Source organism: Nicotiana sylvestris, chromosome 6 (genome assembly GCF_000393655.2).
Source record: "Nicotiana sylvestris chromosome 6, ASM39365v2, whole genome shotgun sequence".
NCBI classification, from domain to species: domain Eukaryota; kingdom Viridiplantae; phylum Streptophyta; class Magnoliopsida; order Solanales; family Solanaceae; genus Nicotiana; species Nicotiana sylvestris.
This window is the reverse complement of record NC_091062.1, coordinates 135,199,398-135,271,486: the sequence shown is the minus strand read 5'-3', so window position 1 is coordinate 135,271,486 and position 72,089 is coordinate 135,199,398. Positions and strand designations below refer to the sequence as shown.

General features: G+C 39.0%; 3 protein-coding genes across 3 annotated transcripts; 1 reads left to right on the top strand and 2 right to left on the bottom strand.

The window, feature by feature from the left end:
* The first annotated feature begins 35,603 nt into the window (after window positions 1–35,603).
* Window positions 35,604–43,084, top strand: LOC104250039 (outer envelope protein 61). The gene is made up of 11 exons (XM_009806568.2): window positions 35,604–35,950; window positions 36,872–37,102; window positions 37,908–37,964; window positions 38,053–38,181; window positions 38,740–38,817; window positions 38,931–39,001; window positions 39,140–39,183; window positions 39,281–39,488; window positions 40,250–40,817; window positions 41,472–41,615; window positions 42,561–43,084. The coding sequence occupies exons 1-11, from the start codon at window positions 35,855–35,857 to the stop codon at window positions 42,705–42,707; spliced, it is 1,773 nt and encodes a 590-aa protein (XP_009804870.1). The 5' UTR covers window positions 35,604–35,854; the 3' UTR covers window positions 42,708–43,084.
* Window positions 43,085–46,654: 3,570 nt separating this feature from the next.
* Window positions 46,655–47,071, bottom strand: LOC104250040 (uncharacterized). Its single transcript, XM_009806569.1, has one exon. It carries the CDS (start codon window positions 47,069–47,071, stop codon window positions 46,655–46,657), a length of 417 nt encoding a protein of 138 aa, XP_009804871.1.
* A 9,495-nt stretch (window positions 47,072–56,566) lies between these two features.
* Window positions 56,567–62,459, bottom strand: LOC138871327 (uncharacterized). Its single transcript, XM_070149200.1, has 7 exons — window positions 61,911–62,459; window positions 61,488–61,585; window positions 61,146–61,284; window positions 60,699–61,019; window positions 58,858–60,066; window positions 56,961–57,449; window positions 56,567–56,827 (listed from the first exon to the last, which is right to left on the bottom strand). Exons 1-7 carry the CDS (start codon window positions 62,457–62,459, stop codon window positions 56,567–56,569), a joined length of 3,066 nt encoding a protein of 1,021 aa, XP_070005301.1.
* Window positions 62,460–72,089: the final 9,630 nt, after the last annotated feature.

Here is a 72,089-nt window from a genome sequence, read left to right as displayed (position 1 = left end):
TAGTATTGTATTGCTTGTGGCTAGATTCGGGATGTGTGGAGGCCAGTTTGAGAGGCAAAGGCATTTTGGAGTAGAGTTTTGCCCGAATTGAGGTATGTAACACTTTCAAACTTGGTTTAGAGTGTTCGAAACCCCGAATTATGTGTTATGTGATTGGTATTGAGATGACGCACATGCCAAGTGACGGGAGTACGGGCGTGCACCGTGAAAATTGTGACCTGGTCAATTCCATGGCACTGTATAGTGGTTATATCTTGTTGGTATCTGTGTTTTAATCATGTGATAAAGTTATTGAGTTGTCAATCATGCTATATCATATTTAGGCTTTATGCTGGTACTATTGGGACCCATAGTGGTCGTTTCTTTCTGTCATCTTACTAATTTTCATTGATATTTCGTACTTAGTCATATCCATGCATCTCATATTATATCTCAGTCTCTGTTGTTATTTATTGATACACCATATCATTATTTTCGGGCTAATTTCATGACATTGTGAGCCCGTGAGTGAGACTGGAGAGATTGATGACAGAGCGAGGTCGAGAGCCTGAGTATGAGTGACAGTTATAGGATCGGGCTGCACGCCGTAGCGGTTATACTAATTTATGTTAGCGCTTGGGCTGAAGGAGCCTCTACGGAGTCTATACACACCCCCAGTGAGCGCGGTTGATATTATTGAGGGATGGATCTTCCCTGTACATGGATCTTGTCCGAAATTTTAAACCCAAACGATAGACCTAAAATAGTGATGGACAAGTTTGCAAAGCCATTAGCATTAAAATCATGAGCTTCTCTTTCCCTAATATCTATGTAGTCTATGTTGCATATAATAATCTAATGAAGGCATGATAACAGTTTGAATTTGGAGTCAATACATACGAAAGTCTCATACATTAGCTCACAGAATATGATCCAAAGTAACAAATCAAGTGACATCAGAAGCTAATACATATGGTCATAATCTCATAACAAATCAAATCTGGGCAAACAAGTCGGAATACATACCTAGTTGTGCGAGAATTGACTAAAAATGCCAAATAAAGGCTAGACAAAAGAGCCAAATGAATCTCAACGTGACAACAACAGCAACGGCAGCAGTCCACGGCAAAATCGACCAGTAGCAAACAGTAATTTCTTTTATTCAAAAAGCTTTTAACCCCGGAAATATGCAGTAACCAATTGAAATTGAAAACAACTTTTGACTCTCTTTTTTTGAACTTTTTCTTTAGTTTTTGGAGTTTTCTTTTTTTTTCCTCTCAGATATGGAATTTGAGAGTTGTATGAGAATGGGTGAGAAAACGAGGGAATCTCTCTGTTAAATGTGGAATGAATGTTGAGAGGAGAGTGAGATTAGATGGGGAATTTTGGAGGCGGCCACCGTTTGTCTAAAGGGGGGAATCGTTCTTGAAGAGGGGTCTGTTTTTTGTTAGAGAAGAGGGAATGGGGATAGCTCTAGGGTTTTTCCATGGGGGGAAGTCTGTCTCTCTGTTTCTTCTTTGAGAGCATCAGCGGCGGCTAGCTAGGGTTTTACATGGGGGAAGGGTTCCGATTTTTTGTTGAAGATGAGAGAGTGAGAGAGCCGTCCCTTCAAAACCCTAATTTTTAGGTTTTTCTAATGCTAAGTCGGATTAAATTTTGTCCATTAGATCTAAAGAGATGAATGATTGAGATTGAGTCTTTGGATATTGACAAAACGACGTCGTTTAGGGAGTATTTAGAGGGTTCTACGGTTGGGCTGGTGGGTGGCCGGATTGGGTCAGATTGGCACAATTTGTGCCACTGAGGTGCTTGGTCCAATACAAACAATAGCCTTGTTTTTTCCTTTCTTTGTTTCTTTTCCTTTGATTCTAAAATTCTAAAATAAATCAATTAAAAATCCTAAATTAACTCCTAACTTAAGTCTAATTTATCAAGTTAAACTTACCTATTTTCTAACAACTAACTAATTTGTTCAAATTTAACAAATGCATGTAAAATTACTAAAATATTTTGTTTGATTTTCATGTATTAATTCTAGCAATTAAAGAGTAATTAATTCCTAAAATATAAATAAACCTAAAATGTTATGACAATTTTTATGATATTTCTATGATTTTAAAATATTAAATATGCACGAAATGAAAACAATTAATTAACAAGAAATTCCTAAAAATTCTATAAAAATTAAAATAATTGGGAAAAAAGATATTCTTGTGGATTTTGTAGGAGTATTTTTCGTCGGGAAAAATCACGTGCTCACAGGCACGTACAAGTAACCCAACACTAGAGTATACACAGAATTCCTAAAATTCGGAACATCATAAGCCACAAGCTACAAAAGAAAACTAATATCTCTATACACCAGAGTCTAATAAAAAGGTACATAAAGGCAAATGACGTAGGAGGGAATAGAGGGGGACTCTGAGGTTTGCGGACGCAGGCAGATATACCTTGAATTCTCCAAAGTCTCGCTACTCACTAATAATAAGGCTGATAAGAAGTACATGGATCTGCACACAAAACATGTGTAGAAGAGTAGCATGAGTACACCACAATGGTGCCCAGTAAGTGCCTAACCTAACCTCGGTCGGGTAGTGATGAGGTCAGGTCAAGTCCCTACTAGTATATAATAAATAAGGCAGAAGGATATAACAATGTAATAAGAGATTGGAAAATCTAACAAGAGGAACTACAGAAAAATAGCAACACAACACATAGGAATAAATAGTAGAGGATCTCTCGAGATACCATCTCGTAGTCCCAAAAGTAACTATGCAAGGAGATCTCCCGAGGTACCCCTCGTAGTCTCAAAAGTAAATGTGCAGGGGGATCTCCCGAGGTACCGCCTCGTAGTCTCAAAAATAAACACACAGCTCGAAACCGATGAATACAGCAATTTACAGCAAGAAAACTACAGTTAAAACTGATACAAATAAAGGAAAAACATGAAATCAACTAAGCATGTTGCACAGAGTTCAAATAAGCATTTAAGACACGTAGGCATGCGAAATTAGGCTAAACAAGATAACTACGCATACTGGTCTAGCTCAATTAAAATGAAACAAGTTATTACCCAGTAAAAATCGAATTCTTGTACGCACTCGTCACCTCGCGTACACAGCGCTCACATAACACAGAAGTATCACAACAATGCCAAATCCTAAGAGGACTTCCCCCACACAAGGTTAGGCAAGCCACTTACCTCGAACCAAGCTCAATCAATCAGTAAAAATGCCTTTTCTACGATTTTCCGAATCTGAATGGACCAAATCTAGTCAAAAGCAATTACATACCATAAATATAACTATAAAAAACTAATCTAATTAATGAAATCAAGGCTTAAGCAGGAAATTAGAAAATCGCCCCAAAACGTCGGCCCGGGCCCACATCTCAGAATCGGGTAAAAGTCACAAAATACGAACACTCATTCACTCACAAGTTAACTCGTACCAAAATTACTCAAATCCGATGTTAAAATCTCAATCAAAATTCAAAAATTTGGTTGAAGAACTTTTTCCATTTTTCCCCAATTTTCTCAACCCAAATCTGAAATTAAAAGATAGAATCAACTATAGATTAATGGAATATAACCATAAATGAGTCGAGAATCATTATCCAATAGCTTCCTCTGAAAATTTCCCAAAATTTCTTCCAAATCTGAGATCCCTATCTCAAGTTTTGATAAAATTGGTCTAACCCTCGATTTTGAAATGTTATATTCTGCCTAGCCATCCCTTCTTCGCGAATGCGGAAGATCCCTCTCATTCGCGAAGCACAAACTTCACTCATCGCGAACGTGATGACCTAATCGTGAATGCGAAGCTTACTCAAGTCGATCCTACGCGAACGTGGGACCAATATCGCAAACGCGTAGGCAAAATGGCCTGGGGACTCAGTTGACCAGCTTCCTCTACGTGAACGCAGGACCTTCATCGCGAACGCGTATATCAATTACCTTAGAGCTTCGCAAATGCGGGACCTCCATCGCGAAAGTGAAGCACAATTCCTTTCCTACCTCCAGTTCCTCTTCACGAACGCGAAGAAGGAAACCAGTAACTGGAAACACCAGAAAATCTGCAACTTTCACAAGTCCAATTTTTCTTAGTTAACCACCCGGAATCCACCCGAGGCCCTTCGGACCTCATCCAAACATACCAACAAGTCCTATAATACCATACGAACTTAGTCTAGCCCTAAAATTATATCAAACAATGTTAAAATCATGAATCACCCTCCAATTCAAACTTAATGAACTTTGAAACTTCAAATTTCTACAACCGATGCCAAAACCTATCAAATCACGTCTGATTGACCCCAAATTTTGCACACTAGTCATATTCAACATTACAAACCTACTCCAACTTTCGGAATCGAAATCCGACCCCGATATCAAAAAGTCCACTTTTAGTTAAACTTCCCAAAAATTCAAATTTTGCCATTTCAAGCCTAATTCAGCTATAGACCTCCAAAATACCATCCGGATGTGCTTCTAAGTCCAAAATTACCCAATGGAGCTAACGGAACCGACAAAACTCAATTTCTGGAGTCATCTTCACACAGTTCCAACTACGGTCAAAATCCTAGAACTTAAGCTTTCGTTTTAGGAACTAAGTGTTCCAAATCACTCCAAAACCAAAAGAGAACCTCCCGGTAAGTCACATAAGCAGAACAAGATACGAAAAAAGTAGTAAATAGGGGATTGGGGCTATTACTCTTAAAACAACCTGTGACGACCCGGCCAGTCGTCTCATGAGTTATCGCTCCGTTTTCCCCATTTCTGTTTCTTATTGCTTTGTCTATCGGTTCTTTAGGTGCTCGGGTTAGTTGGCTCGGGTTCGGAAAGGATTTGGTAAGGTTTGAGACACTTAGTCTATTTTGAGGAAGCATAAGTTGGAAAAGTCAACCGGATGTTGACTTAAGTGTTAGAGGGCTCGGATGTGAGTTCCGATGGTTCGGTTAGCTTTGGGAGGTGATTTGGGACTTAGAAGCTTGATCGGAATGAGTTTTGGAGGTCCGGAGTAGATTTAGGCTTGAATTGGCGAAATTGGATTTTTGGTGATTTCCTGTTGGTAGGCGAGATTTTGATATAGGGGTCGGAATGGAATTCCAAGAGTTGTAGTAGTTTCGTTGTGTCATTTAGGATGTGTGTGCAAAATTTTAGGTCATTCGAACGTGGTTTGGTTGGGTTTATTTATCAAAAGTGTAATTTAGAAGATTTTGAAAAGTTAGGCTTGAATCCGATGTGTTTTGGTTGATTCGATGTTGTTTGAGGTGTTTTGAAGATTGGTAAAAGTTTGAATAAGGTTATAGGATATGTTTGTGCCTTTGGTTGAGGTCCCGGGGGCCTCGAGGTGAATTCGGATGGTTGACAGAGAAGTTTGGAATTTTGGTGAGCTACAGATTTTTGCTGCTTCTGGTATTTCTGCACCTGCGGATTGGGGACCGCAGGTGCGATCTCGCAGATGCGTGGAAGGGAGCCGCAGAAGCGGAATAGAGCTAGAGAGGCAAGAAACCGGAGAAGCGGTTAGTGGGACCGCACCTGCGATGGTGCAGGTGCGGCTCGTGCATCACAAATGCGGATCGAGGCAGAATAAGTGAAAACCGCAGAAGCGGTTCTTTGGCCGCAAATGCAGTACTGCAGAAGCGGGTATATGGCCGCAGATGCGAAAATGCCTGGGCCAGAAGGTATAAATTGTGTCCTTCGCGATTTTTGAGCTATTTCACCATTTCTAAGTCGGCTTTAGAGCTTTTTGGACGATTTTGACGATGGATTTCAAGGGAACTTCATTGAGGTAAGGATTTTGGACCTAAAACTCGTTTCTATGGTATTATTACACGGATTAGGCTTGTAATTAATGGAATTTAAGGATCAAAGTTTGGGGAAATTAGGGCTTGGAAACTTAGAACTTTGATTGAGGATTTGAAGGACCATTTGTGGTCGGATTTTGGTACTTTTGATATGTATGAACTCGTGGGGAGATAAGAATCTATTGATGTAAAAATTATCGAATTCCGAGACGTGGGCCCAGGGGTCGGGTTTTGGTAATTTTGGAATTTATGTTGTAAATTGATTTTTTTCGCTTGGGCTTCGTTCTCTTAGCATATTTTGACGCCGTAATTCTGATTTTGGATAGATTCGACACGAGTGGAGGCCGATTCGAGGGGCAAAGGCGTTGTGGGCTAGAGATTTGGTCGGTTTGAGGTGAGTAATGATTGTAAATGATGTGCTGAGGGTATGAAACCCTGGATTGCACATCGTAGTGCTATATTGAGGTGACGCACACGCTTGATGACGAGCGTGGGGTCGTGCACTATTGGGGATTGTGACTTAGTCCGTCCCGAATGACTCTTTTACTGCGTATTGGATTGAAAACTATTTGCTATCGTCATGTTTTGGGCTAAATGCCATATTGGGCTTCGTGCCAACTATTTGAACCCTCCGGGGGTTTTTATTGATATCCTCACTGTTTTGACTTTATACCTGAACTCAGTCATGTTACATTTCACTGTTTTCATACTCGGCCATGTTTACTCTGTTTTAACAATTAAATGATCTTTTAAATGATATTTTTGGGCTGAGAATCATGTTTTACTATTGCCCGAGTGGCTTGTGAGGTTTTGACTAAGTAAGGCCGAGGGCGTATTTGTGAGGAAACACTAATTATGATCATGAGGCCGAGGGCCTAAGATATGTACGCCACGAGGTGGCTTGTTAATATGAGGCCGAGAGCCTAGTGATGATGCCATGAGATAGCTTGATATTGCGCTTGGGCCATAAGGGGCCCCTCCAGGAGTCTGCACACCCCCAATGAGCGCGGGTACCCATTGTGATGTGAGATATAGCCCGAGGGGCTGGTATTGTTGATATTATCCCGAAGGGCAATCCATTATGTGCTTATCTATCTTATTTGTCTATCATTTGCCTATTTAATTGTTGAATAGGCATTTCTTGAAGTTTAAACTGAACTTATATGATTTTACATATCTTTACTGAACCACTGTTCTTACTTGTTTTACTGCTTCATTATAGCCTATAATGTGCCTTATGTGATTTCATGCTTTCAGTTCTTATTTATGACTATTACTCACTGAGTTGGAGTATTCACTTTACTCCCTGCACCCTGTGTGCAGATTCAGGCTATCTGGTCCCGCTCCCGAGTGTTGATCTTTCCAGCTCAGGCAGATCCGAAGATTCTCTAGGTAGCTGCTGGCGTTCGCAGCCTAGAGCTTCTTCCCTATCTTATTTCTCCTTGTTTTAGTTTTTGTATTAAAATCTGTAGAATTTTTCTAAGTATTCCAGATTTTTAGATGCTCATGACTAGTGACACCCCGGTATCGGGCTGTGTTGGGTTGTTCTTCCGCATATTCGTATTGTTGACTTCTTAAATGTTGGATTATTTATCATGTTTTAGACTTAAATTCTCATTGTTAACTACTTAAAACTGAATTGGGTAAGTGTCAGCTGGCCTTGTCCTCACGAGAGGCGCCATCACGACCGGGTTCGGGTTTAGGGTCGTGACAAGTTGGTATCAGAGCGTAGGTTACATAGGTCTCACGAGTCATGAGCAGGTTTAGTAGAGTCTCACGGATCGGTATGGAGACGCTTGTATTTATCCTCGAGAGGCTGTAGAACCTTTAGGAAATCTTCATATTCTTGTCGTGCGAATTTGTTGATCCGAGTACTAAACTTATGTTATTCTATTCTCTCACAGATGGTGCGGACACGCGCTATCGGTCAGGATGGACGACTACCAGTACCACCAGCTGTGGCTACTAGAGGCCGAGGACGCGGTCATAGTCGCGGTAGGGGCAGAGGTGTGGCCCGCACAGCAGCTAAGGCAGCACCTACAGATCCACCAGCCGCCCCACTTTAGGATCAGGTCCCAATTATGGACGATCCAGCAGTACCAGCTCAGGCACCAGCTGTGCCCATTGTGATTCCGAGACTTTAGGGGGCCTTGGCTCAGATTCTATCAGTTTTCACTGGCCTAGCTCAGGCGGTCTCAGTTACTACAACTGCAGCTACTTCTCATGCCAGGGGAGGCAATCAGACTCTCGTCGCTCGCACACCTAAGTAGGTCGTGCAGGGACTTTAGATGCCGGGGGCGCATCCAGCCCAGCCGTTGCAGCTGCTCAGGACTATGTAGTTCCTGCCATGCCAGAGGATGAGCAACATAGGTTAGAGAGGTTTGGCAGACTTCAGCCTCCGACTTTCAGTGGTGCAGATGGCGAGGATGCCTAGGGTTTCTTGGATAAGTGTCAGAGAATGCTTCGTACAGCGGGTATTCTGGAGACCAGCAGGGTCGTTTTCACTACTTATCAATTTTCTGGAGCTGCCTTCACTTAGTGGGAAACTTGAGAGGCGTAGGCATGTTGGTGCAGCACCCCTTACCTGGCAGCAGTTCTCCATTCTCTTTCTGGAGAAGTATGTGTCGTAGTCTCGCAGAGAGGAGCTACGTAGGGAGTTTGAGTGGTTGCATCAGGGAGAGAAGACTGTGATGCAGTATGAGATGAGGTTCTCCGAGTTAGCTCGTCATGCTATTTGGTTGGTTCCGACATATAGAGATAGGATTAGGAGGTTTTGTTGATTGTCTCACTTATCAGCTTCGTATTCTCATGACCAGGGAGAGGGTGACTAGTGCTACTTTCAGGAGGTTATGGATATTGCCCGTGAGATTGAGTCTGTTCGTCGCCAGGAGCGAGAGGAGAGGGAGGCCAAGAGGCCTCGAGGATCTGGCAGTTATAGTGATGCTCCGTTGAGAGGTCAGTTTCAGCACGGTAGAGGTCGTCCATTCAAGCATGCTCAGCCAGCTCGCCCAGGTTATCGTGGGGCGTCATCGGGTCATGGTTCTCACGGTTCTCATCAGGGCTAGTCATCACTTAGTGCCCTTCCAGCTCAGAGTTCGTCCCGTGCTTCATTAGTTCAGGGCTCTTCTATGCCAGGTGCATCAGCTAGTCATTCCGGTGCTAGGGGTTCCCTTCAGTCCCCTTCTCCAGCACCTGGGAGTTGTTATGAGTGTGGAGAGATAGGTCATATGTGGAGGCAGTGCCCTCGTCGTCTTATGAGTTCATCTCATCATAGGGGTCAATTATCGGCTTTCGCGCCAGTTATTTCATCACCACCCGCCCAGCCAGCTAGGGGTGGAGGTCAGTCAGCTAAGGGTTGCCCTAGAGGGGGAGGTCGATCAGGTGCGGTCAGGCCTATTTCTATGCACTTCCAGCTAGACCCGATGCTATTGCTTCTGATGCTGTTATTATAGGTATTGTTTCAGTCTGCCACATAGATGCTTCTGTATTATTTGATCCCGGTTCCACCTTTTCTTATGTGTCATCATACTTTGCTCGTTATTTGGGTACGCCCCGTGAGTCTCTTACTTCACTTGTTCATGTATCTACCCCGGTGGGCGATAATGTTGTTGTAGACCATGTGTACAGGTCATGTGTGGTGACTATTGGGGGTCTGGAGACCCGTGTGGATCTTTTATTATTGTGTATGGTAGATTTTGATGTCATTTTGGGCATGGATTGGCTATCTCAGTGTCGTGTTATTCTGGATTGTTATGCTAAGACAGTCACATTGGCTATACGGGGTGTGCCACGGATTGAGTGGCGAGGTTTGACTTATTATGTTCCCAGTAGAGTAATCTCATTCTTGAAGGCCTAGTGTATGGTTGGGAAGGGTTGTCTTTCGTATCTAGCCTTTGTGAGGGATATCGGTGCAGAGACTCCCAATATTGATTCGGTTCTAGTTGTAAGGGATTTTCCCTATGTGTTTCCTGCAAACCTGTCGAGCATGCCATCGGGCAGGGATATTAATTTTGGTATTGACCTGGTGCCGGGCACTCAGCCTATTTCTATTCTGCCGTATTGCATGGCACCAGCGGAGTTGAAGGAGTTAAAGGAGCAGCTTCAGGAGCTCCTTGATAAGGGGTTCATTCGGCCTAGTATGTCACCTTAGGGTGCGCCAGTTCTATTTGTGAAGAAGAAGGATGGCACTATGAGGATGTGCATTGATTATAGGCAATTGAACAAGGTAACAATTAAGAACAAGTATCCTTTGCCTCGCATTGATGATTTATTCGACCAGCTTCAGGGAGCGAGAGTGTTCCCCAAGATTGATCTCCGTTCGGGTTATCACCAATTGAAGATCAGAGACTCGGATACTCTTAAGACTACTTTCAAGACCCGATATGGTCACTATGAGTTCTTGGTGATGTCTTTTGGGCTGACCAATGCCCCAGGAATGTTCATGCATTTGATGAACAACGTGTTCCGGCCTTATCTCGATTCATTTATCATAGTCTTCATCGATGATATTCTGGTGTATTCACGTAGTCAGGAGGAGCACGCGGAGCATTTGAGATTTGTGTTGCACAGATTGAGGGAGGAGAAGCTTTATGCAAAATTCTCCAAGTGTGAGTTTTGGCTCGGTTTAGTGGCTTTCTTGGGGCACGTGGTGTCCAGTGAGGGTATTCAGGTTGATCCAACGAAGATAGAGGCAGTTCAGAGTTGGCCCAGACTGTCTTCAACCACAGAAATTCGTAGTTTTCTTGGTTTGGCGGGTTATTATTGCCGATTTGTTTAGGGATTTTCATCCATCGCATCGCCCTTGACCAAGTTGACTTAGAAAGGTGCTTCATTTGTATGGTCGGACGAGTGTGAGGAGAGCTTTCAGAAGCTCAAGACAGCCTTAACCACAGCTTCAGTGTTAGTTTTGCCATCAGTTTCAGGTTCATATATCGTGTATTGTGATGCTTCGAGAGTTGGTATTGGGTGTATTTTGATATAGGAGGGTAGAGTTATTGCTTATGCTTCTCATTAGTTGAAACCCCATGAGAAGAACTACCTCGTTCATGATTTGGAGTTGGTTGTCATAGTTCACGCATTGAAGATTTGGAGGCATTACTTGTATGGTGTGTCTTGTGAGGTTTTTACTGATCATCGTAGTCTCCAGCACTTGTTCAAGCAGAAGGATCTTAATTTGAGGTAGCGAAGATGGTTGGAGTTGCTAAAGGATTATGATATCACTATATATTACCATCCGGAAAAGGCCAATATGGTGGCCGATCCTTTGAGCCGAAAGGCAATGAGTATGGAGAGTTTGGCATATATTCCAGTTGGGGAGAGACCTCTTGCAGTTGATGTTTAGGCCTTGGCCAATCGGTTCGTGAGGTTGGATATTTCGGAGCCCAATCAGGTATTGGCTTGTGTGGTTTCTTGGTCTTCCTTAAATGATCGCATCAAAGAGCACCAGTATGATGATCCGTAATTGCTTGTCTTTAGGGACAGAGTTCAGCATGATGATGCCAGAGATGTGACCATTGGTGATGATGGGGTGTTGAGGATGCAAGGCCAGATATGTGTGCCCAATGTGGATGGGCTTCGGGAGTTGATTCTGGAGGAGGCCCATAGCTTGTGGTATTCCATTCATCCGGGTGCCGCAAAGATGTATCAGGATTTGAGGCAGCATTATTGGTGGAGGAGAATGAAGAAAGACATTGTGGGATGTGTAGCTTGGTGTCTCAATTGTCAACAGGTGAAATATGAGCATTAGAGACTGGGTGGCTTGCTTCAGCGGATGGATATTCAAGAGTGGAAGTGGGAGCGGATCACTATGGACTTTGTAGTTGGACTTCCATGGACTTTGAAGAAGTTTGATGCTATTTGGGTTATTGTGGATCAGCTGACCAAGTCCGCACACTTCATTCCTGTGTGTACTACCTATTTTTCAGAGCGGTTGGTAGAGATCTATATCCGAGAGATTGTTCGGCTGCATGGTGTCCCAGTTTCCATCATTTCAGATAGGGGCACTCAGTTTACTTCGTAGTTTTGGAGGTCTGTGCAATGAGAGTTGGGTACTCAGGTGGAGTTGAGCACAACTTTTCACCCTCAGACAGGCGGGCAGTCCGAGCGCACTATTCATATATTGGAGGACATGTTACGCGTTTGTGTCATTGATTTCGAAGGGTCATGGGATCAATTTCTACCGCTTGTAGAGTTTGCTTATAACAACATCTACCAGCCGAGTATTTAGATGGATCCATATGAGGCTTTGTATGGGAGGCGATGTAGATCTCTAGTGGGTTGGTTCGAGCCGGGTGAGGCTAGGCTATTGGGGACAAACTTGGTGCAGGATGCTTTAGAAAAGGTGAAGGTGATTCAGGATAGACTTCGTACCGCACAGTCGAGGCAAAAGAGTTATGTTGACAGGAAGGTTCGGGATGTGTCCTACATGGTTGGTGAGAAGGTTCTGTTGAGGGTTTCACCCATGAAGGGTGTTATGAGATTTGGCAAGAAGGGTAAATTGAGTCCTCGATTCATTGGGCCTTTTGAGGTGCTTCGAAGGATTGGGGAGGTGGCTTATGAGCTTGCTTTGCCACCCAGCTTGTTGAGTGTACATCTGATATTTCATGTTTCTATGCTCCAGAAGTACATTGGGGATCCGTCTCATGTTCTGGATTTCAGCACGGTTCAGTTGGATGGTGATTTGACTTATAATGTGGAGCCAATAGCTATTTTGGAGCGTCAGGTTCGAAAGTTGAGGTCAAAGGATATAGCTTCAGTGAAAGTGCAGTGGAGAGGTCGGCCCATGGAGGAGGCTACCTGGGAGATCGAGCGAGAGATGCAGAGTAGATATCCTCACCTGTTTGAGGCTTCAAGTATGTTTCTTGACTCGTTCAAGGACGAACGTTTGTTTAAGTCGGGGAGGATGTGATGACCCGACCAGTCGTCTCATGAGTTACCGCTTTGTTTACCCCATTTCTGCTTCTTATTGCTTTGTCTATCGGTTCTTTAGGTGATCGTGTTGGTTGGCTCAGGTTCGGAAAGGATTTGGTAAGGTTTGAGACACTTAGTCTCTTTTGAGGAAGCTTAAGTTGAAAAAGTTAACCAAATGTTGACTTATGTGTTAGAGGGCTCGGATGTGAGTTCTGATGGTTCGGTTAGCTTCAGGAGGTGATTTGGGACTTAGGAGCATGATCGGAATAAGTTTTGGAGGTCCGGAGAAGATTTAGGTCTGAATTGGCAAAATTGGATTTTTGGTAATTTTCGATTGGTAGGCGAGATTTTGATATAGGTGTCAGAATGGAATTCCGAGAGTTGCAGTAGTTTCGTTGTGTCATTTGGGATGTGTGCGCAAAATTTCAAGTCATTCGGACGTGGTTTGGTTGGGTTTTTTTTATCAAAAGCGTAATTCAGAAGATTTTGGAAACTTGGGCTTGAATCCGATGTGTTTTGGTTGATTCGATGTTGTTTGAGGTGTTTTGAAGATTGGTAAAAGTTTGAATAAGGTTATGTGATATGTTTGTGCCTTTGGTTGAGGTCCTGGGGGCCTCGGGGTGATTTCGGATGGTTGGCGGAGAAGTTTGGAATTTTGGTGAGCTGCAGATTTTTGCTGCTTCTGGTATTTCTGCACCTGCGGATTGGGGACCGCAGGTGCGATCTCGCAGATGCGTGGAAGGGAGCCGCAGAAGCGGAATAGAGCTAGAGAGGCAAGAAACTGGAGAAGCGGTTAGTGGGACCGCACCTGCGATGGTGCAGGTGCGGCTGGTGCATCACAAATGCGGATCGGGGCAGAATAAGTGAAAACCGCAGAAGCGGTTCTTTGGCCGCAAATGCAGTACTGCAGAAGCGGGTATATGGCCGCAGATGCGAAAATGCCTAGGCCAGAAGGTATAAATTGTGTCCTTCGCGATTTTTGAGCTATTTCACCATTTCTAAGTCGGCTTTAGAGCTTTTTGGACGATTTTGACGATGGATTTCAAGGGAACTTCATTGAGGTAAGGATTTTGGACCTAAAACTCGTTTCTATGGTATTATTACACGGATTAGGCTTGTAATTAATGGAATTTAAGGATCAAAGTTTGGGGAAACTAGGGCTTGGAAACTTAGACCTTTGATTGAGGATTTAAAGGACCATTTGTGGTCGGATTTTGGTACTTTTGATATGTATGAACTCTTGGGGAGATAAGGAATCTATTGATGTAAAAATTATCGAATTCTGAGACGTGGGCCCGAGGGTTGGGTTTTGGTAATTTTGGGATTTATGTTGTAAATTGATTATTTTCGCTTGGGCTTCGTTCCCTTAGCATATTTTGACGTCGTGATTCTGATTTTGGATAGATTCGACACGAGTGGAGGCCGATTCGAGGGGCAAAGGCGTCGCGGGCTAGAGATTTGACTGGTTTGAGGTGAGTATTGATTGTAAATGATATTCTGAGGGTATGAAACCCCGGATTGCACATCGTAGTGCTATATTGAGGTGACGCACATGCTTGATGACGAGCATGGGGTCGTGCACTGTTGGGGATTGTGACTTCGTCCGTCCTAAATGACTGTTTTACTACGTGTTGGGCTGAAAACTATTTGTTATCGTCATGTTTTGGGCTGAATGTCATATTTGGGCTTCGTGCCAACTATTTGAACCCTTCGGGGGTTTTTATTGATATTTTCTCACTGTTTTGATTTTATCCATGTACTCAGTCATGTTACATTTTACTGTTTTCATACTCGCCCATTTTACTCTATTTTAACAATTAAATGATCTTTTAAATGATATTTTGGGCAGAGAATCATGTTTTATTATTGCCCGAGTGGCTTGTGAGATTTTGAGTGAGTAAGGCCGAGGGCGTATTTGTGAGGAAACACTAATTATGATCATAAGGCCGAGGGCCTGAGATATGTACACCACGAGGTGGCTTGTTGATATGAGGTCGAGAACCAAGTGATGATACCACGAGATGGCTTGATATTGTGCTTGGGCCATAAGGGCCTCTCCTGGAGTCTGCACACTCCTAGTGAGTGCGGGTACCCATTGTGATGTGAGATATAGCCCGAGGGGCTGGTATTGTTGACATTATGCCCGAGGGGCAATCCATTATGTGCTTATCTGTCTTATTTGTCTGTCATTTACCTATTTAATTATTGAATAGGCATTTCTTGAAGTTTAAACTGAACTTATACGATTTTACATATCTTTACTGAACCACTGTTCTTACTTGTTTTACTGCTTCATTATAGCCTATAATGTGCCTTACGTGATTTCATGCTTTCAGTCCTTATTTATTATTATTACTTACTGAGTGTGAGTACTCACTTTACTTTATGCACCCTGTGTACAGATTCAGGCATATCTGGTCCCACTCCCGAGTGTTGATCTTTCCAGCTCAGGCGGATCCGAAGATTCTCTAGGTAGCTGTCGGCGTTCGCAGCCCAGAGCTTCTATGACAACACGGTCAGTCGTCTCATGAATTACCGCTCTGTTTTCCCCATTTCTACTTCTTTATGCTTTGTTTATCCATGTTATGTGATATGGGGTTGGCCGGATCAAATCCGTAAGGAATTTGGCAAGGATTGAGACATTTAGTCTCTTTTGAGGGAGCTTAAGTTGGAAAAATCAACCGGATGTTGACTTATGTGTTAGATGGATCGGATGTGAGTTCTGATGGTTCGGTTAGCTCCGGGAGGTGATTTATGACTTAGGAGTGTGACCGGAATGGGTTTTGGAAGTTCGGAGTAGATTTAAGCTTGAATTGGCAAAGTTGAGATTTTGGCGATTTCCGGTTGATAGGCGAAATTTTGATATAGGGGTCGGAATGGAATTCTGAGAGTTGCAGTAACTTCGTTGTGTCATTTGGGATGTGTGTGTAAAATTTCAGGTCATTCGGACGTGGTTTGGTTGGGTATTTGATCAAAAGCGTATTTCAGAAGATTTTAGAAATTTAGGCTTGAATCCGATGTGTTTTGGGTGATTTGATGTTGTTTGAGGTGTTTTGATGATTGGAATAAGGTTTTAGGATGTGTTGGTGCCTTTGGTTGAGGTCCCGGGGGCCTCAGTTGAGTTTCGAGGGGTTGAACGGTTCATTTTGGAGTTAAGAAAATTGCAAAAGTTGCAGGTTCAGCTGTTGCATGTTTCTACTCTTCGCGTTTGTGAGCGGACCCTCGCGTTCGCGAAGAGTCAATGGAAGTCAGTAGAATGTTGGCCTTCGCGTTCGCGAGAAGGGCTTCGCGTTCGCGGAGGGCTGGGACATGAAGCATCGCGTTCACGAGAAGGGTTTCGCGTTCGCGTAGAAGAATTGGGTCAGCCGGGTTAGTATGCATCGCGTTCGCGAGAGGCATTGTCGCGTTCGCGTAGGTTTGAGAGGCTGAAGCATCACGTTCGCGATGGTAGGGTCACCTTCGCGAAGGAGAGTTTTGGTCAGCGGAATTTTTATGCTTTGCGAACGTGAGGCTTTGACCATGTTCGCGAAGAAGGATTTTCAGGCCTGGGCAGAATGTTTAAAAGGTCGTCTTGTCCGCGAATGTGAGTCTATTTTCCTCCATAGTTGCTCGTTTTTGGAGATTTTTGAAGGAGATTGAAGAGGGATTCAAGGGGAAATGTTCGGAGGTAAGATTCTTGGTCTAGAAACTCAATTATTATGTGAATTTCACCTAGAAAATCATGGAATCTAAGCCTAAAATTGAAGAACTAGGGCTTGAAATTGGAGATGAAACATTTGGGATTTGAAAGGTCATTTGTGGATGGATTTTGGTGTTTTTGGTATGTATAGACTTGTGGGGAGATAAGGAATCTATTAGTGTAAAAATTATTGAATTCTGAGACGTGGGCCCAGGGGTCGGATTTGGTAATTTCGGGATTTGTGCCCTTTATTGATTGTTTTCACTTGGGCTTCGTTCCCTTAGCATATTTTGATGCCTCGTTCTGGTATTGGATAGATTTGACAAGCGTGGAGGCCGATTCGAGGGGCAAAGGCATCGCGAGCTAGAGATTTAGCCGGTTCGAGGTGAGTAATGATTGTAAATGATGTTCTGAGGGTTTGAAACCCCGGATTGCACATCGTAGTGCTATGTTGAGGTGAGACACACGCTTGATGACGAGCGTGGGGTCGCGTACTATTGGGGATTGTGACTTGGTTCATCCCGGTTGATGATTTTACCACGTATTTGACTGAAAACTATTTGCTATCATCATTATTTGGGCTGAATGCCATATTTGGGCTTCATGCCAACTATTTGAACCCTTCGGGGATTTTCATTGCTATTTCCTCACTGTTTTGACTTTATACTTGAACTCAGTCATGTTATTTTCCACTGTTTTCATACTCAGCCATGTTTACTCAGTTTTAAGACTTAAATGATATTTTAAATGATGTTTGGACTGAGAAACACTGTTTTACTATTGCTCGAGGGGCTTGTGAGTATTTTTGAGTAAGTAAGGCCTAGGGCCTAAGTTGTGAGGAAACACTGATACTGATTTGAGGCCGAGGGCCTGAGATATATATATATATATATATATATGCCACGAGGTGGTTTGATTGATATGAGGCCGAGGGCCTAGTTTTGATGCCACAAGATGACTTGTTATTGCGTTTGGGCCGTAAGAGGCCCCTTTAGGAGTCTACACACCCCCAGTGAGCGCGGGTACCCATTGTGATGTGAGATTGAGCCCGAGAGGCTGGTATTGTTCTATGTGATTGCCCGAGGGGCTGGTACTGTTCTGAAATGTTGCCCGAGGGACGGATTTGTTGATACTATGCCCGAGGGGCGAACCTTTATGCGGTTATTTTTCTTAATTGACTGTCAATTACCTGCTTAATCATTGAAAAGGTTTTTCAGGAAACTACATTTGAGATAAAGAATTTTACCTATCTTTCACTGATTTACTGATTTTACTTGGTTTTGCTGCTTCATTATAGAATGTTTTGTGCTTTATGTGATTTCTTGCTTTCAGTCTTTATTTACATTTGTTACTCACTGAGTTGGAGTACTCACTTTACTCCCTGCACCCCTATGTGCAGATTCAGGCGTTGCTGATCCTGCCAGTGCGAATTGAGAGCTCTCGGCGGACATTCGGAGTTCACGAGGTAGCTGCTTGGCGTCCGCAGACCCGTGTTTCTCCCTCTTTATCATTCCTATCTCATATTAGACTTTTGTTCTAGTTGTAGACCATTCAAACTTGTATTAGGTTTTATAGATGCTCATGACTAGTGATACCCCGGTTAGGGCTGTGTATGGGTATTCTTCCGCGTATTTATGTTATCATTGTTACTTCGGATATATTTTATCATGATTAGACCATTTCTTAAATGCTTAACTGTTAATAATTGGAAAAATGGGAAGTGTCGGTTGGCCTTCTCTTCACGAGAGGCGCCATCACGACCGGGTCCGGGTTTGGGTCGTGACAGTTTCTTCCCTATCTTATTTCTCCTTGTTTTAGTTCTTGTATTAAACTCTGTAGAGTTTTTCTGAGTATTCCGGATTTTTAAATGCTCATGGCTAGTGACACCCCGGTATCGGGTTATATTGGATTGTTCTTCCACATATTCGTACTGTTGACTACTTAAATATTGGATTATTATCATGTTTTAGACTTAAATTCTGATTGTTAACTACTTAAAACTGAATTGGGTAAGTGTCGGTTGGCCTTGTCCTCACGAGAGACGCCATCACGACCGGATTCGGGTTTAGGGTCGTGACACAACCGACCAGGTTGTTACATTAGAAGAGAATAAAAAGATCAATGGAGTTGTTTTTGTTTTCTGGGGAAGAACATGATGCTGACATATCATTCACACATTTTTTTTTTGTTTATCAATATTATCAATAAAAGCTTAACCATAATAATAATAGATAATTAATAAATAAAACAATCTCGTCCTTTAAAAATTAACAAGAACACATGTTAGTTATTCAAAGCTATATTAACATCTAATGGAGCAAATTCTAATGGAGCGAGCCGCTTCCATATAGAAAAGAGCTAAGCCGTTGGATTGATATAAATAATCGGGTGTGATTTAATAAACTTAGGTCAAAGGGAAAGGGTTTTTGGGTAGACGACACGAAAGGAATCATAAGGAAAGAATTTCGGTATTTTCATCAACTCAGAGTTTCAGGGGTACTTTTTAACCTCAACAACTCGAATTCAACAACTTAGGGCGAACAATATTATAAAAAGACTGAAATATCCTCGAGTAAAAAATTTAAATTCCATCAAGTTGTATTTAAATTCTTTTGTGAGTAAAAAATTATTTTCTGTGACAATTATTTTTTCTAAAATATTTTAAGTATTCGTGTTATAATACATTTTATGTAGTTTTAAGTATGTAAACTTTATTTGAAATTTAGAAAATTATGTGTTTAAAACCTTATATTGCAAATGCTATATTTATTTTTCTAAAACATGACTTGATTAAAATAAAAGTTTGAGAGTTAAGCAACTCCTTATAAAGCAAAAGATTGCACGTATAAGTTTAGCTGGAACCTTTTTGTTGTCCCTTTCTTCTTTTTATCACTGACATTAACTATTTTCTCTTTAGTTATCTAGAATTTTTGTGGTAAAATTTTTTGTAGCATAAATAACTCTAGAATATGAATATTTGATGAAAGATGTTGTCATATAAGCTATAATTAATGGTGCTATTATATGCTTTTTGCTCTTGCACACAAGGTTCTGCATATAGACGACATATATATATATTCCTTTATATTTTGAAAGAGTCTGGATTCTTCATGGTTAATATGCAAGAAAAATTAGTTCTTCAACATAGATATGAATCCGCTTAGCCGGACATAGTCACGGCAGTGGAGAGAAACAATGAAAATTAAATACTATACAATAAAATAAAATAAAATAAACAAATACCTTTAAGGCCGGGACGCAAGGCCTTGAAGATGATGAACTGAACTTTGAAACTTTTATTTACTTCAACTGATTTACAAAATGAAGAAGCTAAGAAGCTTAAAATACTTTACAAAAGAGAGAGAGGGGGGGGGGGGTTTCTGATGCCTCCCCGGATGAGAGAGGGCTCCTACTTATAGGAAGAGAAAAAAAATATAAGGAATCTATGTACAGTACAGTGGGTCCCTTATGCGGGTCCTTTATACAGTGTTTTACTGTGTATACAGTGTATCTACTGTGTATACAGTGTTTCTACTGTTGTAGTGGGGTCCTGTTGTGGGGTCCTTGGCGGCTTCACTATTTTCTACCATTTCTTTCTTCTACTTTGTCCATTGTTTGTAGGAAATCTTCCACTTCTTTGATTTTTTTATCAGACAATATCCTTTCTGTCATCATAGGTTGAGAATCTTCCTCTACATCATCGTTGCTTGTTTCACTTTGCATTGATGTGTCAGATTTTTCACATTGGCTTAAAGTTTGAAGCAAATTTCTTTTCACTTCTTCCAGATATTGGTTTATTAAATCAGTTTTATCTCCATCTTGAATGGAGATTCTCCTAGCAATATGCTTGACTGAGCTATCATCAAATATTTTCTTCTAGGGAGTGGTCGCGTATAACTGGATCTGTACTTTAATGGAATCCAATAATTCTTGACCGTATAACAATTTTATTTTGGGATCATTCTTCATCAACTTATCCCAAAAATTATTGTAAAAAACCCTGTATAAGCAAGGGATATGTTCTTCAGTAAACCCCAATTCGGGGGTCCATTTATGAATCCACGGAATAAAGAATTCAATGAAGAAGTATATCTGATCAATTTTTTCTAAATAACATATATGATCTGTATGATATAAATCAGTTAAAAACGGAGAAATTTTTGTCCACTCTTTGTATAACTTAAGAAATGGCTCAGGCAAGATCTTTGTTGTGGGGCCGTGATATGACCACCAGTTCAGAAACCAATTAGGGATAGGTCCTGCAAATATATTTGCACATATTTTAATAAACCAAGTGTGTTTATGTTTATCATTGTTATAATATAATACTCTATCGAATGCCTGGAGATAATCCCAGTAAGTAAAATTCATGGGTGATTTATTAAGGCTTATCTGTCTCTCTTTCATTGTGGATATCCTCCATTCTTCAACAGATATAATCTGCTTGATAATAATTTTTGAGAAGTTATAAACGTTCTCAGTGGTGTTATAACCGGAAAAGTGCTGGAATTCTGCACTATCTGTGCTGATAAGGATGATCTCATAATAAGCGCGAGTTTTATATGATTCATCTGGGTAGTATAACCCATTAATCAGGTATCTCTGGAATATCTTCCATGGTTCATCCTTTCGCTGAATCTCAAAGTTTTCTAGGAGAAATATTATTTCTTTCTTTGGTAGTTTTTCGTAGGATTTGATATCATCATTGTCCTCTTCTCTAGCGATTGAAGCAAATGTATTACTTTGCTTTTTAGCGGCCAAATATGCATGTAGATGACCGTATAATGGATTATCTTCTGGAATATCATCCAGATGTATAGACGGACCTACTGATGAATCTCCTTTATGAAATATCTTAGAGTTTATTAAACTCTTTTTCCCTGCTTGTATCACCGGAGAACTTGATGAGGATCCGTATGACGATCCTTGAGAATATGATCTACTAGGGGAAGATCTTCCCCTACCTCTGCCTCTGGTGGCCCATGAAGGGTCCATTCTGCACAAATAACAAGTCAATTTATTCTAAGAAGTAATCATCCAGCATATCATCCCTAACAATTTCAGCATAATCATGAATACAAAATTCATTTTTAATCAGGTTATCAATGATTTCTTCAATTATCAATTCAATTATGAGACTTTGTAGGTCTCTATTTAATCTAATCACTTTAAGGATAGTAATTAATAATTCTTCATCGAGAAAAGTCGTATGGAAATTCATAATCAGTCTAAGTATTCCCGAGATAAAAAATCCGGAAGGGAATTATCAATTCATTTTTTGTATTGAATTTCAAAATCAAAAGGCTCCAGTTGAGCTTGCCATCTAGCAAATATTAGTTTAGGCGCATCATGTTTGAAATCTTTGTCAAACATATATTTAACAGATTGAGCATCAGTTTTTATTAAAAACTTTTGATTATATAAATCTTCTTGAAATTTTAAAACACATTTAACAATAGTTAACATTTCATGATCCACAGTAGCATATTTCTTCTGGGCTTCGGTCCATTTACCAGAGTGAAATCTTATTAGGTATTCACTCTTATTGTTGGGATTCACTTGCTTTAAAATCCCACCGTAGCCAATGTTGGACGCATCTGTCTCAATATTTTTTTGTCATGTAGGATTAGCAAGAGTTAAGAAAGGTAAAGACCTAACACGCTGTTTAATATTTTTGACTAACGTAGTATGCTGGTCAGTCCAAGGCTGCCTATGATCCTTTTTCAGCCTATCGTACAGAGGGGCTAGATCACGAGATAAACTTTTGTAGAAAGGAGATATATAATTCAAACTTCCCAAAAATCTTTGTAATTGAGTCCTGTCAGTAATAACATCAGGAAATTTTGAAGCAAAATCAATCAATCTTTGTATCGGGGTAATTTTTCCTTGGCAAATATTATGGCCTAAAAATCGAACATTGGTTTGGAATAGACTCATTTTTGGTTTAGAAATAACTAAGCCATTTTGTATTACAATTTTCTTAAAAATATCAAGATGCTTAATATGCATCTCTAATGTTTTAGAAAATGCTAATATGTCATCAATATAAACGATCATAAAATCTAGATAAAGGTTAAAAATATCATTCATAATTTTCTGAAATTCAGAAGGGGCATTTTTTAAACCAAAAGGCATGACATTCCATTCATATTGACCAAATGGAACATTAAAAGTAGTTCTATAAGTATGCTCTTTAAAAATTTGAATTTGCCAATATCCAGATTTTAAATCGAATTTTGAAAATATATTGGCGTCATATAATCTAGATAGTAGATCTCTTTTATTGGGGATAGTATATCTAATCCATTTCAGATGTTTATTCAAAGGTTTATAATTTATAACTAATCTAGGAATACCATGTTCCTTTTCCACAGCATTATTAACACAAAAGGCAGAACATGACCAAGGAGATTTTGAGGGTTTTATCAAACCGGTCGAGATTTAGTGGGGATATCATCCTCAGAGAAGTTTTCTTCGTAAGGAAGAGTTACAATATGCCTTTTTCGGTTCCAAAAGGCACTAGGGTGATCGACGCAAACATCAATAGCCATCTGTTCAGCAATCAATTTAATCTTTTGTTGAACCTTAGCAGATTGTAAAGTATCGAATATATTCATGCTCAATATTTCTAATTGTAATGAATCAACATGCTTTTGTTTCATATTAATTAAGGCGTTAATATCTCTGTTACGGGATCTGTAACAAAAGAATAACTTATCTCTTTATCTTGATAAGTAGCAGAAAAACCGTGTGCATCTATGTTATTAAAAGGGTAAATAACATTAATAAAAGGGGTTTCAAGTATAATCGGAGGGTATAACTGGTTTTTACCAAAAAGAAGAAATGAGGAATACAAACTTTATTTTGGCAAATACGAGTATTTGGTAATTTATACTCTATATCTAAAGCATGACCAGAAGCAGATTTTACCAAATGAGTGGTCTTTTGAAAATATTTAGTAGGAACAAGACCCTCTTGAATACAACTTACATATGCTCCACTATCAATCATTGCTACATCAGTTAGAGAGAAACTATTATCAATCAAGATAGTACATTTATTGTACCACTTATGAGCCGTAACAACCTACATCATTCCTAAAAACATATTAGAATTTTCATTAATCGGATCATTCTTATCAGAAATTTCTTTTCCCTTTTAATTTGAAAATTCGGAAATTCCTTTAGCCGAAAAATCAGTTGGAAAATCAGTTAGAGAATTATTTTTCTCAATTTGAGTAATCCGGTGATCACAAATCATTTGATTTTATTTAAGAGACTTAATATCTCTTTTCAAATTTTCAATTTCGATTTTCAAATCATCAAACGAAGTATCTCTGCTTGGCGTATTTGTCTTATGAAGACGTTTATTAACTTCAGACAAAGAATATGGCGCAAAATATTCAAATTCATTTTTTGGTCTTTCGAAAAGCTTTGAATCACTAGAACTAGAACTTTCAGTCAAATTTATAATTTTTTTACGAATTTTTTCATCATAATTTCCTTTAAAAGTTCTATTACATTGTCAGATGTAATAGTTTTAATATTCAAATCTTGAAATTGTGATTGCAATTTATAAAACTCATCATCATCGCAAGTGCAAATATCACATTTACAAGCGGTGCAAGTATTATCCAAATCTTTACTACTTTCAGATAAATCTATCAGATCAATCTCAACTTCGGACTCAGTCTCAGAACAAGTATAATCAGAATCTGATCCGGAAGTGTATAACAAGTTATAAACTTTGTCACGTAACCCATCGTCTAGTTCTAAGACTTTTAGCTTTTGAAGCTTGCAATTTGGAGCGATATGCCCAAATTTTCCACACTTATAACACTTAATATCATCAAGATCTCTCTTTGATCTATTCTTCATAAATTGAGTAGATTTTCGATGCGCTTTTCTAGTATCACGCTCTTCCTTAGATCTATATCTAGACCTCTTTTTCTAATATGGGCTATCAGGGTTAGGATACCTATGATATCTATTTTTCTTCTTCTTCTTACTTTGAGTAGAGGTTCCGGGTAAATCGAACTTGGTACAAAAGTCACCTAATTGGGATTTCTCTATAAGCTTATCAATCTTAAGCTGTCTAGAAAGCTTCAGCTCATTACACAAGTTTAATCCTTCTTGTGTACACACTCCTATAAGTTTACCATATGTATAATTTCCATACGGAATTTCACCGTAACTACCTCTTAACGCTTTTTTTACTCTTTCAGCGAATAAGGAGGGAAGGCCGTCTATAAACTTATCTTTCCAATGTTCATACTTGTTTTCGGGTAGCTCCATAACCCCACTCATAAAAGTATCTTTGTACCATCTAAATTTACTAAGGGTCCTACATCTAAGCCCATTTAGTAAAGTACGGACGGTCTCATGCTGATTGGTAAATCTACCGTTAAAATGTTCTAGAATTGTAAGGATAAGGGTATAAACAATATCTTCTCTACCTTTAACTAGAGTCATGCCTATATTATCAACCCCTTCGTCAACGGCGGTAGCATTAATAACCGTTGCCTTTTCTTCAACGGATAGATAGTTATCCCACCAGCCACGAAGCTGGCCAGTAAAGCCTTTAATAATTATTTTGCAAATAGTTCTATCTGTGTTCTTAACACTTTTACAGATAGTTGAGTACATAAGCATTCTATGTACAAGAATAGTTAACTGTCTATCAGTTAAGCTATCAAGATTCCATTCATAAATTTCGGAACCGTTGTAAGACGTATTAGTCTGATTCCAATCGCGTTCCTCTATTAACACATCTTGAGGAGTAGGACGGGAATAATAGTAAGTATACATCCGGGGTTTGTCGGCATACTTACTATTGGGTTTAATTAAACCCTTGAGCTTATTAAGCTCTGACCACGTTTCAGTTTTGTAATAAGAAACAGTCTTAATTTTATCAGCAAATTTTTTTGATAAATCAATTGGTCTAATATTTAAACCAGAAAGTTTCTTATCAAGAAGGTCTGCTAAGTCATCAAGAGATTTGAATTTAAAATCTTGAACCTCAGGAGGCCTTTGAACATGAGTAAGAATTGCTTGATCAACCGGTTTGATTCCGGAAGTGGAGGCAATATCGGTTGGTCCTTTGTTAGTACTCATCTTCTTTATTAAAGCAGTCAAATCATCCAAATAAAATAATTATTTGGGTTTATACGTAAAATTTTTAGGAAACAGCTGCAACATTATCGTCAACAAATTTTTGAAAAGCAGTGAAGGTAATACCAGTATTATTAGGTAAAATAAAGGGGGCTTGAGGAGGGTAAATGGCTTTAGTAATATTACCACTCCCATCTTTATAAAATCTTTCTAACACCTTTATATAAAGAGGCAAATAAGTTGTTATAAACCAAGGAACAAAATACATAATTTAATTATGCAAAGCACAATTTTCGTAAAATTCTTGAGAAATAATGTTTAAATCTTCTTTGCTATAAGTATCAAAAAATCAAGTTTTAAACTGGCTCCATTTATCACTAAATTTTTGAATATATTTTCTTGCCTGTGAACCTGGGCTAAAATCAATTTGGTGTGGAATCATTAAGTATCATTGGGGTCGAAATTCATTTCGGATATAGAAGGAATATCCTTATCAGAAATATTGTCATTGTCTTGAGCAATATTTGTTTGTGGGTTAATTTTAACCCTTTCGACAGACTTATTACTCACCTTTGTAGCGATAGTGTGTAACAATGCTGCACGATTTCGAGCTGGACCATATGGCTCGACAGGAGAAATATGTTGAATAGCAGGTAAAAGTCTATGATTAGAAAACGAATGTCTATTATAAACAGTAGACTCATCATCAAATTGAATACAAATCCTACCATCCAGATTTTGAGTAACATGCGAACAATCAGTATTTGACAAGTCATTAGTAATCTGACTTGGGGATATAACCGAATTTAAAGTCCAAGTAGTTGGGAAATTAATTTTTTCCCACCTAATAGGTCTCCTAGTGGTGACCTTGGACCTTAATTGGTTTCTACTAATATGGTCTGATCTGATGTATCGTATAACTTACATCGAGGATTTAAAATAGACAATAATTTAAAATATATCCTATAAGATAAACATATAAGTTCAGAACCAGGCACATAATTATAACCATGCGTTTTCACATTTAAAGTCAAGGCATCAAGAATATTAATATCATAAAGAGATAGTTACAAATTGGGTTGAGTATTAAAATATACTAGACCATAGGCCACAGTAGATTCAATCGAACCCATCAAAGACTGTCTGAAATTCAGATTTCTAGCATCTCTAAGAGCTGCCAAAAAGGTCTCTGGTAACCCTTTAAAGGCTAAAGGTTTAAACGCAATTTGAACCATACTAATATGCAAGTAATGATAATGATGTTTATATAAGTCAATATCGTGTTAGTTTAACAAACGAATAGTCTGTTCAGAAGAATTTAACGTCAAAGACTGTTTAGTCGCTTTTATCAATTGTTTTGAAGAAAGTTTATCAAACCAACCATAATCATAAATGGTTTTTATAGAAACTTTAAGAATTGTCCATTTATTTAACAAATCAAGGTTTTGAGGTATATCTACCTCTTCAGGTCTAGTACTTTTAGTACTTGTTTCTCCCAGATCCATTCCAAAAGCTTCATATATATGTTGAATATTTCATATCTATTACATATACACCATGAAAATTCCTAGGCTCTGATACCATTTACACCAGAATCAGGGTAGGCGGGCGGTAGTCCGCACAGCCATCCAGATCTAGCTGTTTGAAGGTTGTATGTATATATATATATATATATATATATATTTGAAAAAGATGAATTTATACATATACTTACCTACATAGTTCTATGAGTCCCCATTTTATTACTTTTCGTTTATTATATTCTTGAACTTACATTATATGCAATATACTTTTTAAATATTGGGATAATATAGTTTTAATACAACAATACTAAAATAACATTAAAGTTTATCATTTTGAAGATTTTGTGCCTGACATGTCCATTGAAAGATAAAAAGCAAGGTTTGAATGCTCCACAAAATTGCAATCAACCTCGAGGAGATTATGTCAAGGCGTAATTGATATTGTTATGGCTGAAGATATGATGGAGATAAAGTTGATCAAAGAATGGTGCTTCCGATGTTGTCTATTGGAGCAATCAAATTTTCAAATATAGATATGTCAAAATATAATTGATAGCATGATGGCTAGAGAAGAACAAAGATAGAATTGGTCGGAGAGTGTGCCTTTTGAATTTATTCAAAAAAGTTCATATTGTTATAGGAGAATACCGAATTTTGGTGTATTTAAATTTATACTTTATAATATGTATGCATTACCCATTTTTAATAAATGATACAAGATGCACGTACACCGCACGTGAAGAGACACTAATTATTCTTAAAAGAAGTTTGATAATTGAGTGCATTAAATTCCTACCTTTCAAGTATATAATCTATAATCTTAAAACCTCAATTCTGTCATTTTAAAATGTTTGTTAGCAATAGAGTTGTCAAACAAGTAGCGTATTTTATAAATAAAGAAAAAAAAAAGAGATCAAAACAAATATCAAACAAATCCTAAACACCAAAGTCTAATGGTATTAGCAGAATCCCTTTCTCTTTTCCTTCCCCAATATTCTCCTAGTGTCATAAAAGAATTTGTTATAAATAGAATTTTATTTATGGTGGATGTCTATATTTAGAGAGATTCTAGGTTTATTACTTGGTGGCTAAGTCACTCTCTCCCTATAAATAGAGGGTTCTATTCCATTGTAAATCATCTCATCTCAATAAGAATTCTCTTCTTTCTATTTTTCTCTGTAATACTAGTCTTTTTCTTTTATTGTTATAACACGTTATTAGCATGAGACTCTAACCTATTGAGTAGAAGCTTTGGGATTGAGCATAATGATTGTCAATTGTTCCAAGAACTTCCTTCGTGATTAAATTCTGAATTTAAGGTAAATATTTTAATTTATTTCTCTCATTTAAATTCTTGAATTCTATAATTTGATTTTAAATACAAGCAAAGACAATAAACTTTGATTATAACTCGAATAGAGTTTGTAAGAAATTAGAACCACTCGAAGTGGTAAAATTTCTCTATCTTGCCATGATCAAATTCATGTATGATTGTGGGCAAAGAAGTGAAAACCTGTCCCATTGAATTTGCTTCATTATCATTCCCTTAAGAGAATGTGATAGCACTATATGATACATCTAAAAGAAGATAAAATTATTATCATAAAGGTATCAATGGATGTGGACGTGACAATAGACGAAATTATAATCATCTCATTGTGGCAATGAGAATAATAAAGATTCTCAAAATAGTCATTCACTCTGTGAAAGTAATATTTGTCATCGATTTGACGTGAGATTTTGTAAAGCACATACAGATGATTATGGTCCATTTATGATGTGAATGTGACAACATCTGATTTATGAATACATATTCATTCTTGGAAGAATATGAACGTACTAGTGGTAGTGAATATACCACACTCACCTCTAGAGGGAGGTTTGAGATGAAATAAGAAAATAATATCATTATTATGGCATGAACGATCGCTGGCCACGTACCTATTATACGCCAAAATATTTTTGCAATGTGATCATTAAAGAACAACAGTGATGCCAGAAACAAATCTTGCATATAATTTTGACAATTACCATAATGGTATAACTTTCTCTTTAAAAGAGATATTCACCATATGGATGTTGATGAATATGTGGTACTACAAAATTAATTAAAAACTCTGCAAAAGCCAATTATACTATTTTGGAGAAACACAATTGATTACCAATAAGGTATTGTGTTGTTGTAAGTCTCAAAGAAACTTATTCAGTTTCCAAAGTATACACGAAATCGGTTGATTATATTGAGACTATAAATAAACTAAAGATTTAATATCTTCTATTACTACAACTTGTAGCGGGGTAATATGTATGTGAAAAATTACCCGCTTTATTCTCCAGTTTGTACTACACAAACAAAAAAATGCCACAATAAAATAGAAGTTTATTGATATAAAAACTCATATCAGAATAAACTTAGAGTTTATTGATGATTGCATACGTCATGGTGTAAACCTGAACTTTATCAATATTGATAATTTATTCAGTTGGCATAATTGGTTTAGCCATGCTAATTTAAGTATGATGTGAAAAATAAAAGATAATTCACATGGGTAAACATTAAAGAACTAGAAAATTCTTTACGAATTCTCTTATATTGTTTGTTCTCATTAATTAGTTGACCAACTAAAATTGGGATTGAATCCCATGAATGCTGGAAATATCAAAAGTGAATATGGGCTCATTCACTTGCCATGTATACCGCGAGGTAACTTGGTCAATCCACAACATGGTGTTTTGCAAGGTAACTTGCTCAATAATTTAATTTCGAGCATAATTTCCAGATTTTCTATTCAAGAAGTTCATCTTGATAAGTTGGTTTAGCAAAATAATTTATTGAGTGCATTTACTTAATAGCTAAACTATTGCTTATGAGAACAAAGTTATCTATATCAGTTTGATATAGGTTATATACGAAAGTATATTACACTCTCCCCTCACAAATGGTACAGGGTCAGGAACCAAATAATTCCATCTTATTATTATTGATGTGCAGTGTATATTTTGAATAACACCATAACGCACAAAGATGAGTTTTCAAAGTTGAGGAAACAAGTTAGTTTTTCTAAATGAGGGGGAGACACGATAAACAGTTGAAAAAAGTTACGTGAAATGAATTATTTTGTGTACATCTAGATCCTCGAATAAAATAATATGAACTTGAAGTTCATAAAAGGATAATTCATCTGCAATATATTGCAAAGCATGATAGACGCATTTGCTGACCCAAAGAAAGTAACTATATTCTCATTGCAAATGCTCCTATTAAGTCCTAGAAGGATAAAGTCTATGGTACGCTTAAATCGTATAGACAAATCAGTTTCAAATAAACTTCTTGATAAAGAAGATGAGCAAATGATCATAATAAAGGAGGCAAGTGATCTAGAAGATCACATGACATAACACTTCATAAAATCTCAAGAGAGATTCAGGTACCTGAATATATGAATGAAGAGATCTCTAAGTTATGTCTATATGAAAATAAGGAGGTTGGAACCGATATAAAATATTTGTCGACGACATCTATAATACCGCTAAGTATAGATGAAGATCTTAAGTTTGTCGAATATAGACACAAAAATATTAGCCAAATGGAAGAGAAACAATTCAAGTAGAATTGGTTTCATATGAAAGACATATAGTTTTGTCTATGTTGTTCAAACACTCGAAAGTATAAAGTCAATAGTTGTGTGCAATCACTTTCATGTATTTTATATGTCTAGCATGACATAAAAAATTTGATATGCATCTAATTAAAGTCTATTATATGACTTAACTTATACGATAATCCCTGAAGGATTTAAATTGCTTAAAGCATGTACAATTTTTGGTCCTGAAGTACTACATCCTAAGTGCAATTTTGTCACGACCCGGATTTTCCACCCTCGGGAGTCGTGATGATGCCTGCTAGTGAAAATTAGGCAAGCCAACCAACTGAACTATCTACCTTATTTTTATTTTTAATCCGATAACGGTTAAGAGCCAACAATTATATAACAACAGAATTGAATAAGCGGAAGACTGTATTGTAAAAATTTAATAATACTGCTAATACCAATCCATAACAAATCCACCTAAGACTGGTGTCACAACTTCACAGACTGTCTAGGAGTACTACAAATAAAGTCTGAAAGAAATAAATACAACAGTCTCTGGAAATACATGAAAGAAACAGGAATAGTAGATAGAAGGAGACGCCAAGGCCTGCGGACGACTGCATGACTACCCCGGATCGCCTGATAAACAAGAAACAACAATCTCACTGCGGTCCGAAGTCTACCGCATTGGAATATGCACAAAAGAGTGCAGAGTGTAGTATCAGCACAACCGACCCCATGTGCTGGTAAGTGCCTAGCCTAACCTCGGTGAAGTAGTGACGAGGCTAGGACCAGACTACCAAATAAATCTATGCAATATAGCGTACAAAAATAATAGGAAGCAGATAACAATGATGACAACAATGATCAACCAGTGATATAAATAGCAAGCAACAAGAACACCATAAATGTTTCTCAACAAATAATAAATACAAGTGCAATCAATTAATCAAATCCTTCAAATATAAATTGTTCGCCTATAAATCATTCAAGTAATAATCTCTAAGATAATATATTTTTCAATAAATATATTTCGAATATATTTCCTTCAAATAAATATCTTTCAGATAAGCATCTTTCGATTATAATTCTTTCGAGTAAAGGTCACCTTGTGACACCTCATTTCATAATCATAAATAATATAGGTTTCAACCCACTTTCATATTTTCACGGCACCTCGTGCCCATATTTATGTCACAACCGCACGGACAACTCATGTGCCATTAAATAAAATCATAATATTTTTCCCGGCACCTTGTGCCCACATATTTCTGTCTCACATTGCACAACAATATTCTCATATTACTCAGCTCATAGGTTCCATAACCCGATACAATTAAGAATATTCAAGGAGCCTCATTTGCTTAACATAAAGTAGAGTACAACTTCCAACCCAATTAGGAAATCAACAAGAAAAGATGAAGTTATTTTTTTTGAAATCATTTGATAAAGAAAATACCATTTTCAATTAAAGTACAATATCGAAGGAATCATTACCTTTAATACGAGAAATTAATAAATCAAAAAAATAGTAGAAATTCCTTTTTAAGTAAAGTACAACCTCAAACGGTTTAAGAAAGCTTTAGTTGAGAAATCAATTGAGTTAAAAATGTAACAATTCTTGAAATTTGAAGTATTGAACATATTAAAAAAAAATAAGGCGAGGTATTGTAAACACTATGGATTCCAACACAAGGGATCACAACAGTAAAGGGATCTAAACAGTTAATACACTTGAATTATTAATAACAAGTAAACACAGCAAACAGAAAGTGCACGGCATCACCCTTCGTGTTTTAACACTCTCTCACCAAAACAATACACGACATCACCCTTCGTGCTTTAACACTCTCTCACCAAAATAATACACAGCATCAACCTTCGTGCTTTACACTCTTCCTCACCCAAGCAACAAACACAAGGCAAATAGGGTAAGGGAATCTATAACATCGAAATAAAATCAAGTAATAACGGAAAATCAGTAAATAAACGTACATGACAACATAACTCAATTAGAATCAGGAAAAAATCAAGGACAAGTGCATGGCATCACCCTTCGTACTTTTACTCTCGTCCTCACCATAAGGATCAATATAAACTACACGGCATCACCCTTCGTGCTTTACACTCTTCCTCACCATAAAATCAATATAATCGGCATGGAATTGTATATCGTGCGGCACGACATCACCCTTCGTGCTTTACACTCTTCCTCACAAAATTATACACGGCATCACCCTTCGTGCTTTACACTCTTCCTCACAAAATTATACACGGCATCACCCTTCGTGCTTTAACACTCTTCCTCACCCAAACAACAATCACAAGAAATAAGGGCAAGGAAATAAATGAAATCACAATAAAATCCCGGTAAGGGAACAATTGTACAACAATCAAATCCCGGCAAGGGAAACAACATCAAAACAATAACATCCCGGCAAGGGAACAATGATATTTCAACAACATCCCGGCAAGGGAACAATGCTATCAAAACAAACATCCCGGCAAGGGAACAATAATATCAAACAAACATCCCGACAAGGGAACAATAATATCAAACTAACATCCCAGCTAGGGAACAACAATATCAAACAAACATCCCAGCAAGAGAATAATAATATCAAACAAACATCCTGACAAGGGAACAATGATGATAATAACATATGAAACGCAATAAACCACAACAGAGTCCTAACAATTATAATACAAGACTCACGGGCATGCTTGACACCAACGTATAGATACTCGTCACCATGCCTATACGTCGTACTTCACAATTAACATGTAGCAAATAAGATACAACTCCTAATCCCTCAAGCTAAGGTTAGACCAAACACTTAACTCACTTTGCAACCAATTCAAAATTCCAACAAGCCTTTGCATCGCGAATTCGTGCCCGAAATTCTCAATCTAGTCATAAACAATTCGATTCAGTCAATAAAAATTATAGGAATTAATTCTATATAAAATTCTACATTTTTCATTAAAAATCTGAAATTGCACTAAAAATTTACCCATGGGGCCCACGTCTCGGAACCCGACAAAAATTACGGAATATGAAACCTCATCCAACCACGAGTCCAACCATAGCAATTTTACTAAAATCCAACATCAACTCGACCCTCAAATCTTCAAATTAAACCAAGAGGGTTTTCAAGATTTTCCCAACTAAAATCACCAATTAAATGCCAAAACTAGTAATAGATTCGGGTAATCTAACCAAAATTAAGTTAAGAACACTTACCCCGTTGTTTTCTCTGAAAAATCTCCCGAAAATCGCCTTTTCCCGAGCTCCAATTTGGTAAAAATGTAAAATGGGATTCATCCCATTTTCCAGAACTTAACATTCTGTCCGGGTACTGTTCACACTGTTCATGGGGTACTGTTCACACTGTTCATGGGGTACTATTCACGGGATACTGTTCACATGGTGTAAAAGAAAATTCAGCAGCCTTTTTATATCCGTTAATCTTCCGAAATCCACCCGAGGCCCTCGGGACCTCAACAAAATACACCAACAAGTCCTAAAACATAATACAGACTTAGTCGAAATCTCAAATCGCATCAAATAATGCTAAAACCGTGAATCACACCCCCATTTAAGCCTAATGAAACTAAGAACGTCCAACTTCTATATTCGATGCAAAAACCTATCAAATCAAGTCCGATTGAATTCAAATTTTGCACACAAGTCATAAATGATATAACAAAGCTATGAAAATTTTTAGAACTAGATTCCGACCCCGATATCAAAAAGTCAACTCTCCAATAAAACCTAAGAATCTTTAGCCTTAGATTTCTAGATTCCGTTAAATAGCGATAACTTAATCTAGGGACCTCCTAATTCGATTTCGGGCATATGATCAAGTCCCAAATTACGATACGGAACTACCGGAATGGTCAAAACTTTTATCCGGGTTCGTTTGCTAAAAATGTTGACCGAAGTTAACTCAGTTGAGTTTTAAAGCTCTAGTTCATAATTTAATCCATTTTTCACATAAAACCTTCAGGAAAATTATACAGACTGTGCACGCAAGTCGAGGAATTATTGATACTGCTTTTTAAGGTCTTAAAAAATACCGAAATGATTATTATCACAAATTTGTGCACATATGTATCTTGCTATAACTATAAGCATGATAATATGATAGCGAGAATACCTCTATGGAGATATTGAAAAGGCTATTCCACGACATTACATGAAGACATTACATTTCTATCAAGAATGATAGTTTCAAGGTGCAACATATTCATTCAAGTTAATATGGCTAATCTATTTATCAAATCTCTACCAACGATCTCTTGAAGATGATGCACAAGATTGGAATGTGAAGACTCAAGGATGTGAATTGATGCTCTCATTATGGGGAGTTAATACGCGTTGTACTCTTTTTTCCTTACAAGGTTTTGTCGTACTGGGTTTTCCTTGCAAGGTTTTTAATGAGGCAACTAAAAGGCGTATTGTTAGATATGTGTACTCTTTTTCCTTCTCTAGATTTTTTTTCCCACTGGGTTTTATTTTAGTTAAGATTTTAATGATACACATTATCTGTTGAATAGACATTTAAGGGAGAGTGTTATAAATATAATTTTATTTATGGTGAATGTCTATATTTAGAGAGATTCTAGGTTTATTACTTGGTGGCTAAGTCACCCTCTCCCTATAAATAGAGGGTTCTATTCCATTGTAAATCATCATATATCAATAAGAATTCTATTCTCTCTACTTTTCTCTACAATACTCTTGTTTTTCTTTTATTGTTATAACAGAATTTTTTTTGTTTGAAAAAAAACATTTACCTTAAGGGTATATACTTTCAAAGATGGAGGGGTATGGTCTACCTCAGAATTAGTTAATGGTGTAGATCGTCATAAATAAAAGTTTGAGGGGCATGGTATACCTCAGATTTAGTTAATGGTGTAGCTCGTCAGAAATAAAAGTTTGAGGGCCTTCACTTTCCCTTTAGACCTCTACTAAAAATAAAAATTCGAGGATTCCTTCATTCGTACGTCTCTCTTCTCTTCTGGTGGGCTTCTCTTGTCCTCTTCTTCCTGTGCCGCGAACGGATCACTATCATACACGATCATATATATATATTTAACAACACAACGGTCGGTTATATATAAAACAATTTTGTGAATCGGGTCAAATCTCGGATAAATTTGAAGTTTTTGTCTACCCAACCCTCAAATTTGATTAGGAAATTTAGAAAACAATCAGATTTTCAATTGGTGTATTTCGGGTTAGGGAGAATGTTCAACGGCATGATGGATCCAGAATTGATGAGAATGGCTCAAGAGCAGATGAGTCGCATGTCCCCTGCTGATTTGGCTCGGATGCAGCAGCAGGTTCCTTTAATCTTCCATACCCTTTTAGCTAAATTTCTCAAATTTGAATTCGTAATTCTTTGTAGAAAAGGAATATTTGAATTTGAGTTCTAATTGGTTGCATGAATAAGTTACTGTTATTCAGATAGTATTAAACTTTGAATGACTTTAGCCCCTTTTGGCCAATTTGACGATTTTGAATGATGGGTTACGAAAATTAAAAGAGGAAAACATTAAGGGTTTATTCATCACCTTGCTGATGGGTTAATTAAAAGCATAAGGTGAGGAATAACTTGCTACTGGTGAATTATAGTCAGTCAGATTTAGATCCCTCGAAAAAGGAATAAAAAAGAGTTTTTGTGGATTATTTTTTGGTTTGGAAGTTCTGATTTAGTGGCTGGTAGCAGCTAAGGGTTTGGTAGATGGGAGGAGAACCACGAGGTCTCAGGTTTAAATCCCCTTGCAAAAAACACTAGCTGATTTCTTCTCATCTGCCTAAGCCTTAACGGGCAGAGTGGCTGGGTACCTTTGCTGGTTGGAGATTGCAGGTACTCGGTGGAATAGTCGAGCTGCGTGTAAGTTGGCCCGGGCACTCATAACTACAAAAAGAAAATTGATGGTAGTAGCTTGTGTTACTAAATCGAAAAGCTTGTATTACAACTCGAAAAATTACAATGTTTGACAGGTTTGAAGAATAAATTACTGTGTCTTGCGTGAATGGGTCAATTGGAGTTATAAGGACTGGAATAAGTGCAAACTTTTGGTAATGAAATTAGTTGGACTAGTGGACTTTAGTGGCTGAAATATGCTTGCTCCTGATCACCAAGCATTTGTCAGTCTTTCATTTTTTCTTTTGAATTTTTGGAATTGGATCAATCTCCGCTTTGAAATGAATTCAGATTAATTTTTTCTTATTGGCCCTGATACGCTACTCATTTACAGATGATGTCTAATCCTGAGTTAATTAGAATGGCTTCGGAAGGCATGAAAAACATGAGACCAGATGACTTTAAGGTTGCTGCGGAACAGTTGAAGCATACCCGTCCAGAGGATATGGCTGAGATTGGTAAGAAAATGGCTAATGCATCACCTGAAGAAATAGCAGCGATGCGTGCCCAAATGGATGCACAGGTTAAATATGAAATTAGTGGAGCCGAGTTGCTGAAAAAGCAGGTAATTTATTTTGTGTTACACAGATTAAATGCACATTAATTCCATTTATGCAATCATTTGGTTTCAAATGTGTATAATTCTTTTGCTGCACACTTAGTTCTATCTTGAAATTTTCTGGTACGGATCTGTAAATTGGGGCTTTATAGAGAACATATCCTATCTAACACATTTTTTTAGACTATCTAACACATTATTGGTTAAGAAGTGATAGTTTTTGTTCCTCTTTTCTTTAAAAAGAAAAAATACAAGGCTTATTCTATTACATAATAGACTACAGAATTACTGGAAACATTTACCTATATACCAGATCAATAACTCAATGAGTTCATGTTCATTCTTATGATCAATAAGAAGAGAGTTACTTTCTTTAGAGCATGTGAGCTGGATTTTACATCTTTAATTAGCTGTAGTATCAAACAAGCTTGAACTATCTAATATGTTTTTAAAAATACCATTGCATACAACTCCCTGTCACGTATGGTTATGTAATTCGATAGTTACCTTGCAAAAATTTTCTCTCTTGTCTCTGCATGAGATAAATAATTTCTGACTTGTAAGCTGCAGGTCTAACCGGATTTATGACAGTTATTATATATCTTTACTAAGCAGTTATTTTTGTAACATAATTACCTCTGGTTGGTATGATTTGTGTCTTGGATGCAATGTTATATTCTGTGATACTGCAATAGAATTGGCTGTTGTGACTTTTGATTTAACTGCTAAACACTGAGTATGAGGTACTTGTGGAAGCTTTGGTTTATTTCCCTTTCTAGCTTATTTGAGGATCTCTATGTATAAATGGCAGGGAAATGATCTTCACACCCAGGGAAGGTTTAAGGAGGCCCTGCAGAAATATTCTCTTGTAAGTCTAACCTTTGCCTTTTTGATTTGCTTGTGCCTGCACAAACTTAAGTTTCTGTTCTGATTATTTCTTTTCCTTTCATTATCAGGCAAAGAAAAATCTGTCAAGTATTCCTGCTGCAAAAGGCAGGAGTCTCTCATTGGCTTGTTCCTTGAACATGATGTCGTGTTACTTAAAAACTGGACAATACCATGACTGCATAAAGGAAGGTAGTGAGGTATGGGGGTAATAGATAGTGCTCTAAGTTCGCCTGATTCTGATAGTGCTTCAAGTTTGCCTAACTTTGAGGTTCACTGATTCTAATTAAAATTATATTCTTGCATAACATGGTGGGAGACCATGTGCATCCGGCTCCAATTGTGTTCCTCATTATATATTTGAATATCAATGTGTGGATTTTCTGTTTTAGATGTCCAAGGCTGAGGGTTGTTTATTCTATACCGAAATGAGTTTCCACTTTTCTTCGGGTCTATTCCAGAATAGTGTTCCCTTCTTAAAAGAAAAATGTGATTATATATTTCATAATTTAAAGGTCACTTTTACACTTCTCGCCAAAGAAATTATTCTCGGAAATATCAAAAGAACAACTTAAAGGCCCGAAAGTCTAACTCATTAACGTTAAATATTAAACTTTTTCTACTCTCATCTTAAAACCTATGCCAAGTGAAAACTTGAATTCAAGTCTTATATTCGTTCAGCTTTGAGATTGAACCATACTTGAATATGATTCTCAACTGCACTGTTATGGTGGTTATTTAATACATGGCTGGTGCAGGTTCTGGCATATGATGACAAGAATATCAAAGCCCTTTATCGTAGGGGTCAAGCTTATAAAGAGCTGGGGCAGCTAGAAGTGAGTATTTGTCTACTCTTGTATGACTTTCTCATTGTTCATTCTTTGTTCCAGTCCTTTACAATGTCAGATATTTGTCAACTCTTCTCATTTCTATTTTGAACCATAAACAGGATGCAGTGTCTGACTTGAGTAAAGCACATGAAGTCTCACCTGATGATGAAACTATTGCTGATGTCTTAAGGTATTCTTGTTTACACGTTCTACAATAACTGGTAAATGTACGTTCCATGGGGTATCCCTCCATTTTCCTTTTAGATCTGCTGAAATTCTAGTGCGCATCAGCTTTCAGATGCTAAAGAAGTTTTATTTGCTTATTTAGGGGAGTCCAAGAAAGATTGGTGAAAGAAGGTGGTGCTTCAAGACGTATGTTATTTCCACATATCTGTATTTTAGCTGTACTTGGATTTTATTTAAAAATATTCCCATGTTAATTGAACTTGAGTTCTCCTTTCTCGGGCAGGTAGAGGAGGATTGGTTATTGAAGAATTAACTGAAGAAGAACCACCAGTGTCTTCTGAAACCACGGATGGTCAAGCTGCAGAAAGTGTTGCATCACAACCACGAGAAGCGATCAGTCCTCCTAAGAGTCAAAGTGAAATCCTTGGTGGGCCTCCCTTATCAAATTCAGAGTCTTTGGAGGCTTTAAAAAATGACCCAGAATCCATTAGGTTTGTTTCTTGATGTCAGATTTTTATGTCAGAGGTCAATTCCTTATATATTTTATCCTGTCATATTTTAAACGTATATCGGCTTTTGTCTGTGTGGAACTTCTTTTGCTTGTGTTCTTGTCATTTAGTTGAAGAATGGCATATTAACGACCATGACGTTGCAAAATTGCTTCCTTACAGAACTATATGCTATTTGGTACTCTCAAATTTCCCACCCTCTTTTTTCTGAGGTTTAGACTATTGATTATGTAGTATGTTCTTCAAATTGCATCTTTCTCTTAAAATTTTTTCATGCACACAGTCCTTAATCTTTTGAATGTTTTTTTTATCTTGCATCATGAGTGTTGTTGAGTTTATGGGAACCTTATGTTGAAGACTAGAGAGTTACTATAGTTATCAGCGATTAGCTTAGCTTGTTTATTTCATTTTCATACTGCAAAACATAATTAGGCATCTAGGTCATTGGTTTGCTAAGATATGCCATAGGCTAAATCTTGTCTAGATGCAGTGTCTAATATTGCCATTGTCCTTTCTTCCCTTTGCTTGGTGCTGCTGAAAGGTCATTCTTTGTTATGATCAATTTCACTTGCTTAGGAGAAATCCTATGCTCTACACATTGTCCTTTCTTCTTTATAGCAATCATTTCCTTTTTTTTCTTCTCCTTGTATAAGATTGTGTTCACCAATGTTGGCAGTCTTTCTTAGTATAAACATAACTCAGACAATAATGATACACCTTTTAATTCTGTTGTATGGTTGTAGATCCTTCCAGAATTTTATTTCTTGCACTGATCCAGACACCCTGGCTGCCTTCAGTGGCGGAAAAGCCGAAGGCATACCCCCTGAAATGGTGAAGACTGCCTCCAATGTTATTGGCAAGATGTCACCGGAAGAACTACAAAGAATGGTCCAGTTGGCTTCCTCCTTTCAAGGAGAAAATTCGTTTCTTAATAAAGGTTCCTCAGATAACTTTGGGCCTGGTTCGGTTCCTCCAAATGTAACACCCGACATGCTTAAAATGGCAACTGATATGATGGGCAAGATGTCTCCAGAAGAAATGCAAAAGATGTTTGAAATGGCATCTACGTTAAAAGAGAAAAGTCCAGTATCAGCTGCAACAACTATAGATTCTAATGGATCTAGGCCGAATCAGCAGTCAAAGCCTCGAGACACTAGGGAAAGTTTCAAAGTGGATGATAGTGCAAGTGCAAGCACTTCATCTGAAGGGTTTTCTAATTCAAATAATGGTCTTCAATCAAGCTTATCAAGCTCAAATGCTGATCTGCAAGAAGAAATGAGAAACCGAATGAAAGATCCAGCCATGAGACAGGTGTTTACTTTAGTCTTTTCTTGTGCAAATTTGCATATCAGGGGCTTTATTCTTTTTCTTGGTAATGGTATGTATTAGTATTGCCTATATCATTAAAGATCCGACATTCATATTTTCTCTAATGTTCCTACTGCTAACTGAAAATGTCCTGAGTTAAATTTGTAAATACCTTGGTTTCTCCACTAATTTTTTCTGTTTTAATTTCGTTGTACTGTTTTAAGATACTATTCCACCTTGACTTTTTCAGCAATCCATATTTGAAGAGAATAAGTAAATAATTATGTGAAAAAGCACATGCATTGAGGGCACCATGAGTTCCAATGATAAAAAAATTTCATGATACCCTTCTTCAAATCCTGTTCAGTTAGTAATCATTGCTTGTTTCATTTCTTATTTGTTCTTTATCTAGAATATTTCATCACTTGTTGTGAACTGTCTGATAAAACTTTAAGTCTACTTTTTCTAACAAATACAAATGTGGGGGTTAGTTATACTTCTCTGCCCTTTTACATTTATCCATTTATGAGTGGGTGCTTTTAGAGGGGCTGTGCCTTTAACTACGTCTGCATTTTAGGTGCCTCTACCAGTTTTTATGCTGATGTATCTAGGTCTTCGTTGATTTACTCCTTAACACTTGGTTCCTGAAATTGACAGATGTTCTCTTCAATGATTAAAAGCATGAGTCCAGAGGTGATGGCTAATATGAGTGAACAATTTGGATTGAAGCTCAGTCAGGAAGATGCAGAGAAAGCTCAACAGGCAATGTCTTCATTGTCACCAGATGACTTGGAAAAAATGGTAATTACTCAAATTATGCTGGTGTGATTGTATCCCCCTTTTCTCTGTTCTTCAAAGGAAATTTTTCTTCTGAAGGTCTGCCTTTTTTTTCCATTGAGCCTTTTTGCATTATTATGACACATTGCTAATTCATTATTATGACACATTGTTCTTCAAAGGAAATTTTTCTTCTGAAGGTGTGCCTTTTTTTTTTCCAGTGAGCGGTTTTGCATTATTATGACACATTGCTAATGCATTATTAGGACACATTGTTCTTCAAAGGAAATTTTTCTTCTGAAGGTGTGCCTTTTTTTTTTTCCAGTGACCGGTTTTGCATTATTATGACACATTGCTAATTCATGTGATTGGCACGTGTAATGCATCTTCCATTAGAACCAATATCTTACTTTTCTCATTAGAACGAAAAGGCCGAAGTCTCTCTTGTGTTGGTCCAAGTCTAAAGTAAATGGTTAGTGAGGTGTGGGAAGTCGTAGGAGAAAGATCTTATCACTAAGAAAGGGAGCACATATGAGTGAAGTGGTGCACATTCTTAAACTCTTTAGATGAGAATGTGTTGAAATCACGTCTTTGGATCATGGGGTTTTGTCATAATTTGGCTTTTATGAGTTGGATTCCTTAATGAAACAAGCACTGGCTATCTTAACTAAATTTCTGACATTTTGCTAGCCATATTGATGTTTAATACTATAAACATTCAAGCATCTTGTTATGATATAAATAGAATATGTAACGGCGAGAATCCACTTGAACAGTAGGCTTGAGTTCTTGAGAAATTTTTCTGAACTTGATTATTTTCTGGGATTTGTAATTGTCTGGTTACTGAGTAGTTTAATTCATCTCTTTGTTTTAAGTTCATGATAACCTCCTATTTTAACCATTGGTAGCTCTAATGTCGTGAGTAATCAACTTTTATACATTTTAAATCCTTTTTTCCGAATATTGTAGATGAAGTGGGCCGATAGAATTCAAAGAGGAGTGGAAGGCGCGAAGAAGACGAAAAATTGGCTCTTAGGAAAACCTGGCATGATCTTGGCTATACTTGTGCTGCTTTTGGCAGTCATCCTTCACTGGCTGGGCTTCATCGGGCGCTAGACTTAACGTGTTAGGCAAAGCCAAAGATTAGTTGACAGAGCCTGCCATTATGACCCATGTTCAACAAGTGGATTAGAGTTTGGGATCCTCGTTATAGTGCACTTAAAATGGGAATTTGTGGATGAAAGTATTACCAGTTGGTTGGAGATGACAGCAGTAATTTTGTTATATTAATTTTCTTCTTTTTCTTTGATTTGGGTGTTCTGATGCAACTTGACAAATTTTTTAATTCGTTTTTTAGGAGTAGAACGCACCATTTCAACATGATTTTTTTTTTTTTTTTGTAAAATTTTGTTCTTTCCGGATTCAGAAATCATGAACTGACTTGACATAATTCATAAGTATTACGTACAATATAACATTTCTTTTTGTTTGTTTCTGATTAGTCTCGTCTGATGAAATATTCCCGAGGAGACTCATAATTTTGTCACACTAATCATTTGGCACACTTGTGGCTTGTGCGTTATAGAATTTGTGCGTGTGTAGGGGGGGGGGGGTGTTTCAACACCAGGTGTTTGGTATTCATATTAGGATCCTGACTAATCAAATTTTATATTGCGTAAGGTATCCATTAAAGGGGTTAGCGCTCCCTTTCAACAAAAATTCATTCACATAGTTCGAATCAAAGATATAGGTGCTGAAGTCTTTACTAACTCTATAAATAAAGAATGTGGACACTTATAAATGTGGTAAAGTATAATGGCAACTGCATTAGTAGGGCCATTGTGTTTGGTTATTGTTCTGAATATTAAATAGTATAACGACAATGTTATTAAACAAGTATATGACTCAAAAAGCTGATACACTAGTAAAATAACTTATGTTCATAATTGATAAGTAAAAGGAAAACTACTCCATTTGGTGATCTGAAGATGACAAGGAAAATACACCTGCTAATCAGTACATTTCGACACATATTAACAGCTTGTTTGGATGGTTGTTCCCCGTTGTATCGTATTGTATTGTTATCCCAAAACAATGTTTGTTTTGATAGTTTCATTAAAATTAGTTGTATTGTATTATTAAATCCATTGTTCCGGAACAATGAAAAGTACCCTTTTTTGAAACAACTGATTTGGTGTGGGGGGATTGTTTCCTATTTTCTTTCCAATTATGCCTTAACTTATTACTCCATAATTTTATTTTATCCTTTAGCTTTTTTTGCTATTTTAACTCCAAATCTCCAACCTATAAACTACTTTATTTTTTTCCAGAACTTCTGCCGCCAACGTTAAAGGTGTTTTGCCGCAATCTGTTTTATTTTTTCTCCTAATTTGCTTTTAACTCAATTCTAATTAGTTGTGCTCATTTGTTTTGCCTTCTTCTGTCTCACTCCTTTATTTTGCTTTCTTAAGGTGTTTTGTTTTTTAAAATTTTTTATATTCCTATACAATATATGAAACTATATTACCCACCCTACTCAAGTTTTACTATAATTACATTTTATATAACCAATTACCATTTATGTACATTTTAAGGGAATTAATGATAATAATTAGTGTCCTAAATTACTCTAATGTATCTTCCACTCCCCCATGTTTCTCTCTCCACATACCACCCTTCATCCCCCACATATCTTGCACTCACCCACGATTCCACCATTGACAACCATTAAAAAGTTTTGAATCTTTGAATTCGAATTTGAGTTTTCAAAAACATTATTTGTTTGAATTGGGTGTTGTTGCAAAGAATTGGGAATTCTCTCTACGTCTCTCTCTATCTCTCAATCCCTAATTTCAGTAATGTAAAGCAAAGGAAAAGAGAGCAGCAATTCCACCATTGACAGCCATTAAAAAACTTTAAAACTTTGAATTCGAATTTGGGTTTTCAAAAATCATTATTTGTTTGGATTGGATGTTGTTGCAAACAATTGGGAATATGGTTTGGAGTTTATATCTCAATTTTGAGGGTTTTTGGTGAGGATTAGACGTGGTTTTGGCTGAATTTCAGATTGAAACTCGAAGAAGAAGATATGATATACATTATATTTACGAAATTGTAGTAAAATTGTAGAAAAACTGTAGAAAAATTGTATTCTGTTGTTTATATATATATATATATATATTATTTAACTATTGCATGAAAGTTGAACAATATTGTATAAAAATTATATTTAAGTTGTATGATATTGTAGTTGTATATAACTGAGTAGAAATAATGTATGATAAGTTGTAGATAAATTGTATAATATATAATTAGTTGTATGAAATTGTTTTTACTATGTATAAATCAGATACAAAATATACAAAAGACATATTGTATAAAATTTGTATACAAATTGTATTTAAGTGATATGATATTGTAGTTGTATATAACTGGGTAAAAATTAAAATAAAAAAAAGGAATTAGCATTCAAAAATGGTTGTTACTTCCATCCAGGATTAGAGTTTAACTTGAAGATCTTTAGGTGTTTTCTTTTTCATTTTAATGGTGAGCTGTACATGGTCAAATAGGGGATTACCGTAGTGTATTTTCTTTCGGAAACGAAAAGAAACTCCGTAATAACTTGAACAACTTATTTTTTCCTGCTTGAGATATTGACATTTGAACTGCGACAGTATGTTGTGAAGTCTAATGGCCGACAAGTCTGCTCATGGTTTTTGCACACTGGAGGGCCTTATTGTTAAATGGAAAGAAACTCCAATTATATTTGCTTCAGCCGGAAGTTTCACAATAACTGAAACATGCAACATGCTTCGTTGTGGTGGCACGGAGCCTATTGATGCAGAAAACAGACATAAGGTGAAGATAAAACATTTGTTATGTGAAGATCTTTGGAGCAATCAAAATTGAATTAAGCTAATGCCTTAGATAATTTCCTGTAGTCCTAGTTATTAATCTTTTTTTCTTTTCAGAATCCTCCTTTTTCCACAAAAAAACTCCCTTGTTAGTCCTCGAATGCTGGAATTGGAAGTGAAACCCGTCACATACTTAATGGCATAAGCCGAAACCATCGATGATATTCTGAGGTTTGTTAACCTTTGTCCCACCTGAGACGTAAGACATAGCTATACAGAAAATTTATCAACAAATCTTCAACAATATTGAAGGAATTTTAGCAACAAAATCCTCAGCGGATTGAAGAAAGAGGAAGGGAAAAAATACAGAGAACTTACTAATGTTCAACCCGCAAGCGCAGATCAATTGTGAAGTATAGAAAAACGACGGTTTGCTGGAGAGAAGAGGGGAGAGATGAGAGAAAAAAGTAAAATGGTGTAACTAAATTCTTGATTGAATGCACAAATAATAGATTAAGAGTCTTTTAAGTTGGATTGTATATATTTTGTAAGTAAAATGTGTTTAGGTCGGGTAAATATCAAAACATGGACATTTTTCGTAATAAGGTTTCCAATAGTGTACATGAATGAAAAAATTCCTTATTTTTATGCATAATTTTTAATAAATTGAACATTTAAACAATTGAGGGTATTTTAGTAAACTTATCAGTTACAGTACAACGATACAGTCAAACCAAACAGCAAAATATTATTTAACAATAATAAATAATACAATCTATCTAAACATTGTATTCATAAAACCGATACAATACAAATAAATATAATATATTATAAAACGATCGAACAATGATGCTTTTCAACTGTCACATTCATTTTACGAAGAAAATACAACAAAATAAGCAAATAAAGAAAATAAATATATGTACAAATGTAACATAGTAAAGTCCATGTGGGACCATATCTCCTAGTACAGAAGAGATCTTAAACTAAATAATAAAAAGAAAAATCAATGGCGTGTCCACCTGAATAATCGTGTTCGATGAATTTTTACTCACTTAATGGTGTCATACTTTGGCGAACTTTCGTCAGATTTACTCCACCCGTCCTAAGAAATCATTAATCTTCAATTGCCAAAAATTTCTTCAATTTCTTTCACCTTTTTCTCTTATAATTGCATTCAAGTCCTTACTTATTTTGCTTATGCCATTTTTAATCCTCCTCCTTCTGAGATGGGGTCCTCCAAAACCCAGCTCCATAGAACCGGTCCCACATCTCCGTTTCAAAATCGGCGGCTTCTCGTACTCCGTCGTAGTCTCCGTCATCTTCACCGTCAAACTCCTCCTCGTTATAAACACCAAGCAAATCGCTCTTATTTTTCTTCATCGCCTTCCATGAATCCTCCTCTTTCTTCTTATTCCTTAAAAGCCTCTTCCGCTTCTTCTTCCGCCACATTTTCCGGCACAGTCCCGTCGGAACTTTGTACACTGCCAGTACCAGAAAATGCATCACTGCACATGGACAACAGCAGCAGACCATCGCACACTCCGCCGCCGTCCCACCAACCACCTCTCCTATCCGTTTGTGAGTACTCCCACTCCGCTGCCTCTCTTCTTCCTCCTCCTTCATTGTCTTTGATTCACGAAATCACTCGTTCGAGATTATCAAAACTCTGTAGTAAATGAATGACAGATAATCATGAAAATCAAATCAACGATCAATTTTTTTTTTCTGATTTGAAGGAAGAGATATTCTCGGAAAAGAATCGGACTTTAATAGAAAGCAGAATTCTTCGGTCAAATGAACTTAGAAAATCATCGACTTCAGGGATCCAATTGTGATTTTTTAATAATAATAATAATAGTAATGATACTAATAATAATTTATCCTAAAAACTTTAAAGAGAAGCTCAAATCAAGTTGTGGAAGCGTCACTAATGTTTTCTTTAAATTAGGTTGTCGACATCATATGTTTTAGGTGTGACTCTTAGAATTCAGCGTGAATGCCGACGACCTTTTTTTTAGGAACATGTTTGCTTCATATCAAGGAATTGTAATTCTGAGTTATAATCCTTGGATTATAAAGTCAGATTTTATATGGAATAACGAATAGCAATATTTTGGCATAAAATTTATCTCTGATATTAATTAATACCCACAATTAAACATATAATAAATGTAATCTTAAATTTTATACTGAGAGTAGATTATCATCTCGGTAATCAAACGACACCTTAGTGTCGAAGTATCTACTTAGCAGTTCTTTGGGAAGGAAATACTTCAAGTTACAACTTTTCTTATCAGACTTTAAAAATCTCTAGAAAGTCGTAATTAATTTATTCTTAACATTTTGAATATATTTTACTCATAAAAGATGGTTTTAAGCATTTTTCTGGACTTATTAAATTTGTAACTTTTAGGAAAATAAATTAGTATGCTAATTCCTGCGGTAATAATATATAGTTTTTCCATATTGACTCGTATGGAGTCAGTCCGACTATTGATGGTTAGCAGAAGAGACAGATGTCAGAAGAGGAAATTATTTATGCCAATAATGGATTATAAAATTGAAAATTGGAAAATTGAGTAGAAGATGAGACAAATAAGTGAATGGATATATGGAAGCCGCGTCAGCAGCAAAGTCAGCAACACATTCAAAACACTGCTCTGTTCTGATTCAGATTTGAGACGTTTCAACCGAATTAATGATATCCACCCCCCTTTTGACTAGCCAATTGGCATTCTTCCTTTTCTTCTTCTTCGTACTCCCATTACTTAACCAAAACAGCAAGTTGTCTTAAAAGTCATCTTTGGTACATTTCATTTGATGAACATTAACTCATACACCTATTTAATAACGATGTTATTTATTTCAACTGTTTGACATGCTTTTCAAAATTTACCCTAAAAAAATGAATAACAGTTGAATTTATACGCGTTTTTAAGGATACGTGATATAACTTGGCACACATTAAAAAGACAGATTAATATTGAAATTAACGATAAGAAAATAAATGCAAACCACACAAATTGAACAGCCTTGGCCTTAGAGTTCGATTACCCTCGAGCCAAGAGATGCCTCTTCTTATGCAAGAACAGAATAACAAGGTGATAAGAGCTAGAAATAACAGTAAATTGCTTTGTATTACGTATTTCAATGTGAGTTACAAATGATCAAACCTCCCTTTATATAGTAGGGATGTCTTACTATTGATAAAACTCTATACAATGTAAAAGATCTCATGATTTGCTAATTAATTGGCCTCTCCTTGATACGTGCCGAGATTTTTATCGTGATTTCTAACTGATCGCGGATATTTTGGCCTTCTGTTATTCGACTCGGTAAATTTTCCTCGATCTTGTTTGATCTTGATTCTGTTCTGTCACGGGGTCATGAGCCCAATGATGCAGTTTCGCACCTCGGTTCGATATAACTCGAGATCGAACTTCAACCTGTCACGCTTCAGTCTCGATTGGTTATACAATAGGCGAACCTGGTTTCGACTGTATACAGATACTCCCCTCATTTTTCGGAGAGAAGATGATGAGAAACGATAAGAACCTCGAACCCTGCTTCGATAGACCATGACGTAAGCGACAAACAGTCACTAAAACGTCCCGTCGATTCAGTTACCAAGGCATTAAATGCGCGTCAGTTGCTTGTCGGCCAGTACAGGTTTTGAATTACCACTAGCAGACTATAAATATCATGATTTTCATTCATTCAAACTTTACGTCCAAAGTTTCTTCCATCTTTGTTCTTCAAGAATCTCTTCGCTTTCCAACCTTTGTACCCAAATTTCTTGAACTTTCTGCAAACCGCTAAACACACCCTTTTAACTCCTCCTCCTTCATCTTTGCTCTAAAATGGCGAAAATCTCTAATTAAGTTTAGTCGCGTAAAATAGGCAATAATTACGTATTTTAGTTGTTTATTACGCTCTAATTTACTGTACTTTAATTAAGTTTGAACTTTAATTGCTAGTGTTTTGCACTAAATGTGTGATTTATATGTTGTAGGAGTGATTCCGATCTATGTAGATGTTACGGAATGAATTCAAGTTATTATGGAGCTTTGAAGTCTAAGTAAAAGCCCAAGGATTAAGTTGGGATCGTGTTCGGGGATCAACGGATGATAGTGCACTTTAAGAACGAAACGAAGAATCGAGCAGACATACTACGTATTGTCCAGTAAAATGCACATAACTTTTCCCTCAAAAAACCGTTTAGGCTCATCGTTGGAAAGCTATTTAAAAGGGCTACAACTTTCATGTTTTACATTTTTCTAAATTTCCACAACTGCGTCGCATGGGGCGCTGCGTAGCGCTCCACGACTGTGAAAATTGTTGTTGCCCTCAAATTGCATGCTCTCTGAAGTTCCCCACAAGCAAATCGTGTGGCGCGTCGCCCCATGTAGTGCGCCTGTGCAAATTTTACAGAGCTAGAGTCCTATTTCGCGCAGGAAAAGGTGTTTCATCTGGGCCCAACCCTACTTGGTATAAATACATGTAAAAACGCTATTTTGAGGACTTTTGGCATACTTTAGACCTGGCATTCGACCTAAGGAGGCAAGAACACACTAGGAGCAAGGCAGAGAATTCTTCTACGAGTTTTTCACTTCCTTCTTCCTATTTTCGTTATTGGTTATGAATTCTAGTATTGTAGTTATGCATACTATGACGAATAGCTAATTTATTATCTAGAGTTTTGATAGAACCTTTTGTAAGATAAATTCTTGTTATGTTTTTATATAATTAAGCCGTTGGATTTCTCTACTTGTTCAACTACGTGTTTATTGCTGTTGATTGAATGACCATCAATTGACTGTGCCTATTTAGTGCGTACTGCTCAAGAGAGAGTACCTATTTAGGTAGTTGTTGAACAACATCACTCCTAAAGTATGTGAGAGATCAATACGGAGGGTTTAAAAGCGGTATTAGAGATAACGAAGCTTTGACGTGATCATAATGAGCGATGAAAAAGTGTGAGTTAGCGTAATTCGAGAGAACATGACTAGTATATTATTGTAGTTGCTCGAGAGAGAATTACGATAAGCCGAGTGCTCATGATCAGTAGAGAATACTTAGGCAAAATTATAGGAGACGTAGCAGGAAGGATTCCGACAATTGGGGAAATCATAACTCTAAGTCTCCTTAATCTTGTCTCCAAACCTTAGAATCTTTAGTTGTTAATTTAATATTTCAATTTGTTAGTTAATTAGTTAGACATAAGAATCTTGATTTATAACTTAGGAATTGTTCGAGCTTGTATTCTTGGTGATAATAAACAGTTATAGCTAATCTTAGTTCTCTGTGGGATTCGACTCCAGACTTTTAGACCAGATTATATTTACAATGACCACTTAGTCCTTTTTATAAGGCATAGTTGGGCGTGATCAACTGTCCCACAAGAGGAGGCCGCCTTTTCATCATGGCCTGCCGGCAACGGGGTTGCAGCGGAGCCACACCCCGATGAATTCGTTCCTGGAGGGTGCGGGACCACTACTGATTTCAAGGTTGAAAAAACTTCCTCGGTACCGGGTAGATGTGAACTGGTCTCGAGATACATATGTTCGATCACCGAAGGCCTTCTTGACCAAGTTAAGAGGATTGCAACTGGGGCGATAAACAAGTGGTGGTTGCCTCGCCCAAGGAATCAATTACCACCCACATGGAGGTTTTTTAAGTGTTTACACTTACCCCTTCACTTTGGGTCCCTTAGAACCGATCATCATTTCCTTCTGCAAAAGGTAAAGTGACCTTCGATCAAATCCATCCCTCTTTCTGGAGGATAGTGATTCTTCATTCGCTTTTTCATAAAGGGGTGTTCTTTCACCCTCGATCATCTTATGCATCTATACGATCCCCGACTCTATCGAGAGGGATTAATCAAACTTGCTCGTCGGGCCACTAGGGCCCCGTTATCGAGTATAGATAAGGACTGGGACCGAGGCTGGATGGGTCAATTTGTTCGAGTGAGGACCTCGGACTTGATCCCTATCGAGGAAATGCCATTTTTCGAGAGATGGAATATGAAGCGTAAGTAACTTCACCTTAAAGACTTCGTTTATCGTTTCTTGCCTTCCCTCCCTTCTCATCAGTGTTATTATGGCGCAGCTGTGGCTCGGATGCCAGAAGTGGTTCCTCGACTCAAGGAATGGGTCGAGGGTCTCGTGTCATAGAGACCATATTTCGAGCGTGCATGGAATGAACTGTCGAAGGGTCGGTGGGAGGCCCATAACCATGGTAAGTTTTCTCTTCTGATTTTATGATATTTGGTTTTCATCTTGCACTGTCGGACTCTTATTGATTATGTTTTCCTTTTGTAGGTCTCCCCAAAGACGTTGCTATGAGGCCTCCATCCGGTGATGAGGATGTGCCCTATGAGTCCCCTGTTCCGAGGCAGGGTGACGAAAAGAAGAGAAAAAGGGTCGCGAGTTCTCCGAACTCAGAAAAGAAAAAACCAAAAAGGAGATCGTGCAAGACCAAAGGAAGCATCGACGCTCTACCCTCGGACTCAGTCCATCGACTAAGGGACGAGTCCGAAGAAGAGGAAGAAAAATCCAAGCTAGTGGTCCACGTGCGGGCCGATATCGTGAGACAAGGGCCCTCTGAATCGGCGGGTATCGAAATTGAACTGCCTCGACATGAGGAGGCCGGTGAGGGAAGTCTAGCTGGTGTTCCCGAACCAGAAAGGGCAAGGCCACGCCGCCCCAAGCTAGGGGGATCGAGAAAAAGACCAGGGCTGATACTTGATCGGGTCCAACCCTACACCACTAGAGAGTGGCAAGAGGGGTCGATGCAGCTTTTACCCGAGAAGGTCGGGATCGAATCCACAGGGAGCTAGATATATTTGAAGTTGGATTCCTATCTAATCTAGCAATGTGTAGTACTTTTAATTGCACTTCCAATCATTCTTATTTGTTTGTTACTTCTAATTTTATACTAATGGTGCACAAGATTTAAACTAAGAAGATGTTTTTGTAAGATTTTCTAAATGGTTAAAGAGGCACTAGGGAAGTGACTTTCTCCTAGGTGAGTATCTAACGGGATCTCAAACTTAGGGCAATAATGTTATAGCTGGGATCGTGATATAGCCAATGCACGAAGCTACTCACTCTACACCTCTCGGTAGTAAGAGTGACTTTTCCCTAATTGGCTTTCTCAAGCCCAATTGAGTGTTCAATTTGTGCAAGCAATGTTGGCTCAAGTCGGATATTACTATCTCTAGGCTTAGCCCTTTAATTGGGGCTATCAATCTCTTGAATACACCCCAATTCCTTGTTGGCCTAAAATTCCTAGACTTAGTCTCTCTTTCTCAAGAAGAGCTTAAGTCAAAAAGGCACAAATTAGTATTTGCAACCACTAATTCAACATAAAAAGCATAGATCAGGCCAAATATACACCACCCATAAACATCTAAGCCCTAAAATAAGAGACCCATTAAATACCCACACTAGGGTTGAGCCACAACCCTAACTAATGGGTTTAGCTACTCATAATTGAAGAAGAAATCATAGATTGAGACGAAGAATGATCCATAAATTGTAATTACAAGATAAGAGACTAAGATTAATTGCTAAGTAAGCTACAAAATTAGTCAAAATGGACCGCTGACAGCGAAAAATGGACCGCTGCAGCTGTGAGGCTACCACGGCCGCATAAAATCCGTCACGGACCGCGATCTTCAATATTTGGCTCAACTGCAGGTTCTCTGAACTCCTTCTCCGGGGACCACGGTAAACTGACTGCTGTCATGGTGGAGGCACCGCAACCACATAATATCACTGTAGACCGTAGTAGCTTGAATTCCAAAAATGACAACTCTCTGAATCCTTGCCACCGCGGACCACGATAAAAGGACCGCGGTCGCAGTGGGTCTTCTACGTCTGTGGTGGATTTTCCGCTGTAGCACTGTTTTGACTTGGTTTTGCACATGTGCAGGTTTCACTCCTTTTTTTGAGCTGGTTATGACATCCTTGTCCCTTTGTGACCAAACACTGCAAACAAGCACAACAAGTTAGTTTTTGGGAAATACTTGTACACATTTTAGTCCAAAACTCAAGCAAAAAGAAGCATAAACTAGACTAGAATCCCTAGTTATCAATTCCCCTAAACTTAAGCTTTTGCGTGTCCTCAAGCAAACAAAGTAATTCCCACCTCCTTAAGATAAAAGAAAGGATAATTCAGCTGTCCTAAAATAACCTCATCAAGAATCAATTGGGACTAGCAATTACCCTCAACTCAAATGCATTATCAACAATACACAACCTTTTAGTACCATGGCTATAGTGCGACACAAAAGCATCAAGAGTTGACTCAACTCATCAAGGAACTCTTTTTGTTACATTGGTCGCTGTGGAATCCAAACTCATACTCCTCAACTCTCCATAAGCAAACCTCACTTCTAGATTGTAGCACTCAGAATGAGGATTGTAGAAAACTTACTCATCTCTCTCAAAGGAATGTCACAAGTCCGACTCTAAGTACCATAAGCTTGCCCTTTATGAGAGTCACCACTAATGTAAGTTCACTCAACTTAAGATCATACAGGGTTTTTGTGGGAATGTAATGAAGGCTTTTGGTTTAGGGTATGATATATTGGTCTAAGAAGGTTTCATCTTCCCTTAAGCACTTAATTTGCTTCATTTTTGCAAACGTTTTCTTAACTCTTTGAGTCATTTACTTCTTCTTTAGGGGCTAGAGAGACACACTGTCACTCTTTCTTGTTTATTTCAATTCTTTTTCTCCTTTCTAATCTTTCCATGCCTTTCATCTTTTGCTTTCGTTGAATCCCTTCATTTCTTCTACTTTGTTCATTTTCTTTTTGAATCTTTGGCTTTTCTTTCTTTTTCTTTTGCCTTTTCTTTTCTTCATTTTGTACCTTTTATCACTTTTGCATTCCTTGTCTCTCCTCCCAAACTTATGCTTTTGCCTTGTGCTAAGGAGAAATAGGGTTCCAAGAGAGGGTCATTTTAGAACGGATAAAGGTTTGTATCATGGTTATTGAAAGAAAAAGGGCTAAAGCTCAACATGGTTGACTAGGGATATCATTATTGGTAGGCCATGGATGTTTTCAAGTTTCAATTGGGATCAAGGAGGGCTTATAATCACTTCTCAAGCCGAGCTACACTTAGGATTTCGCCTAGACAAACGTTCAGGGCGAGTTCTAGACTCATTGGCACGAGACTTGGACTTGCAAATCAATACCTCACCACACAAGCTATAGGATTGCTAAAGAAACAGAGTCGGGGGCCCACAAAAACCTTAACTAAGATTTTAGCAACACAAATAGTTCTGAGAAACCACTCGATGATTGTTTAGCCAACACAAGAGTCTCAAGGTCACAACTATCACCAATACATAACAATTTATTTTAACCATAAGGTCAAAGGTAAATGTGTTAGGCCCAAGTAAAGCTTTGCCTGAGGCACCATTGCTTACTAACTACTATTTACATAAAAATAAAAAGAGAAAACAAACTCAAACTCTTAAGAAGGTTGTCATGCCATCCATCATCGGGAAGAACCACCCGGTTCACACAAACTCCACCTTTGGAAAGAACCGTGACATTAAGAAAATCAAAGTCTTATTGATCATTGAAACTTGAAAAATAAGAAGCTATGAACCGACAAAGAAGCTATTAAATAAAATAAGAAGCTATACTATTAAGGAAATTGCAAAAGAAGCTATGAAGTAAAATACGAAAAGTAAACTGAATATGTACAAAGGGGGGTTTAGATGAGTATACATAAGAAGGAATGGATATATACATGAGAGTAACTTTATATACAGACCAAACTAGAACAATAACAGAAAGTAAAATAAAAGGTAAAGTTATATACATACCAAAAGTGAAAAATAAGCATAAAGAAAGAAAATATTATCATAATTACAGTCCAACTATCAAATCAAACTACCAAATCAAAAATCAAAGTAGGGCCACCCCCTCAAATGAAAACTAGCATTGTCCTCAATGCTAACTAACCAAAAATAAGCTAAAAAAGAAAGATAGAGAGTGAAGAAAACTCCCTATAGATCCTCCGTCTGCATGGGGTCCTGTGGTAGCATGGGCTCCTATGGATGGGCACCTGGATCAGCTGTCCCGGAGGCCTGTGGCTGGCCAGAAGCAGCACCTTCCATCTCTACCAACTCAATATCAACATCATCCACCTGGGGGATCATCCTTCTCCTCTTTGGAGCTCTCTCAAGCTCCTGCTCCGGAACCTGCTCTGTCTGAGCTACTAGAGGCTGATCATGCAATAGTAGCTCCAAAGGCAAATGGTCAGCTGCCTTCATCTTCTCCACTTCTCCCCTCAATTCTTTAACTGACTCTTTCTATACTCGTGTCTTCTTCAACTTCTTTGTGTATTTGCTTAGCTCCTTAAGTGTCTTCCCTTGATTAATAAGAGCATCCATTATTAGCTTTTGGTTATCAAAGAGCTTCTTCTAGTTGTTCAGAAGCTCCTTGAGAGTTTCCTTTACCGAAGCTGACACCTGTGGCTGTGAGGGCACTGACTGAGCTGCTACTGAACTGGAGAGTACAGACAACTTAGAAGTTGCTGCCTGCATCCAGTTGTTGATACTGAAGAGTGTTTGGCTCAATCTATGGGCAGTCAATGGGTATGCTGAGGAGGATGGAATATCTGGAGGAGTAGAAGTAGATGGTCCGTGGGCAGGCTCTGGTATGGAAGTGGGAGGCAGTGAAGGAGTGACTACCACTATTGGCTCTTCAGACTGGCCAGTAGAAGTAATAGCCTTGCCCTTGGATTCTTTGGCTTTGGGGTTGTCCGGACACTTGAGGCTGTGCCATGAAAAGGCCATTTTGGGATTCACCTTCACATCGAAGTTTCTTTTCTCCACTTCTTGATCTTCAAAGTACATTGTGAGGAAGTTCGGGAACGGATACAATCTGTCACCCTCATTGATCACCCTGGTGATCACCCTAGACATGATATTCCCGATATTGATCGGAAACCCCGCCATAATAGCTGCCACTAATATTGCCTTGGAGACCGACAAGGTATTTTCATGGGAAGTGGGATCAAGCCTGCTGCATACGAACGTCTCCCACCTCTTCGCCTCAAAATTTAGGGTTTTCCTCAAGATAGGAACCCCTGTTGTCAACTATGCTGGGGTGGTGCCCGGGAGAGCCAGATATGATGCTAACCACGGACATGATGCCTCATCAAGTGTCACCTTCTCTAAGTACAATGTTTCATCTTCCTCATTAAAGCCCAGGTATTCATTTATCGTCTTCCCATCAAACTTCACTTTCAAGTTCTGCACTTTAGTCACTTTGGTATCTTTCTTGATGTGGGAAGTATTGACGTAAAACTCTTTGACTAAGTGCTCGTTTGCCTCTGACACCCTACTGGTGAAGTAATCCTACCCCACACGTTCATTGAATTGTTATTTCATGTTGGGGTTGTGCAGCAGGAGATCCTTCTCTATGAGCTGGAGCTCATGATAAGCGACCTTAGAGGCCACCACTCCCGGAACTTGTGATAAGCCAGCTCACTGACGAACCGCTTTTGTCACACCTCAGGGTTTCTAGTTCTTTCCACACCCCAGTTTGAGGCACACCCCCTCCCTCTTCATCTGGTACCCCACCATCTACATCCTGTCCAGGTGATGAAGGTGTAGGTGAGGTTGAAGCTGAACTATCACTGCTCTCTGCTGAGCCCTCAGACGACTCAGAAGATACACGAACTGGAGCATGAGCAGTAGGGGAATCTGGAGGTGTAGGTACATCTCTCAATATGTGTCTCTCTGGGAAGTCAGGTACATATTCGGGAACTGAATCAGACTCTGATGCCTCCCGGGAGGGCAAGTACTCACTTCCCTCAAAATGGGAAACAACTCTGTCTACAGCTCTGATGATTTTTCTGGTTTCCCCAATTGCTTTCCGAACCGCTGGGGTCAATTTAATCATGCCTCGTTCCCTACCCCAGGAGGAATCTGCTCTACCCTTTTGTTTGTCACCAGCTCCTCTAGATTTAACCATTGTCTGCAAGTACAATCAGTAGAAACTTGTTAGTGCAAAGACTAAAATAAGCAGTGTAGAAAAATAGTTAATAGTGCAAGATAAACAGCAGATCGCGGACCACAAAAAATATACTTCGGCCACAAAGGATGCACCACGAATCGCAAAAAATCAACCGCAACCGCGGAGAGGTGGGGTTCAGACTACCCATTCTCTGATTAAATGGCACCGCAGATTGTGAAAAATGGAGCGCTGCCGCGGTAAGTGAACCGCGGACCGCAAAAATGCCACCGCTAACCGCGGTTATCAAGACTTAAAAATCTCTCAAAAGATAGATGACCGCTGCGAAGGTCAAATTTAGGCGCAACACCTAGGGTTTCAAATTTTTCGTGCATTTTAGCATTAATCAACACAATATCAATCCACTAAGTAGTTAATCACCATTTCTAACTAATTAAAACTTAATCTAATTAACACTATGGAACCCTAAGTTAAAATTGAAAGAAAAAGGAAGAAGAAGTAATAACTATCAAATTAAAATAAAATAAAAACCAAAATTAAAAATAAGGATAGATTTGAATTACCAGAAGTGAGATGTGAAACAAATTCAACTTAGTTCTTGTGTTTGTGCAAGCTAGGGCGTGAGTGAACAATAGTTTATGTCGATTGAGAGTGCGAAGGGCGAAAAGTGTAAAAGGGGCCCTTGAGGGTCTATTTATAGACAAGCCCTGGGACCCACTCATTCTTACCTACCACGGCCGCGGTAAATGCACTGCAGACTGCGATTGTGAAACTTAGAAGGGCTGCTGCTTTGAGACCACCGCAGACCGCGAAAAATGCTTTGCGATAGCGGTAAGCCACCACTAACCGCGAGAAATACACCGCGACAGCGGTTGAAACTTCAGAGAGCCTCCACTTTTGACCTTTTAGCACCACTAAACGCAATCAAATTTCGCCCCCGCGATAAGGCCACAACGGACTGCGATAAGTGGAGCGCAGCCGCGGTCCAAACTTCAAAGAGTGACACATTTTTGCCAGCTTAGTCCCACCCTGCATCAAACATCCTTATACACATCTCACAACCAGTTAGTCCAAAAAAAATCCTATATTAAGAGAAAAATCAAAGAAAAACAAGAATAAAAACACATGGGTTGCCTCCCAAGAAGCACCTGATTTAACGTCACGGCACGACGTAGGTTACCATCAATCACTTGAGATGGATCATCGCCACCACGTGGCTGTCATCAAATTTTCCAAGATAGTGCTTGACTCTGTGCCCATTAACTCTGAAGATCTCACCATTTTTGTTTTTCAAATCAAGAGCACCAAATGGAATCACAAGCACCACCTCAAAAGGTCCACTCCATTTTGATTTAAGCTTTCCCGGAAACAGTCGTAACCGGGAATTGAACAAGAGAATAAAATCACCTACTTTGAACTCCTTGCCACGAGCATATTTGTCATGTAAGTACTTCATCTTGTCCTTATACAAGGACAAGCTTGAATAGGCATAGAACCAGAACTCATCAAGCTCATTAAGTTGCTCCACCCGAAGATTTGCTGCAACATCCCATTCAAGATTTAACTTTCTCAAAGCCCACATTGCCTTGTGCTCTAAATCAACTGGTAGATGGAAAGCTTTTCCAAACACCAACAGGTACAAAGACATACCAATCGGAGTCTTGTAAGCAGTCTTGTAAGCCCATAAAGCATCATCCAATTTCTTGGACCAGTCGGTCCTATTTGCATTAACGGTCTTTGACAATATGCTCTTAATCTCCCTGTTGGAGACCTCAACTTGCCCATTAGCTTGAGGATGGTAAGTGGTAGAAACTTTGTGATTGACACCATACTTTGCAAGCAAAGTGTCAAATGCCTTATTGCAAAAATGAGACCGTCCATCACTAATGATTGCTCTAGGAGTGCCAAACTGAGTAAAGATACTCTTCATGAGAAAAGCCACAACACTCCAGGCCTCGTTGTTGGGTAAAGCCACGGCCTCAACCCACTTTGAAATATAATCAACGGCCACAAGAATGTACTTGTTACCACAAGAGCTTACAAATGGGCCCATGAAATCAATGTCACACGCATCAAATATGTCAACCTCAAGAATGGTGGTGAGAGGCATCTCATCCTTCTTTGAAATTCCGCCAGCTCTGTGGCACTCATCACATCTCTTCACAAGATCACCCGCATCCTTGTATAATGTAGGCCAATAGAATCCACAACTAAGCACCTTTGAAGCTGTCCTTGCCCTACCATGGTGACCACCGTAAGGAGAGGAATGACAAGCATCAAGAATACTCAGTTGCTCCTCTTCCGGAACACATCTTCGGATCACACCATCATTGCAAATTTTAAACAAATAAGGCTTATCCCAATAGTAATCCAAGCTATCCCCTTTGAGCTTCTTCCTTTGGTTAGAAGAGATCTTACACGAAACAATACCGGTCATAAGAAAGTTGGCAACATCCGCAAACCAAGGCATGCTATTCACAGATACAGAGAGAAGTTGCTCATCAGGGAATGAATCATTAATTTCAAGGCCATCACAAGGCCTCCCCTCCTCCTCCAAGAGGGACAAGTGGTCCACCACTTGGTTTTCAGTCCCTTTCCGATCAACAATCTCAAGGTCAAACTATTAAAGCAATAGAACCCATCTTATCAATCTCGCCTTGGAATCCTTCTTTGTCATCAAGTAGCGAAGTGTTGCATGGTCAGTATGAACTATCACCTTGACCCCATGAGATAAGGCCTAAATTTCTCCATTGCAAATACAATTGCTATCAACTCTTTTTTCCATCACCATGTAGTTCACTTGAGCATCATTTATTGTCTTGTTTGCATAATACACCGGGTGAAACATCTTGTTAACTCTTTGACCCAAGACCGCTCCAAGCACAACGTCACTTGCATCACACATGAACTCAAAAGGTAAGCATCAACTGGGTGCGGTAAAAATGGGAGTGGTTGTCAATTTGTACTTGAGAAGTTCAAAAGCCTTCATGCATTCATCATTAAACACGAACTTGGCATGCTTTTCCAATAACTTGCACAAAGGGTTCACTACCTTAGAAAAGTCTTTGATGAATCTTCGGTAGAACCCCGCATGCCCAAGAAAACTTCTAACCCCCTTGATTGAAGTAGGAGGAGGGAGCTTTGATATCACTTCAATTTTAGCCTTGTCCACCTCTATACCATGCTTTGAAATCTTATGGCCGAGGACAATGACCTCCTCGACTAGAAAGTGGCATTTTCCCAGTTAAGCACAAGATTGGTCTCTTCACACCGGGCCAACACTTTGTCAAGATTTTTCAAACATTCATCAAATGAGTCACCCACAACACTGAAGTCGTCCATGAACACCTCCAATATGTCCTCCACCATATCAGTAAATATGACCATCATACACCGTTGGAATGTAGCCAGTGCATTATACAAAACAAATGGCATCCTAGAAAAGGCAAAGGTGCCATACAGCCAAGTGAAGGTTGTTTTCTCCTGATCTTCCGGAGCAATCAAAATCTGGTTGTACCCGAAGTACCCATCCAAGAAATAGTAGAAGGCCCACCCAACAAGTTTGTCTAGCATCTGGTCAAGAAAAGGCAATGGAAAGTGATCCTTGCGGGTCACTTTATTTAGCTTTCGGTAGTCCCTGCACACCTGCTATCCGGTGACAGTCCTGGAGGGAATCAACTCATTTTTTGCATTGGTAACCATAGTCATACCACCATTCTTCGGTACACATTGCACCGGCGAAGTCCAAGAACTATCTGAGATGGGGTAAACAACCCCTGCATCCAACCACTTGATCACCTTCTTTTTGACAACCTCTTGCATAGCTTCATTCAACCTCCTTTGATGTTCCATGGAGGGCTTGGCATCATCTTCAGGAATAATCTTGTGCATACAAAAGGCGGGGCTTATCCCCCAGCTAGAGTCCATCCAATTGCCTTCTTCCGTTTTTAGAGCACCGCCAATGTGACATCTACCTACATGTTAGTAAGACAAGAGGAAAGAATAACTGACAAAGTTGAACTAGGGCCTAAGAAATCATACCTGAGGTGTGGAGGCAACGGCTTCAACTCCAACATGGGAGGTTCCTTGATTGAGAGCTTTGTTGGTGGAGTCTTTCTATTCTCAAGATCCAAAGAGAGCTTTCGAGGCTCATAAGAGTAAGAGCCCATTCCATGTAAAGCATTGACACACTCCACTCGGCCTTCATCCTCATTGACATCAAGGTTCAACAATACCGCTTCTAGAGGGTCCTCCACATTGATCATTGCACTAGTATCATCAACTATCACTTCCATGACAAGATCCACAAAAGAGCACACTTCCGTACTATTAGGTTGCTTCATTGACTTGCACACATGAAAGACCACTTTTTCATCACCCACCTGGAAGGTGAGCTCCCCTGCTAACCACATCAACTAAGGCCTTCCCAGTTGCAAGGAAAGGTCTTCCCAATATGATCGGAACCTCATAATCAACCTCGCAGTCCAAAATCACAAAGTTAGCATGCAAAATGAACTTGTCCACCCGAATAAGAACATCATCAATAATACCAAGCAACCTCTTCATTGTTCTATCTGCCATTTGTAACCTCATTGAAGTAGGTTGTGGTTGACCAATACCCAAAGTTTTGAAGACGGAGTAAGGCATCAAATTGATGCTCGCTCCCAAGTCACACAATGCCTTTGCAAAATCTGCACTCCCAGTGGCACATGGAATAGTGAAAGCGTCAAGATCTTCAAGTTTTGGAGCCATCAAGTGCACAATTGCACTTACTTGGTGAGTCATTTTGATGGTCTCACAATCCATGAATCTCTTTTTAGTCACCAAGTCTTTCATGAACTTGGCGTAACTCGTCATTTGTTCAAGAGCTTCCACTAATGAAACATTGATTGACAAGCTTTTCATCATCTCTATGAACTTCTTAAATTGGTTCTCATTCTTTTGCTTCGCAAGCCTTTGAGGGTAAGTTGGAGGCGGCCTTGGCAAGGGAGCCTTAGCCTTGGGCACTACCATTTCTGGTATGTCTATTACATGTTCCCTAGACGGGTTCATATCATCTTGGGTCTCCACCTCATCATCATGAACATCAATCCTCACTACCGCATTCCATTCTCTTCTCTCACTTGCTCATCAACTAAAGGAACATCATCATCTTGCACTTGAATCTCATCACTCACAATTTTCTTTTTCTTGGAGGTATTCATATCACCACCTCAACCACTTCTAGTAATCACCACCATTGCATGCTCGGTGTTGTTCCCACCCTTCGGGTTTACTACCGTATCTCTAGGTAGAGCTCCCTTAGGGCGAGTATTCAAAGACTGTGAATTTGGCCAAGTTGAACCTCCAAATTCCGGATTGAAGTATTGTGGGATGCCAACTGGGCATCAGACCCGGCCTTCTTCTTCATCATTTGTTCAAACATCATCTCGATCCTTCCCATCTCATTGTTTGACGAGCTAGGACCTTGGGACGGAAATGGAGGTGGGTTGTTTGGTTGTTGATACATCGGAGGCCTTTGAAAGCCTTTCCCCCGATTCCCTTGATTGCCATTGTTCCAACCTTCTTGGTTGTTGTTTCCTCCCCAATTGTTGTTGTTGCCACTCCAATAGCCCTGATTGTTCTAGTTGCCCCAATTTTGATTGTTGTTCCTCCAATTGCTATTGACTTGTTGGTTTTGATTCCCCTAATTTCCTTTGCCCCTTTGTCCTTGGTAATTGTTCACATACCGCACTTCTTCATTCTGCTCATCATAACCCTCATCTTGATTGAAACCACCATTACCTTGGTCATATTGATCCGGACTACTTTGACCTTGTTGACTTCTTTATTGCCTCTTGTTGACCAACATGTTGACACCTTCCATAACATTAACTTGTCTAGGGGCTTGAACTTGTTGTAACTGAGCTTTTGCCAACTGGTTCATTGTTTTAGTCAACTCTGCTATTGGTTGGCCATGGTCATGAAGCTCTTTGTGAAAGTGAATGACAGTGGGGTTACCCTATGGCACATTAGATCGACTTTGCCAAGCTGAAGAAGTATCAGCCATCTCATCAAGAATATCACAAGCCTCAGCATAAGGTAGCTTCATGAAATTACCCCCTGCTAACTGGTTCACCACATACTGATTGGTCATGTTTATACCCCGATAAAATGCCTGTTGAATCATTACCTCAGTCATATCATTGTTGGGGCATTCCTTGACCATAGTTCTATATCGATCCCAGATTTCATGAAGGGGCTCATTTGGTTCCTGTTTGAATGCTAAGATTTCATCCCTCAATGCCGCCATATGTCCCGGTGAGAAAAACTTGGCTATGAACTTATCGACTAACTCATCCCATGTAGTGATAGAATGTTTGGGAAGCCTCTTGAGCCAGTCCAAAGCTTTCCCTCTAAGTGAGAAAGGGAATAATCTCAACCGTAGTGCATCCTCTGACACATTTATTTGCTTGCTTCCCCAACACGTATCCACAAAGCCCTTGAGATGTTTATATGCATTCTGATGGGGAGCACCTGTGAAATACCCTCGCTGCTCTAACAAAGTCAACATCACATTTGTAATTTGGAAATTGCTCGCCCGGATCCGGGGTGGGACAATTGCACTAGCATATCCTTCGTTTGGAAGCACCCGAGGAGCGACTCTTGGAGGAGGTGGGGGAGGGTCTGGAACATTATCATTGGCCTGACGGCCTCTCCTTTGAACTTGAGGCACTATAGGTACCTCATCATCAATATTGTCATCAACCTCCTCCCCCGGAATAGCATTTACAAGATTATCGTTGTTCGCCATTTTGTACCTGAATTTATGACACACACAAATTAGTAACAAAGAAGGAAAGAAAAAGAAAATACAAAACTAGTTAGATAGATAGCCAAAACCATTTAGCTCCCCGACAACGGTGCCAAAAAGTGATCGGGTCCAACCCTGCACCACTACAAAGTGGCAAGAGCGGTCGATGCCGCTTTTACCCGAGAAAGTTGGGATCAAATCCACAGGGAGCTAAATATATTTAGAGTTGGATTCCTATCTAATCTAGCAATGTGTAGTGCTTTTAATTGCACTTCCAATCATTCTTGTTTGTTTGTTAATTCTAATTTTATACTAATGGTGCACAAGATTTAAACTAAGAAGATGTTTTTGTAGGGTTTTATAAATGGTTAAAGAGGCACTAGGGAAGTGACTTTCTCCTAGGTGAGTATCTAACGGTATCTCAAACTTAGGGCAATAATGTTATAGCTGGGATCGTAATATAGCCAATGCACGAAGCTACTCACTCTACACCTCTCGGTAGTAAGAGTGACTTTTCCCTAATTGGCTTTCTCAAGCCCAATTGGGTGTTCAATTTGTGCACGAAGTGTTGGCTCAAGTCGGGTATTACTATCTCTAGGCTTAACCCTTTAATTGGGGCGATCAATCTCTTGAATACACCCCAATTCCTTGTTGGCCTGAAATTCCTAGACTTAGTCTCTCTTTCTCAAAAAGAGACTAAGTCAAAAAGGCACAAATTAGTGTTTGCAACCACTAATTCAACATAGAAAGCATAGATCAAGCCAAATATACATCACCCATAAACATCTAAGCCCTAAAATAAGAGACCCATTAAATACCCACACTAAGGTTGAGCCACAACCCTAGCTAATGGGTTTAGCTACTCATAATTGAAGAAGAAATCATAGATTGAGATGAAGAATGATCCATAAATTGTAATTACAAGATAAGAGACTAAGATTAAATGCTAAGTAAGCTACAAAATTACTCAAAATGGACAAAAGTCACCGTTCACGTGCTCAACTAACATAAGATGACCTAAAAGTCTAAAAAGAAAGTATTTATACACAGCTAAATTTTCCGGACAAAAATGCCCCTGACGAAGGTATCGCTGACAGCGGAAAATGGACCGTTGTAGCGGTGAGGCTACCGCGGCCGCATAAAATCCATCGCAGACTGTGATCTTCAATATTTGGCTCAACTGCAGGTTCTCTGAACTCCTCCTCCACGGGCCGCAGTAAACTGACCGCTGTCATGGTGGAGGCACCACAACCGCATAAAATCACCGTGGACCGCGGTAGCTTGAATTCCAAAAATGACAACTCTCTGAATCCTTGCCACCGTGGACCACGATAAAAGGACCGCGATCGCCGTGGGTCTTCTGCGTCTGCGGTGGATTTTCTGTTGTTGCGCTGCTTTGACTTGGTTTTGCACTTGTATAGGTTTCACTCCTTTTTTGAGCTTGTTATGACAACCTTGTCCCTTTTTGACCAAACACTGCAAACAAGCACAGCAAGTTAGCTTTTGGGGAATACTTGTACACATTTTAGTCCAAAACTCAAGCAAAAATAAGCATAAACTAGACTAGAATCCCTAGTTATCAATACTCCTCGAGAAGAGGAAAGTGCCCTGAATGATGCACTCGGGGTGATTAGCATTACTGGGTCCCTGCAGTTCTCAGATGCCATGATCCAAAAGGCCAGCATGCTAGAAGGTCGTTCTTACGAGGGGCCTCAGGGGGCGATAGATATCCAGACCTTTTTAGACGGGTTAGAGTCTACTGCCTCAGAGGATGCTACTGGGCTTTGGGACTTAGTGGTGCTAAAAAAGTACCCTCGTCGGGAGCCAATGAATCTTCCTCGAGCCCAAAGTTAGTGGACTGGTTCCGGCCTTGAGTGTCGACCCTGACCGAAGGCGGTCAATAGTTTTTTCTATCCCGGAGGATGTCTGGGTTTTCTTTGCCCCCGTGGAGATCGCTAGCTACCTTCGGTGTTTGGTGACCGAAGAAGATCAGGTAGTGATGGACAAGGTGGAAACCCCCCTCCTATTCAATGAAGCTCAACAAGCATTACATTGGGTAACTTTGTGTGTCTCTCTTCTTATGCATTTTAAATTTAAAGTTGTAAATAACCGTTACATCTTCCTTTATGCTTGCAAGCTTCGGTGCTGCACCATGAGACTTTCCTACGATATCGGGTGGAACTAACTCATTACGAGTCCGCGGTTTGGGACCTTACTGAGAAGAGGGACACCTACAAGCTTCTCAGTAAGAAGCTTAAGGCCGAGTTAGAAAAAGCACAGAGGGAGCATACCGTGATGGCCGGGTAGGTAATTCGAGTTCTTCACGATAGTGAAGACAAAATGGACATAGTGGCTAACGATCTGATCCTGTAGGTCCTAGAGAGACTTGAAAAATTCGGGCAGCTCAAGGCACAAGTAGATACAATACAAGCCGAGGCTGAGGAGTTCAAGAGAAATATGGACATCTTAGCCTAAAAAAAAGGAAGCCGTCCAAGCAGAACTGGAATCAGCTGAGACCCAGCTCCAAGCTGCAAAAGAGAAGACCTCGGTACAGGTCAAGAAAATTGAGGAGATTCAATCCCAATTGGTCTAGGCTATTTCTGATAAAGAGAATTTGGCCAAGGAACTCGAGGCGCCCAATCAGAGGTAGTTGTGTCCAAGATCGAGGTTAACGCTAAAGTGGGCCAGTACAAGGTTGACACCGAGGCAATTCGACAAGCTCGAAGGGAAGCCCTCGAGGGAGTTCATGCCCAGAGCTTCGATATACTGGCTAAAATCGAGAATACCAAAGCAGAAGAAACCAAGACTCAAAGACTGGCCTTTCCCGAGGAGGATTCCGAGAGCTTATGTGAGTCTGAAGGCGGGGAAGACCCCGATGATGAAGATGATGCCTCCGATGAAGACCAGGACACTTAGGCCTTTATATGTTTTTATCTTTTTGCTTTCTTTTGCATATTTTTAAGGCCGTTTCAGCCATTGTAAATTTTTGTATTAGATCATTCTAGCCTTTGTAAAAAGATTATTGGGTAAATATATATAAGGCTTTCTTTCCCTTTCGGCTTTCAAATTTTTCCTTTGCTTCATTACTTTTATTCACAAAGGTCGGAATGTCTTAGCATAAAATAACTTAGGTTGTGAAAGTCCGAATAAACCCTGCCTTTACATTATTCTGTTTTTGAGGCATCTTGAGGGTTCGGTGTTATCGAGAACTTTCCCCCCAAAGTAAGTAACTCATATTATAGTTTGCCGAGGGTAGCCTTTAGAACCAGTTATGAAAGTTTTGAAGGCCTATTTTTTATTACGGTTCTCGGACGTCTCCTAGCTGTGTTAATATGGCCGTAGCCTTTTAGTTCGGGTGTCGCCTAGTGAGCTTGCTTTACCGAGTTATCCAGGCTTGCCTAAGATAACAGTCCCCGAGTGGGTATGGTCGTGGCCTTTAAAATTTGAGGGTAGCCTAATAGGTCTTATGTCCCTGATGTTTAATAGATCGATCTATTCGAGTTTGTTTTCGGACGACTGTCCCCGAGTGAGGGAATGATCATCCGAACTCTAGTTATAATTGGACCTTGAGCTCGTTTCCTTAAAGAGATTGAAAGTACGAAATTCTTTAAGGGATGTAAAGAGGAAAATTTTAAAACATAAGATGACTGTGTACATGTTTTATGCCAGGACTTAAGCAATCTACGTGGGCACGGTTCATTTGATCGTTTGACCCTTACAACAAATCCTACCTATCGAGACCCCTTCCATTACAAAGTAATTTCCTTGCTAAAGTCAACATAAGATGGTAATGCCCCCAATATTCGAGGTTGATTGTAGAGGAACCTCAGATATTATAAACATGACCTTCGACACCGATTCATGATTAGACTTTGATTCTAAGTTAGCACGATCCACTATTGCCTCGTTAAAAACCTTGCTGGAAAACCCATTTGGGACAAAATCGGTCTAAGGAAAAAAGAGGGCAACGCGTGCTTTCAGACCTAAAACTTCATGCTACTTCTTGTCGATCACCTGCAAGTGTTAGTAAAAAATAGACGGAAATGAATGGGGTCGTACCTTAGCAGTAATATCATTTTAGGTGAGTTACATTCCAATTTCTCGATAGTTGTTCTTCGTTCATCATTCTGAGTTTATAAGATCCTTTTACGGTGACCTCGAGAATCTGGTACGGTCCTTTCCAGTTTGGACCTAACCTCCTATCATTCAGATTCCAGGTGTTCAGTGTGACTTTCTTATTACTAAGTCCCCGACGTTGAAGTATCGAAGGTTGGCCTTTCAATTATAATACCTCTCAATCCATTGCTTTTGGGCGTCCAATCGGACAAGGACGGCTTTACGCCTTTTATCCAATAGTTCCAGGCTCGTATTCATGGCCTCGTCATTTGATTTCTTTGTTGCATATCAGAATCTGATACTTGGTTCCCCGACTTTGACCGGTATTAGAGCTTCGACGCCATAAACCAATGAGAACGGGGTAGTCCCGATACTGGATTTCAAGGTCGTGTGGTATGCCCAAAGAACTTCGGGCAGAATTTCCTTCCATTTTCCCTTGGCATAGGTCAACCTTTTCTTCAGGTTCTGGATTATGATTTTGTTGGCCTTTTTGGCTTATCCGTTCCCACTAGGGTGATAAGGTGTGGACAAGATTCTTTTGATCTTATGATCCTCGAGAAACTTGGTCACTTTGCTGCCGATAAACATATTCCCGTTGTCACATACAATTTCAGATGGCATTCCGTACTGACATATGATGTGGTCCCAAATAAAGTCGATAACTTCCTTCTCCCTGACCTTCTCGTATGCATGGGCTTCAACCCACTTAGAAAAATAGTCAGTCATAAATAAGACAAATTGAGACTTACCTGGTGTCCATGGAAGAGGGCTCACAATGTCCATTCTCCACTTCATCAATGGCCATGGCAACAAGACCGAATACAACAGTTCCCCGGGTTGATGAATCATCGGAGCATGTCTTTGGAATTTATCACATTTTGTATGAATTCCTTTGCATCTTTTTCCATATTGATCCAGTAATAGCCGGCTCTGATTGCCTTTCGAACCAATGATTCGGCGCTTGAGTGGTTCCCGCAGGTGCCTTCGTGGACTGCCCTAAGTACGTACTCGGTATCTCCCGGTCCCAGACACATTGCTAGTGGGCCATCAAACATTCTTCTGAACAAGGTTCCATCCTCGGACAAGCTAAATCGAGTTGCCTTTGTGCGCAGGGCCTCGACTCTTTTGGATCTGAGGGTACTTTGCCGGTCTTCAAATATTCTACGTATTTATTTCTCCAATCCCAAGTTAGGGTTGTGGAGTTTATTTCAGTATGACCTTCTTCTACTACCGATCTCATGAGTTGTACGACTGCCCCCGATTTAAGCTCATTGTCCTCGACCGAAGAGCCTAAGTTTGCAGTGCATCAGCGTCACTATTTTGATCTCGAGGTACGTGCTACAAAGTCCACTCCTTGAATCTATGTAATGTTACCTATAGCTTATCCGGGTACCTTTTCATCTGTTCTCCTCTGACTTCGAACGTTCCGTTAACTTGATTTACCACAAGGAGGGAGTCGCATTTAGCTTCGATCACCTCCTCCCCTAAGCTTTTGGCCAGTTCGAGACCTATAATCATGGCCTCATATTTGGCCTCGTTGTTAGTCAATTTCATAGTTCTAATGGATTGCCTAACTATATTGCATATGGGTGGCTTCAGTACGGTGCCAATTCCGAACCCGTTTGCGTTCGATGCGCCGTCTGTAAGGAGGGTCCAAATTCCCGAAGATGTTCCCGAGTTTACCAATAACTCTCTTTTGAACCTCGGGTATTAGGGCCTGTGTAAAGTCAGCAATAAAATTTGCCAAGATTTGAGACTTAATGGTTGTCCGAGGTTGATATTCAATATCGTACCCGCTGATTTCTGCGGCCCATTTGGCCAGTAGCCTCGAGAGTTTAGGCTATGCATTATGAATCGCAGTGGGTAAGTTGTCACAACACATATAGGGTTGCACTGAAAGTACGGTTTTAGTTTCATAGAGGCGTTTAGCAAAGAGAGCGCCAGTTTTTCTAAGTGAGGATATCTAGTTTTGGCCTCACCTAAGGTCCGACTAACATAATAAATCGGAAATTGTGTATCTTGCTCTTCTTGAACTAGAACTCCACTTACCGTTATCTCAAATACTGCCAAATACAAGTATAATTATTTTTTCGTCTTCGGTGTGTGAAGTAGTGGCGGGCTAGATAGGTATCGCTTGAGTTCTTCCAAGACCATTGGCATTCTAGGGTCCATATGAAGTTGTTTTTCTTCTTCAGCAACGAGAAAAATCAATGACTCTTGTCGGAAGACCTCGAGATGAATAGCCCCTGGGCAGCTTTGCGCCCGGTTAGTCTTTGCACGGCCTTCACGTTGTCCACTACTGTGATATCCTCAATAGCTTTCATCTTGTCGGGGTTGATCTTGATTCCTCGGTTGGATACCATGAAACCCAAGAAATTTACCCGATCCGACTCCGAACGCGTATTTTTCCGGATTTAGCTTTATGTTATACTTCCTCGATATACTGAAGGTTTCCTACAAATGTTTTAAATGGTCCTCTGCTCGCAGAGACTTAACTAACACATCGCTAATGTAAACTTCCATAGATTTCCCTATTTGTTCTTTGAACATCCGATTTACTAGGCGTTGGTATGTGGCACCAACATTTTTTAACCCAAATGACACTAAGTTATAACAGTATATGCCATACTTAGTGATGAAGGAGGTGTTTTCTTGATCATCCAGGTTCATTCGTATTTGGTTGTACTCGGAGTAGGCATCGAGGAAATTGAGAATCTCGTGGCCAGTTGTGGCATCGATCATGCGATCGATGTTAGGAAAATGGAAAGAGTCTTTGGGCCATGCATTATTTAAATCCTTGCAATCCACACACATTCTCAATTTGTTTCCCTTCTTAGGGACTACTACTACGTTTGCTAGCCATTCCGGGTATTTGACTTTCTAGATGGACCCTATTTTAAGGAGTTTAGTTACCTCGTCCGTGATGAAAGCATGCTTGATCTCAGACTGTGGTCTCCTTTTCTGCTTGATCGGATGGAATTTCGGGTCCAGGCTTAGTTTGTGAGTGGTGATCTCCGGTGGGATCCTTGTCATGTCGATATGGGACCAAGCAAAACAATCCATGTTAGCAATAAGAAATTGAATGAGTTTTTTTCTGAGCTCGGGAGTTAACCCCGTGCCCAAGTATACCTTTCGATCGGGTAGATGCTCGATTAGTATGACTTGCTCCAGCTCTTCGACCGTTTTGGTAGCGTCGGAGTCATCGGGGACTATGAAGGATCGAGGAATCCCGTAAGCATCATCTTCATCAGTCCCCTATTTGTCCAGTTTGTCGAGGCCGGTATCGGTGATTGCTATTTGGCTTCCTGTTTTGTTTTCGAATCTGGCTCCTTTATCAATGAGGGTGTTGATATTGGAGTTACTTCGTCGATGGCAAACATTTCCTTTGTGGCGGGCTGCTCCCCGTAGATCGTTTTAATTCCCTCTAGCATTGGAAATTTTAACACCTGGTGAAGGGTCGAGGGCACAGCTCTCATGTTGTAGATTCATGGTCTCCCGAATAGAGCATTATACCTCATGTCCCCTTCAATCATACAAAACTTGGTCTCCTGGATGGTTCCGGCTACGTTTACTATAAATGTTATTTCTCCCCAGTAGTTTCACAAGCCATGTTGAATCCACTTAGCACTCAGGCTGTAGGTACGATCTGGTCCTGTAGGCCGAGTTGTTCTACGACCCTCGATTGAATGATATTTGGCCGAGCTACCTAGATCAATTAACACACGTTTAACTCG

Excerpts from the sequence above, each read along its gene's own strand:
- LOC104250039 (XM_009806568.2), top strand. The coding sequence starts at position 35,855 with ATGTTCAACGGCATGATGGATCCAGAATTGATGAGAATGGCTCAAGAG. Across the intron at positions 37,965-38,052 it reads CCCTGCAGAAATATTCTCTT|GCAAAGAAAAATCTGTCAAG; the intron begins GTAAGTCTAACC and ends TTTCATTATCAG. Across the intron at positions 38,818-38,930 it reads AAGAGCTGGGGCAGCTAGAA|GATGCAGTGTCTGACTTGAG; the intron begins GTGAGTATTTGT and ends AACCATAAACAG.
- LOC104250040 (XM_009806569.1), bottom strand. The coding sequence starts at position 47,071 with ATGAAGGAGGAGGAAGAAGAGAGGCAGCGGAGTGGGAGTACTCACAAA.
- LOC138871327 (XM_070149200.1), bottom strand. The coding sequence starts at position 62,459 with ATGGTAGTGCCCAAGGCTAAGGCTCCCTTGCCAAGGCCGCCTCCAACT. Across the intron at positions 61,285-61,487 it reads CCGTTGCCTCCACACCTCAG|GAGGTTGAATGAAGCTATGC; the intron begins GTATGATTTCTT and ends GGAACATCAAAG. Across the intron at positions 57,450-58,857 it reads CTCGTGGCAAGGAGTTCAAA|ACAATGGTTAAATCTAGAGG; the intron begins GTAGGTGATTTT and ends TTGTACTTGCAG.